The 72,089-nt window shown below is 42.9% G+C and overlaps 1 protein-coding gene across 1 annotated transcript; it reads left to right on the top strand.

Annotated features, from left to right (window-relative positions):
* Window positions 1–31,038: 31,038 nt before the first annotated feature.
* On the top strand, window positions 31,039–57,188 carry LOC311038038 (uncharacterized protein; the record flags this gene model as incomplete). The annotated part of the gene is made up of 4 exons (XM_084047333.1): window positions 31,039–31,105; window positions 33,446–33,581; window positions 54,982–55,181; window positions 57,171–57,188. Exons 2-4 carry the CDS (start codon window positions 33,446–33,448, stop codon window positions 57,186–57,188), a joined length of 354 nt encoding a protein of 117 aa, XP_083903459.1. The 5' UTR covers window positions 31,039–31,105.
* Window positions 57,189–72,089: the final 14,901 nt, after the last annotated feature.

Below are 72,089 nucleotides of genomic sequence, written 5' to 3'. Positions count from 1 at the left end.
TTCTTTTTTCATTAAGTGTTACCTCTGTTTCATACTGTAGGTGTGATAGTTGGAGTAACTTCCGCTGTAAAAAACAATGCTCCTAAACCATAGATGTATCCTCATTTATCTAAGATTTTTGTTTACATATATCGGCTGCAACCATTCCATTCCACCAATACACTTTGTGGTGTAAATTGAACAGTTTTGTACTGTAATCAAATGTTTGAATCTATGTGTACACTACAGCTGTCTGTTACGGCCAGTGGCCATAATTATTGTTATTATTTTATTTGATAGGCTATGTTATTATTTGTATTATTGTATTACACTGTTGCTTTTGTACAGTTGGAGTGTTGGTCCATTCTATGAATGAGAGAGGAGAGCGGGGCGTAGGCTTGATTGCCTGATTGAAGTAATTCATTCATGATTCGACACAGGGGCATTGACCGTCGACTGATCAACCCCACAGATTGGTCGCTTCACTCAGTCTCCATGGCGACAGGGGCGGACTGGCCGTTTGACACAGCGGGTATATGCCCGGTGGGCCGACCAGTAATGGTAAAAAAAAAATCCCGTTTTAGGATCATTCCTAATTCCTGGCCGCACGGCTGGCGCTCGCCACTGGTAATTACGGTAATCATGGGCTGGGCGGCCCAGAAAGTTAAAGGATCTCATGTCATTGGCCCACTAGCTTGTCTCTCAACTGAATACCTGTCCCAGTGGCCCTATTACAGGGCTACAATGGCCCAGGACCAGGAGTACCACCCCCACATGTTGCTACAATTTTTGTAGCAATTCTTGTAGCAACAAACAAGTTTGCTATCGAGTTGCCAGACAGGTGCGCATTTTTAGTGGGGATGCAATGAGATATCTGTCTTTAGACACTAGAACCTGGCCAGAGCGCTCCCCCTCCCCTTCTCTCCTAAGTTGCCCCCCCGCCCCCCCCCCCCCACACACACACACACACACACACACACACACACACACACACACACACACACACACACACACACAGGGTTGCAAAATCACTTTTGGAATCTAGCATGAAGCGATAAGTTTGAGAGAACGTGGAGTGGACAGTGTTGCCATATTGTGTGAGAGAAATGAGCAACCAGGTCTAGGAACACACATGAGCACTTTGGCAGCACATGGCAACACTAGGAGTGGACGGTATCTTTGGAGAACGACTTCTTTAACCATGAGTTTTCTCAAGTCCCCCAAACAGGCCAGCAGCTTGGGAAAAAAATGTGAAAAACACAAAGGACACAGATGGAACAAGTGACGGTAGAAAGAGCAAATATGAATCCGAACGGCGCCAGCGTAAGTTTATTGAGGAGTGGAATGTCGAGTTTCCATGGCTGCTGAAGCACAGCACAGAAGAACATGGTAACGTCCTACTTTGCAAAGTGTGCCGTGACTTCCCTACCATTGCTGGCCGGTGAGTTCAGTTCAGGTCTATCGGTAAACATGGCATGATAATGGCGATTAAACTGCTGAATATATTTATTGGTAATTATTTTGTTTTCAGAACGTCGTCGTTGTTTAATGGGTGCCAGTCATTCAGACATTCAACTCTCAAGTCTCACGCTGAAAGCAAGCTCCATGGGCTGTGTGAAAGTGCTCAACAGCAGGCACGCCAGGGGAGTGAAGCACCGATGCCTCCGGTAATGAGGGGTGTCCTCCGGATGGAAGAGAAACTACGCCAATAAATGGTCAACAGACTCAACACAATGCATGTTGCATAGTATGTCGCAAAGAGAGAGCAGCCGTTCACAGAATTCCCCCACCTCCGTGCCCTGGTTGCCAGAACAGGGGGCAAGGTGTCTCAAAGCTATAATAGTAATAATGCTTGTAAAAGGTAAATTGATTGAACAATGCTTACCACAATGCTTGTTTCAACTGTTTTGTGGTATAAATACATTTAACAGCATATTGAAAATGTATATGTACCATAGATTGGTTAAAATCATGTTTTATTCATTAAAATAATAGCTCAGATGTGTAGCTTTAACTGAATCAGAATCATCTTTATTGTCACACCACACGTTTACAGGTGTAAAAGAGTGGGTGAAATTTGTTTTTTGTGCAAGCTTCATTGTTTTGATTGTGCCTGCTTAATCACCTCTGCTGCAAACATTCACTGTGCCCTGATAGCTTCAGTAAAAAAATATTAAAATGTAGCTGTAGCAGATACAGCCAAGATTGAAAATGAAGTGGTCTGTGTCAGGTACTTGGCTGAAGGGGGCCCCAGGAATGCTTTCTTGGGGATCCAAGGAGTAAAACATGCTCATGCAGAGGGTGTCTTGGAGGCTGTGGAAACCTGTGAGTATTTGATTTGCTTTTGTAAATCAGTGTTATGTGAATGTTATTGTTTATGCTAAATTAAGTCATAAGGACTAAATACAAATGATGTGCTTCTTGTATCATAGGCATGGAAGGGGCTGGATTGAAAGCCAGACTGGTGGGGTTTGGCAGTGATGGGGCTGCAGTGAACCTGGGGTCCAAGTCGGGAGTGGCAGCCCGTCTCAGACAAGAAGTGGAACATTTGGTCTCCATCCATTGCATAGCCCATAGGCTGGAGCTGGGTGTGGTGGGGGCTATTCGTAACAACCCAAAGATGGCCAACCAGCAGGAGATGCTGGTTCATTTGTATAATCAGTACCACTATTAATTCCCCTAAAGCAATAAGAGAGCTCTACAATATTGCTGAGGCACTGGAGGAAAAGGTCCTAAGGCCCACTACTTTCCATGGCGCTTGCTGGTTGCCATATATGCACCGTGCGACAAAAGTATTAATTGTTATGCTTATAATTATGTCTAAAGGTTATTTGTAAGTGAGGTGCTTACAGTTACAGTATTTAGAACAGACTGAAGGCTTCAGTCTGTTCAAATACTGTAACTGTAAGAACCTTCAGTCTGTTAAAATACTGTAACAGTAAGCACCTTCAGTCTGAACAACTACTGTCTGTAAAAGTAAGCACCTTAAAGGTAGTTTTAGACGGGAAGCGGCCGACGTGCCTATGTAAAAAATGTTCAATGAGAGGCGGGTGATTATTTGGGACCAATAGGAAGTGATACAGCCTTTTTTGCTTCCTTTGTTTGGCCTTTAAAAAGCCCACTGACCCCAGCATTTGTATTAGTGGTATGACAGTTTGGAGGCGTCCACACCAGCGTGCAAGGGAGCATGAGCAGAGCCATGCACATAGGAGTATGCAGAAGCATATTTCTTGCAGGCTTCCAACGCCAATAAAGAGTTTGTTAAGTGGGAACTAGATATCTGCTCACAGAGACCAGGTCAGATAGAAACGACAGGTCATGGGTGTATAGTGGATGTAGTGAAGGTTATAGCTAAAGGGGGGTATAAGGATAAATCCTTTAAACAGGTTGTTCATGAAAGTCCTTGCGGTCTTGTTTCCAGCAAAACTATATAATCTCCTACATTTCATTTTCCACCTTCACATGTGTCTCCTTCTCTAATAATCAAAAAGTGCTATATTTCATCTCGCAATTTACTTCCGGATGGTTAGTTTTGAACCTTTTTTGCCATATCCGTCAAACGGGAAAGAAACGCTGCCGTGGTCTATGGAAACGATCCCAAAAGCGTGCCCAAATAAGCCCACAATCGCTTACACACAAAGCAGACCTGGCATCCCAGTTCAACGTAGCTCATCATCACAGCAACATGCAGCCAGTCAGCGTCGCAGACACACAGGCAAGACAGAAAGACACGCACGGACCAACAAACTCCATTCACTTTTATGCAACGAAAGCCACCACAGTTATTAACAGAAAACGGACTAGAGAGAGAGCGAGCGAGAGAGAGAGGGGGGAGGGAGGGAGGGAGAGAGAGACTAAGAGAGAGAAAGAAGGGGGGAGGGAGAGAGAGAGACAAGGAGAGATGTGGCAGGATCATTCCAGACGGTAACCAGACATATCGCCCTAAATCCATTTCGCCCGTGTTTTTAAGCGGACATTTCGCCCACCCCCAGACATTTCGCCCAGACATTTCGCCCACCCAGACGTTTTTCCCAGACATTTCGCCCACCCCCAGACATTTTGCCCAGACATTTCACCCGGACATTTCGCCCGACATTCATTATAAATATATAATCAATTAGTTGTGCGAGATTCATTATAAATAGCTTACTTTAAGAAGGGAATTTTCAGTCAACCGCGGACTACTTTCTTTCGCCGATAAAGTATAGTTTTGGACCATGACGGAGGCGCGCCGACTCAGCAGACCTTGAGGCTGAGGAGTTGCGCCCGAGCGCCTCCAGGCGCGAGTGCCCGCAACGACCAGCCGATGGTCCTGCTAGTCGACTACGCGCCGTCCGAGTTATGTACCGATAGGGACAGAATCGTTAATATTTTTCGTGGGGACTGCGTTTGCCCCACTGACTGCGTCTCTCACACACTCACTCACTCACTCACTCACTCACTCACTCACTCACTCACTCACTCACTCACTCACTCACTCACTCACTCACTCACTCACTCACTCACTCACACACACACACACACACACACACACACACACACACACACACACACACACACACACACACACACACACACACACACACACACACACACACACAGAGAGAGATAGAGAGAGAGCTTTTATCTAACCCTATCCTCTCTCATTCTCGCACACAAACGGCCAGCTAGCTTCACTATCTATGGGCGAAATATATGGGCGAAATGTCCGACTTTTTGGGCGAACTGCGGAATGGGCGAAATGACTTGTATTCTCACAGACAGAGAGGGAGAGAGAGCGAGCGAGAGAGAGAGGGGGAGGGAGAGAGAGAGAGAGAGAGAGAGAGAGAGAGAGAGAGAGAGAGAGAGAGAGAGAGAGAGAGAGAGAGAAAGGGGGAGGGAGAGAGAGAGAGACAAGGAGAGATGTGTGTGCGTGCGCGTGTGTGTGGGGGGAGAGAGAAACGGACAGAGGGAGAGAGACACACACACACACACACACACACACACACACACACACACACACACACACACACACACACACACACACACACACACACACACAGAGAGAGAGACACACACACAGAGAATACTCGGGGGGAGGGGGGGAACAAACATGCCGTACTCGCGCTGCGAGGTGGATGCTATACAACTAGCCCACAACAAGCGTGCGTGCGTGCACTTCACGACCAATGACAGTTTTCACGTTGACAATGACGCTTTCACGTTGCTAAGATACGTTCTGTGCCAGTTACTACAGCCGCTGATACTCCACAGCGTCTTCAAAAGAGAAAACGCCTCCAAAAGTACAGACGTGAGTGGGAAGACACAAACCCTTGGCATGACAGCGTCTGTGTAGATGTTTACAAAGGGTGCATTTCTCCTTTCCGACATGTCGCCTTTCCGACGTTGACGAACCCTATACCTAACCCTAACCCTAACCCTAACCGCACGCGGAAGCCACTAGTCGGAGTGGTGAGATGTCGGAATGGAGAGTGAACACCCCTCACAAAGCAAACTGCAAAGTATGTCACTGGCTGACATCAGACAGCATGCCTCAGGAGAACAACGTTCCAAAAATATACAAACCCAAAGGACCCAAGCACAAGTGTCACAGTTCTTGAATGAAACATCTCCTGAGATCGATTTGGTATGGGATGGGATATTACATCTTATTCATCTGGTTGTGTTTTTAACAAGATGTCATTAGGCTATTTCTATTTACCTGCCCTGCCCTGGCAGCCTACATATTGGCTGATGTGGGCATAGTCTAGGCTATTTATTTCAGTAGACTCATATGGTTGATTATTTATTAATGTTGAGTTTTTAAAGTCTAATAAATAAACATGTATTTCATATATATTAATCAATATAATTAAATAGTGTGCCCATTTAAAGAACAACTCTTATGTTGTTATGCTCATCAGGAAAACTGAATTGGAAACAGCTAATAAATACACAAATAATATAATTCATAAATGCATAAATAAATACTTAAAGGGGAAGACCACTCATTTTCAACATTAAACGATGTCTTTAATACACCTTAGAGCTGTTGTGTGGAAATAAGAAAAAAGTTCCCCCCCCCCTTCTATGTTGCCTAGAAAAGGATAATTGATTGAGGTCATGTGATCAGTGACATACGTACGGTGTACTTTTGGCTCCGCCCCCTCAGCCAAAAGTACTGAGGGGGCAGAGTCAAAAGTACAACAAAAGTAAAACAAAATAAAAAAGTTTCAAAATCCGCCCACCATATGGGCCCCATGTCGGCAATGTCAGCGGGATCCACTTGGGTCCCAATTGGGATGTCCATGTGGGATATAAGTGTTTTCTATCTGGGCCTTGCGTAGCCTTTGCTGCTCATGCTTGTAAAACGTTGACCCGGAAGTAAATGCGTGTTGTTTATTTTCAGAGCTCCGTTGATGTTATTTCTGCTCACGGAACACTGGTCATTATTGGTCCAACATACATTGGCCCTCATTTATCAACGCAGCGTATAAACCGCCGTATATTTTCCATATATTCGGCCGTACACCAACGTCAAAGTCACATTTATCAACGCATCCTACACAGCTGATCCGAGCTTACACTTGGTCCCAGCGTTGATAAATGTCACGGCTGAAACGAGCGTCATTTAAATAACACGCCCTTTAAAAATTCTCAAAACGCCCCGATTTTACGACATGAAGACGAACCAGAATACGACCAAAGACATGAAAAGCCAATAAGAAATAGTTTAACCCCGTGTCTCCTAGGGTAGTTAATACCCTCACAAAAACATGTAGTAATCCTGGTCGCTATACCGCCTCCCCCATGACAGCCGGGGCGCCTGATGGAGGGGAAGGGAACTGGTTGGAATAACGTGTTCCTTCCACGCGCTACGTCCAACCAGGGAAACTCCCCCCTGTCAGGTGACAAGAAGGTCAGTTGGCTCTCATGCACTGAAGGAAGCATGAGCTCGGCCCTGGCCTCCCTGGCTGTGGGGGACTGGTGTAGCGCTGGTGTAGCGCCCAGGATCACTTAGGAAATTGGCACCGGGTGAAAAAAATGGGTTACAAAAATCGTGGGATAAAAATTATAGAAAGATGTCAATCAAAAATCAAACGGATCTGTCTTGATTACATGACTATTGCGATCATTTGTACCGATTTGCTTGACATTTTGATCAAATCTGAAGGAGTAATATCATAAAATGTGTTTTACATAAGCCAGCCTCCTGATGGCGCTATAAAAGGCAGATGTGAAAAATGCAGGACAAAGGTTTTTCCTTGGCCTCTAGGGAGTGCGCATATAAAGTTTTACACAGATCGGTGCAGTCAGGAAAAAACGCGAATTGGCCTGTTAAAGCGCCACCACAATTCTAATTTGAAACTTTCCAATTGGCATTTTTTCCTCTGCCTAGTTGGAATGTGCACGGAAATGTGCACGGAAATCGCACGCTGTGTTCATAATTTGAGGTATTTTGTCCAAAACGAAGCACACAGGAATATGAAAAATCTGAAAGACCTGTTTCGTTTAATGACTATAGAGATACGCTGTACCAATTTGCATGGTGTTTGGACACAATCTGTAGGAGTAATGCGTCATGAGTAATGAGTTTTGAACAAATCTGCCTCCTGGTGGCGCCATGACAGGCCCATGTGAAAAATTTGGGACAGTGGTTCTGCTCTGGCATCCAGGGAGTGTGTATGCACAGTTTAGCTGCGATCAAGCCCACGGTGCCGGAGATTAGCTGTTCACAGCCGGAACCACACACACACGGACGGACGGATGGACAGGGTGCAAAACATAGTCTCGGCCATTCCTTTCGGCCTGGCGGAGACAATAAGGACACCAGGGTGAAAGTGGTTAATTGATAAAAGGGGTATTATGTTTTTTCCTCTTCAGTGCTTATTTTGTGTGTGTGTGTGTGTGTGTGTGTGTGTGTGTGTGTGTGTGTGTGTGTGTGTGTGTGTGTGTGTGTGTGTGTGTGTGTGTACTGTATAAAGCAGATGTCTACGACTCAGCAGCCCTGAACGAAGACTGCTGCCAGTATGCCTCTCATCTTCACTGTTGAGGATAACAACTGCACTGACACTGGGACAGGCTGTGAGTAACACACACACACACACACACACACACACACACACACACACACACACACACACACACACACACACACACACACACACACACACACACACACACACACACAGAACCTATGGTACCCGCAGGTCCCAATGCAGATCTTGCAGGTGCTATTTCATCATGATTTGTGTGCATGGGGAACTCATTTGAAACAAGCTCAGTGCTTTTATGAGTCTTCCAGTTTAGTAGACCTTGTATTGTGAATTTGTACTTCCATGTACTGTTGTTCTCATGTCTTACTAAATAAAGTACATCAATCAATCAATTTAAATACCTTCCGTCGGGAACAGGCGGTCAAGATATCAATCTTATGGCTACATTCAGAGGGGAACATAATTTCCCCTACTGTGTCACGGGATCTCCCTCTCTCTCCCGTGTACGTTCTCACGTTGCACACTGTGCGCCATATGTCTGTCGCAATATAAACACATTGGGCCTCATTCACTAAGCTGATCGTAAATAGCATGTAAATAAAATGACTTAAAGGGTGTGTAATTTCTATAAGCACAAACTGACATGCGATTCACAAAGTGCTTGTAAAGCCCTGATATGTGTGTATCACAGGTGTTCCTCATTTTTGTCTTAAAGTCAGAGGTGCGTGCACATGGACAATCATTTGCATTGCTCCATGCCCCATTTCTTTAAGACCATAAAAGTTACCGGAAACATCCTATGTCAGACGAGAAACATCACCACTCCTCAAAATGGACAGATCTTCAAGCTTAAGAATGGAAAGCAGAAGGCCCAATCATTACGCACACTATATTACAGCCAGGGAAGTCTTTGTACCACTCCTTTCTGAATTTACGAGCATCTTGTTTTTCGTGAGTGGCCTTTGATGGAAATTCCACATTAGGCTGATATGGAACCGATGCCAAATACTGCCTGGCTTTATCCGGACCATGGCAAGGGTCTCTTTCATGGCTCTATGTGGCTCTGGGGCAAGGGTGAGACTGGAGTGCGGCTTGCTTGCTGGGGAGGACCGGGAGCCTCCGGCAAGGCAGCCACAGGTTTTGTTCTTTTTACAAAAAAAAAAGTTCTGTACAGATTGTTTTTGGCGTGGGCGGAAACAGATAAGGAATTGTGGGTCAGCAGAGTCACACAGCCACAGCTAGGTGTCAATCTCGTTTATTGTCCAGCCCACCCAGCCAAGTTGGCACTGTCAACAGCGCCACCCACCAAGCTGATTCAAATAAGTCCATATTGCAGGTGAATTACTTGCCCCCTGTCTTTTTGCACACATCTCACAAACACCAATAACCTTTATTTTATCATTGTGTCTAAATATAAAGTTATTGGCTATATGGAAAACTGAGCAGTTAGACGGTAAGGCAGAAGTGGAATTAATATTAAGGGAGTTAACGGCTTTCCAGAATGTAACTGCATTTCCCTGAGCGTATGTTATTACATTTAGAACATAATTTGCTTTAATCGTTCTAAGAGAAGAAGTGCATTGATTTAGAATTTGCAGAAAACTTGTTTTCTCCATAGCGCCTAGCAAGAGACCAAGCTCTGTTCCTCTCATTGAATAGAGCAGCTAATGCCGGTGAAAACCAGGGGGTAACTCTATCCTTGATTCTCAGTCTCTTCACTGGAGCATGTGCATCCACAATAGAGACAAAGGTTTCTATAAAAAAACTCTAGTGCCATTTCGACATCTGTAAATTCAGAAGTTAAAAACAAGTCACTATTTAAAACGTCAATTAAGAAAGCTTGCTTGTCAACACATTCGGTGCCAGAGTATATTCATAATATACTCACCTAGTGCCAGCAATGTTTCGTGTTTTATAACCTTTTCAACCGGTCACAGAATCGTTATATCGATTATAATCCATTGTCTGGCCGTGTTGTAAACGAACAGGAAAGATCCACCAGCCCTCAAAGGGTTACGTTTTCAAAGCTGAGCCGTGTGACGTAGTTTTCAACAGCCCAAACAGCCTCCAGACGTCATATCCGTTGGCTGTGTCGTATTTCACGGCCACTTCACGTAGATCTACGTTTGTTTTTCTCTATGGCACTCAACGCCACTTTTTGCAAAACCGTAGATTTAGGTTTTGGCACCCAATGTGTTAAAATGCTTAAAACTTCTCTTTAAGACCACCTTAGATTTTGTCCGATGCATCTCTTAAGCCCCTTACAGACTGGTATTTGGTTGGCAAAAGTTGGCATTTAGTCTGTCAGCCGACTTGCCATTGAAATGCTAATGCCCAGCCCAATGTGGGAACCCATTTACAAATAAAAAGGAAAAACAGCGCCCCCTCTGCTGTTCTTGAGACATTGCTTTCAGCCTAGGGTATAGTGCAGCCAGGTCTGCTTTATTATAAGCGACTTTGGGCTTGTTTCCCTGCAAAGTCACTTGTAAATGGATGTTCCCAGCGTTTTTTCTTTTTTTCTTCACTGATGTGCAGTGGTGTAAAGTAACAAGTACATTAACTCAAGTACAGTACTTCAGTACAATTTTGAGGTACTTTTACTTTACTGGAGTATTTCCAATTGTCTATACTTTTACTCCACAACAATTATTTGAAATGTTTAGTTACTAGTTCATTTGCAGATATAAATCATTATAAAACATACATTAACCACTTTAGCCCTATTTTATACCTATAAGCTATTTGAAAATAGCAGATCTACAAGCTCACGACGTGTTGCGATGCACGCGTTCTGAGCTTGTAGATCTGCTATTTTTGAACTTGCACTAATAATGACTTTAGTTGATTTTTCACTTTAAAATATAGTATTTCTTAATTATTAATAATTACAGCTTGTAGATTGGCTATTTTCACGATTTTAAATTGTTTTTAAATAATAATAAAAAAGGAACATACAAGATTTCCACCCGACAGCCAGTCACATTCTAGCTGCTGAAATAAACTTCCCATTTAGATCATTGTTGACAAACGAACAGGGGACTGTCTGGTGTCTAAAAAAAATAACTTATTGACAGGAAAATCGTGCATTGATACTTTTACTCAACATTTGAGTACTTTTTCCACCACTGCTGACATGTACACAACATTTTTTTAAACGGTTATTCGAATAATCAAAATTAAATACATTAATTAATTTATTGAAATTAGCACCCAGAAAATAGCCAAAACTGAGCACATTTCGATCTATAAGGCCAAATCTAATTTGAAAAAAATAAAAAATAATTAAGAGTATATGAAAGCCAATTAAAATGTTTATACTATTGGAATCTTACACACCTGCTCCCAATTAATTACATCACCACAGCGCAAAAGTAGGTCAAATCAATCAATCTCTCTCTCTAGGAGTGACAATGAGAAACAGTGAATGTAGGTTTTCATATACATGGTCGCTTGTTTCTCTCACATAATCTGGCAACACTGATAGATAGCACGCTGCATGTTTGTTGACACTACTTCTCTGCCACATGGCTACTCCAGTCGGCCAGCCCGTTGGCTAGCCCGACTGGACATGTCCGGTCAGCCCTGGGTCGGCCGAAAAGGTCCCGACGGACCCCCGACGGACCCTAACCGACTGGCCGACTATATACGACGCTTCCCGACACCGATTCGGCCCCGATTCGGTGCGGTCTGGGAGCCCCTTTATAAACCCAACAGGGCAGTGGTCACTAACTTGAAGACACCGCAAGAAGAGATCTTTTCAGCCCTGTTAGAAAAGATAAGGTCATTCAGGTTCGATCTTGTATGATCAATTACATTTGGCCTAGTAGTTTCCAGAACCAATTGTGACAAATTCAAGTCATTGGGTACCTCCTTGCCATAAGAAAATGTATGGCTGTTAACAGTCTCAGTGTAACAGATCCTATATAATAACCAATGAAGCTTATTGGCTATAAGTTAATTAACTGTTGAACTGAGGACCTTATCAAAGTTCCAGAGAGGGAATTTTGTCATCGGATAACAAGTAGGACGAAGGCTCTAGTCTACGTTCTACCGGTGGGGGCTCCTCACTGGCAGGAACGGAAAAAAACTGACATTACTTGATGGAATAATCTTCACCTTGACATAAACGGGAAATAAACCAATCTATTCAGTGAGACTCATTATAACCTACACCTTTGTAACGTCTTTTTTATTAAATAAAGTTAGGTACACAAGAAACGTCACAAGAAGGACATTTACCATGAGAGACTATTTCAAACAGAGTTTTTAGATAGCTTGTTTGGTCGAGTCTGTTTGTAAAATGTCTACCATCAATCTAAGTGGATCGGCCATTTGAGCTTGACCCAAGTTAGAATTTTGAAACAATAAAAGTGACGATGTGTGATTCAACGTATTGTGTACATTCAGTACACAACAGTCAGGTTTTTCTTGTTTCTGCCGTGAGGAGTCTTTTTGCCTAGTGGATTGCAAGGGAATATTGAAGCTGTAGTCAGATTGCTGGCTCTGTGATCTCGCAAATCCAGCTGCTGTGTAAGGTGAATTACAAGGTGTGTAATTTATTTTTTCACTTGAATCTTAAATGTTAGTCAAATATTCACCTTCAAATCTATATTTGATTATGGAATATTCGTTCACGCACGCACACACGCACCCACACACACACACACACACACACACACACACACACACACACACACACACACACACACACACACACACACACCACTTTCAAATGTTTTTTTTTGTGTTTTAAAACAAGCAAAAATGTCAGATCTACAAGCTTACAATGCTTATAGATTGGCTATTTCTGCTACTTTTGGGACACACTGTAGTAGGATATTCATTTACAAAATATAATAATAATAAAAAGCATACAGAATTTAAATGTGGAGATGTGAGGTTTCTGCACAACAGCAACGATATGAACAGTTAACACTAATACATACTTTGTACACAAAGTGTCACTTGACAAAAAATAAAACAGACAGTACAATGATCAATAAAAAAAAACAATTAGGAGAAGAAGAACACATCTGATACAATCAGAATATGTACATTGATTTGTTCTCTGCTGATGTTACCGCCTCTCTTCTCCTCATAGACCTCACAACCCTTCCTGTGTGTAAAGAGGAGGTTTCCCCTGAACAGCAGAAGACGAGTCCCAGTCTGGTCCAGGTGAAACTAGAACCTCCACAGATTAAAGAGGAACAGCAGGAGATGAGTCCCAGTCTGGTCCAGGTGAAACTAGAACCTCCACAGATTAAAGAGGAACAGGAGGAGATGAGTCCCAGTCTGGTCCAGGTGAAACTAGAACCTCCACAGATTAAAGAGGAACAGGGGGAGATGAGTCCCAGTCTGGTCCAGGTGAAACTAGAACCTCCATAGATTAAAGAGGAACAGTGGGACGAGTTACTTCAAAGAACCGAGGAGGCTTCAGGGTCATCGTTGACATTACTAGCAGTGAAAAGTGAAGAGGATTATGAAAACAGAGAGACAGAGCCTCTAGCCAGCACCTCGACTCAAGACATGAAAACACAAGCTGATGTAGAGCACTGTGGAACATCACAACCAACTATTGATGTCCAGCTCCTCTCTTCATACAGTTCTGAATCTGACATCACTGAGGACAGTGATGACTGGGCTTCACAGTATTCTGAATCTGATATTGAAGACGGTGATGATTGGGAGGCCAGTGATGCTCAGTCTGTTTTAAACACACTGAAATCCCACTAGACACAACGTGTGAAAGGAGAAAGGTTGTCTTTGAGCAACAAGTTGTCTCAGAATATGAAATCATTAAAACAAACACCATCTATGAGGAATCAAACGGGAAAGAAAATCATTTGTTGTACAGAGTGTGGCAAAATCTGTAAATGCAAGGATCATCTGTACACACACATGAGGACTCACACAGCTGAAAGGCCATTTGCTTGTTCAGTTTGTAGCAAAAACTTTACCCATATGCAAGGTGTGAAAACACACATGAAGACACATACAGGGGAAAAGCCATTTGCTTGTTCAGTATGTAGCAAAATCTTTAACCAATCTCAATATCTTAAAATACACATGAGGGCCCATACAGGGGAAAGGCCATTTGCTTGTTTAGTTTGCAAAAAAGGCTTTAGCCAATCTCATGGTCTGAAAAGACACATGCGGTCTCATACAGGGGACAGGTCATATGCTTGTTCAGTTTGTAAAAAAGGCTTTAGCCAATCTTATGGTCTGAAAAAACACATGAGGACTCATACAGGGGAGACGCCCTTTCCTTGCTCAGTTTGTAGCAAGAGCTTTAACCAATCTCAACATCTGAAATCGCACATGATGATTCACACAGGGGACAAGCCCTTTGCTTGTTCAGTTTGTAGCAAAAACTTTACCAGAGATGAATATCTGAAAACACACATGAGGACTCCTACAGGGGAGTCTGTTTGTTCAGTTTGTAGCAAACTCTTAAACCAATCTGGAAGTCTGAAAAGTCACATGAAGACTCATACAGGGGACAAACCTTTTGCTTGTTCAGTCTGTAGCAAAAGCTTTATCCAATATCAATATCTGAAAACACACATTTGGACACATTCTGGGCACAAACCCTTTGCTTGCTCAATGTAAAGCTTTAACCAATCTGAAAGTCTGAAAACACCACCTGATTCGGATGCTATCAATGCATTGAATAGGAGATTATCACGTTCTATCAGACCATTGAATGGGCGAAGTAGGCGACCTACTAGCTACCCCGCGATTTGTCAGACCATTCATTGGGCGTAATCAGGAGCTACTGACCTAACGACGGAGATGACTTAAATAGTTCAGTTTTGGTTTTGGTTTTGGTTGTTTTGGTTTCGGACCATGACGGAGGCGCGCAGTCTCAGGCGAGCTGGAGCCCCGCGACGGACCACCGAGGGAGTTAAAGCGACGAGTTGCCGTCCGGAGCGGTGCGACGCTCGCCTGAGCCTACTCAGCGCCGTTGGAGTTATGTACCGATAGGCCACCTGATTCGGATGCTATCAATGCATTGAATGGGACATTATCACGTTCTATCAGACCATTGAATGGGCGAAGTAGGCGACCTACTAGCTACCCCGCGATTTGTCAGACCATTCATTGGGCGTAATCAGGAGCTACTGACCTACCGACGGAGATGACTACTCAGCGCCGTTGGAGTTATGTACCGATAGGCACAGAATCGTAAATATTGTTGTGGGGACTGCTCCGCCTCCGTCGGTAGGTCAGTAGCTCCTGATTACGCCCAATGAATGGTCTGACAAATCGCGGGGTAGCTTGTAGGTCGCCTACTTCGCCCATTCAATGGTCTGATAGAACGTGATAATCTCCCATTCAATGCATTGATAGCATTCGAAGCCGGTGGATAGGCACAGAATCGTAAATATTGTTGTGGGGACTGCTCCGCCTCCGTCGGTAGGTCAGTAGCTCCTGATTACGCCCAATGAATGGTCTGACAAATCGCGGGGTAGCTAGTAGGTCGCCTACTTTGCCCATTCAATGGTCTGATAAAACGTGATAATCTCCCATTCAATGCATTGATAGCATTCGAAGCCGGTGAAAACACATCAGTACCTGATCCTGAAAAACCCTTAAATTGAAAACAATATTTGAAAATGCAACTGAGGACACATACATGGTAATATATTTTTAGTTGCAGTTTTTGTGGCAAAAGTTTAGGTACCGCTGTTAATTGTGATTCACACACACACACACACACACACACACACACACACACACACACACACACACACACACACACACACACACACACACACACACACACACACACACACACCACACACACAGAGATTATCTTGTGGTCTCTGTAACAGGACTCATGGTATCACCTGCATGGACACACAGTCTTTGTCTCAACTATTAATCAGAATGCATCTTCCTTGATCTGGAGGATTTTAGCAGGTCTATATATATATATATATATATATATATATATATATATATATATATATATATATATATATATATATATATATATATATATATGTAACCAGGTGGAGTTTTGATGTGTCATGTATTGGTGTCTATGTGTGGGTGTGTCATTGAGACCAACTAATGGCTTGTTTCATTGATTGCAGGTGTTTGTGGGTGTGGTGCCAGTGCCCTATAAAATCAATGTGTTCTGGCACAAAGAGAGGGAACATGGAGCGAGCAGAGTGGGTTCCAACGTGACTGGCAAGAGATGGTTTTATGGTATGGGTTGATTTGTAAATTATGTGTATGCTTATGGTTAAAACTGTAGATTGTAACTGAGGCAGCTTTCTGCAAAGGTGCGCTGCCCTCTGCTCGCCCCATGGTAAGTGTTTTTTAGATATTACGTGCACGTAATGTTAGCTTGTTTCTGAAAATATGTATTTGTTTTATCTGGTAAACCCCCTTTGTAGTGTTGTGTGCTTTGTTTGTAGTGTATTAATTTGTGTTTATTGAGTCAACAATGGAATGAAATGGTAATTTATTGAGGAAGACCATGACTAATTTATCAATGTGGCCTAATGCACTGTTTTAACTTGATATGAATGAAATGTCAACTTTAACCTGGTGTCTTCCCTGAGCCTCCCTACCCAGTTCTTCTAAAGCTCTGTTACGAACCTCCTTTTCTTAAGTTAAAGCCTTAATTGGTTGTTGGTGAAATTCCAACTGGCGTAGTCAGTAGTGTTTTTAGTAACCTCAAAAGTCCATTTGGTTACATTTGGCGTAAGTCGGCAGGACAGAGCACTGGGTGGGAGCCAGGTAATGATCACCATGTAACTGAATTTACTCTTTTTACCAGACCCGCAAATTGTTTTAAAGTATGTGTTTGCGTAAATTAATGGTGTGTTTGCCCCACTACCCCTCTGTGAGTTTGGGAACATAGGGGGAGAACCGCTAAGGCGGTTGGCCTCTGCAGCTCCAGTGCGGGTCCAGGCTTTCCCGTCAAGGGACTGGGCGTTAGGAGGCTTGATCGGGTTGGTTGCCAGTCTTTAAAGGAGGTTTGGAGGTGGTCCAAAGGGACCACTTCCCTGGAGCCACTCCTTTCTGCAATGCCTCTGTGGCTGGGCTGTGAGGGGGACTGAAGGTTCAGGTGCTAATGGGTGATGGCCATGCCTGCAGAGGCACCCGGTGGACCAGTCCCTGCCCAAGTAGTGTCAAAGCGCCCATGTGGAGCAGCCACCCCATAATGGGGGGACGCATGGTATGAGTGCAGATGGCGTGGAGGTACCCCAAAATGTGAGTGTGGTGTGAATGGCGGGGGGGTGGTGCTGGGCAATGCTAAATTTGTATGGATGGTATGTATCTAAAGTTATTTTGTGTGGTCTGGTTGAAAAGTAAATTGCTGGTAGGTCCTGTGTTGCTGTTTGTCTTTTCCTTCAGGAGGATGTGTAGCCTGGAGGGATTGTGGAATCAAGGTGACCCGTTTGAGTCTGAGCAACAGTTGGTGTGTGTGAGGTGCGATGCCACTGACCAGAAGCAACAGAGCAGAGGCCCCTCCAGGGAGCAGGACCATCTTGTAGCCTTTATTATTTATTTTTTTGTGAGCCATGAGGACATGGCTGTGTAAAAGTTGGGGTGGATGTAACCAGGTGGAGTTTTGATGTGTCATGTATTGGTGTCTATGTGTGGGTGTGTCATTGAGACCAACTAATGGCTTGTTTCATTGATTGCAGGTGTTTGTGGGTGTGGTGCCAGTGCCCTATAAAATCAATGTGTTCTGGCACAAAGAGAGGGAACATGGAGCGAGCAGAGTGGGTTCCAGCGTGACTGGCAAGAGATGGTTTTATGGTATGGGTTGATTTGTAAATTATGTGTATGCTTATGGTTAAAACTGTAGATTGTAACTGAGGCAGCTTTCTGCAAAGGTGCGCTGCCCTCTGCTCGCCCCATGGTAAGTGTTTTTTAGATATTACGTGCACGTAATGTTAGCTTGTTTCTGAAAATATGTATTTGTTTTATCTGGTAATGTTTTAAACCCACTTATTTATTAGAATGTTGGTCCTCCCTCCTTTCATATGCCATATCTCATTGAGATTGCAGTAAACCCCCTTTGTAGTGTTGTGTGCTTTGTTTGCTGTGTATTAATTTGTGTTTGAGTCAACAATGGAATGAAATGGTAATTTATTGAGGAGGACCATGACTAATTTATCAATGTGGCCTAATGCACTGTTTTAACTTGATATGAATGAAATGTCAACTTTAACCTGGTGTCTTCCCTGAGCCTCCCTACCCAGTTCTTCTAAAGCTCTGTTACGAACCTCCTTTTCTTAAGTTAAAGCCTTAATTGGTTGTTGGTGAAATTCCAACTGGCGTAGTCAGTAGTGTTTTTAGTAACCTCAAAAGTCCATTTGGTTACATATATATATATTAGGGATGCACGATATAATCGGTAACGTATCGGTATCGGCCGATATCGGCCCTAAAATGCCATATCGGTATCGAACCGATGTCAAAATAAACCCGATTAAATTCTCTGATATTGATGGCGGACAAATAACATGCTCGTCCAATGCCTTGGTAACATATAGGCAGACTGTGTACTGTAGTCCTTCTCCCCAACAGATGGCAGTGTTCAGTACTCCATTTGCTAAGAAAGCAGGAAGGAGGTTGTCGACTCGACAAAAAACAAAAGGAGGAGGAACAACAAACAAACGAGAATGAGATATCGCTAGTAAAATGTCTTTGGTGTGGAATTATTTTAAAGTCAGTGAAACTGACGTGACAATTGCCATTTGCAATGACTGTTCACGTGAAGTCTTGCGAGGAGGGAAGAAGGCCTCGTCATTTAACACTTCAAACTTAAAGAACCACCTGAAGAACAAGCATCTTGAAAAGTATAATGAGTTGTGTGCTGGACAGATTGCAGCGCAAAAAGAGAAACAAACAACCCCCTGCCATCCTAAATCACAGCTGTTGGTTACGGATGCCTTTGACAAAGGCAAACAATACGGCCGTGACGCCCCAAGGGCCATAGCGATAAACGCTAAAATGATGGACTTTATTGCACTCGACGATCAACCATTTTCAGTCGTGGAAGATGCGGGATTCTGCCGACTGCTTTCACATCTAGAACCCCGCTATAAACTACCCAGCCGCCGCTACTTCGCAGATACGGCTTTACCGGAGCTTAATGATAGGGTCACTGCACGCGTTAAGGAGCTCCTTGGTGCCAACATCACCGCCATAAGCTTCACAACAGATATTTGGAGTTCTGATGTAAGCCCCATGAGCATGCTGAGCTTAACGGCCCAGTGGATCGACGAAGATTTCACTCTAAAAAAATCTGTTTTACATTCACAGGAATGCCGTGGATCACACACCGCAGCTCACATTGCATCTGCATTCAACGCCATGTTTGCAAAGTGGGATATTCCCAAAGAGAAGGTACATGTTATTCTGCGGGACAATGCGCGCAACATGGCCAGGGCAGCAGTAGATTGTGAGATTCCAAGTTTACCATGCATGGCTCATACCCTGCAACTGGCAGTGCATGAGGGTGTTCTGTCACAGCAAAGCATCTCCAACATACTGGCAGTGGGTAGAAAGATAATAGGGCATTTCAAGCATTCCCAGCTTGCATACAGCCGCCTACAAGATGTGCAGAAAGAGCAAGGAATGACAGCCAAGAGGCTCCAACAAGACATTGGCCCCGATTCATAACGAGGGTCGTAAATATGGTGTAAATGAAGTTCGTAAAGGAGGTCGTATTTCTGGTACTCACTAACGGACGTGCGATTCAAAAGGGGTGTCGTATATGACAGAGACGTGCGTATGACCAGTGCGTATGACCAGGTGTGATGATTACTCTCTGGAAGGCTGCATCCAACAGCATCCAACTTCAACGTCACCGTGCTGAACCGTGCCAAACAGTGTTGCCATGTCCGCTTATTATAAGCGAATTTGGACTTATTTTTCTGTAAAGTTGCTTGTAAATATTGGGAGCTGTGGGATGCGTTTTTTTTTTTGGCTTGTTTCTAAAGTGTAGTTAGTTATTTGGGCTTGCTTCACAATTGTTTAATTGTTTTAACCGGTGGTTCTCAAATATTTTCATGTCATGGACCCCCAAGTTAATATGTATGCTAATTTATCCCTATAAGCCCCATCTGAAAATGTTTTGTGCGAGCTGGAGGCAGATTTGTGTTGTTAGAATGTTTAAAAAATCTTCCAAATCTTCCAAATTTTATTACACGATTTTAAAAATAAATAGCAGATCTACAAGCTCACAACGGTTTAATTAAAGTGCTTATAATGGCCTAAGTGCCAGTTGCTTCTTTTGGGCTTGTTTTCCTAGACCTGGTTGCTTATTTCTCACAACATCTGGCAACGCTGAAGTTCAACTCTGCAGTCTGTCGTCTAAGATAACAGATGCGGTGTCGCATCGCCTTGACAACTTGCTGTTCTGTCTGGAAGCGGATCACGTAATAAATGCTCTCATGTGTAATGAGAATAAAGAAGTTTACAAGGTTTAACCCCATTACCAAATAAAAGGCTAATAAAACGTGGAAAGGATATTATAAGCATTTTCTAATGAACATTGCGCACCTTAAATATGATGTTGAAAATAAATCCAGGGCATACAAGTGGAACGCTTCTATCCGATTATGGACCAGAGCTTATTGATTAAGTTCATTTTGGATATCACTGTCCTACGTCGGAATGGGGAATGGTTCTGGACACAGCTTTCATCCACTTTATTTTTCCTCATCAGGTGGTAATATTTATTAGGCTGTTGTGTGTGGCGTTCATTTGATCAATATACAGTAGCCTACAGTAGGCTTTACAAATTAATACCGCGACACGGACACTGATGCAGTCAGTCCCTCCGCAGTTTCATTAAGGCATCATAGCCTATTTTCATTATTGCGTGACACTGAGGGACCTTTTCAGCTCTAAATGCGACTCATAGCCTAGAAAATAAATAAAAAGCGGTGGAATCTACATCATGTCTAAGCAATACATCGTTTGACATTTATTTTTTATTTTTTTATATATATGTGTTGACAAATGTTGGGCACATACATATTTTATTTGAGGTTTGCCACTGTTGTAATTGATTTTGACATGAAGAATAAAGCATTCTAAAGACATACGCACATTTCAGCCCTGGTACGCCAGCCTCGGGGCTGACCTGAGAACGTGCGCACCTGACGCACAAAACACAGACCAAAACATCTTTATGCATCAGGTGGATATGTACGACTTGTCCTAAATGCCGGTACGTACAAAATATGGTCGCAAATCCCTTTATGAATCAGGGCCAATGTAACTAGATGGAATTCTACGTTTTATATGATGAAGAGCTTGTTGGAGCAGAGGCGCGCACTCGGTGCATATGCCGCCATAGGCGGCGGGTAATGAAGGCTGGGGTAGGCTAAGCCTTCCCAAATGTTATCCTGGAATTTTTTTGAAATTTAGCAAATTATATATAATAAATGTGCGCAGCATTATTTAGGCTACTATATATTGTGTGTGCTGTCGCTGGTCAATATCTAACCCTAACCCTAACCCTAAAACCGAAATAAAGTAACCAAAAAGTAACCCGAAAAAAATCGCGCGCGCGCGGGAGGCCTTCCCAAATGTCGGGCTCACCCGCCGCCTATGTATGCCGCCGATTATGATTTGCCTGCAGCTCTGAATGCAACTCAGTGGGGGACCATGGAGAATATGCTAACAATACTCGAGCCCTTTGAGGAACTGACCAAAAAAATCAGTGCATCTGAGGCCTGTGTATCTGAGGTTATTCCCTCTATTGTGGCACTGAAACGCATGTTAAGAGCGCTGACACAGACAAAGGGATTAAAACAGCGAAACGCACTCTCCTTGATAGTGTGAACACTCGTTTTATTGACATCCAGTCTGAACCCCTGTACTGCGTGGCAACTATCCTGGATCCTAGATATAAAGACCGTTACTTTGACAGAGAGAATAAAGACAGTGCACGCGACATGTTGAAGACCGCGGTGGACAAGTTGGAAACATGCAGCCATGAGCGCGCAGAGGGCGCAGAGCGCAGCACAGAGCCCGGTGAGACCAGCCAGGACGTGGGGCCAGATGAGACCGATGATCCGCAACAGAAGAAGGCCAGGAGAGACGATGGTCATCAGGGGTCTTTATTTGCCATGTTTGATGAAATCCTGGAGGAGAATGACACCCTGGACCCGGAGCCGCAAATAACCATCCACACAGGATTGCAGGTGAGTCTTATGAAATAAACTGCCTGTACAGCCTAAATATCCCCTTATGGCCAATACAATGATTACTACATATTTATAAGTTAATTGACAACATAAAGCGTTTTTTTCTTGTTCCAGTGTTTTTGAAATGTGTGTATATCTGAGACAATTTTAATAGGCTGCGCTGCAAATGCTTTTGAAAAAAAAAAAAAGTCCATTAAAGTAGGCTTTTCTACTTCCTTGTAGATACAAACCTACCTCACTGAGCCCCCCATTCCAAGGACTGAAAGCCCACTGGGATATTGGAGAAGTAACAAGGAGCGCCTGAATGCCCCTCCTACTAGCGTAGATAGTGAACGTCTGTTCAGCGCAGTTTCTAATGTGATTGACGAAAAGAGGAACAGAATTGCTTGTGACAAAGCTGAGATGCTTATTCTAGCTAAGACAAATTTTCCACTCTTGCTCAAAAAAACTTAGCCTGTAGGATCCTGGCTTGTCTCTCTCTCTCTCTCTCTCTCTCTCTCTCTCTCTCTCTCTCTCTCTCTCTCTCTCTCTCTCTCTCTCTCTCTCTCCTAATGTGAAGTTGTGAACCCCTGTGCAATGTGCTGCTGAGAAGGGCAGTGCTGTAACTATTTATTTTATTCTCATTAAAGCTGCTTATTTTGTGTTAAGAAACGTGTTCAAAACATTGCCTATGGCAGCATAGGATGTGATTGTGAACCCCCCTGCAATGTGCAATTTATGGCTGGTGTGTAATGTGTATACTTTCATTTAAAAAAATGCTGGAAAAAAGGGGATTAGGATTACAGTCATACAGTGCAATTTATTTTATTTGTTTCACAAAGCAATCTAGTTACTGTATGTTACAGTCAGTTGAGAGATACTCTAGAGCTGAAATGGCACTGAAAGTTTTGTTAATACTGTACAGTATTACAGTACTGTTGAATGATGGATCTATTATTCTCCTGGTTATGTTCTGTGGACATAAAAAATCAGTTGTTTATCAGCTTAGAGGTGTATTTTACCTGTCCTGCACAGAGTTGTTATTTTTTTTTACTTAGCTATATAAGTTTGAAATGTAAGTGAACTGAAGTTGCAAAGGGCTTGAGTATTTCTTTCTATTCGAATGTTTGTTGGCAGCAGAGGAATATTTCTAGTATCTACTGTGACTGTTTTAGAACAAAAGCGAAAGAAGTTGTACAAAATGTTAAGTACAAATAAATGTTACATTTTTACTACATTTAATTTGTGTACTCATCTCATTCAGTAGTGAAAGCAGACAATTGGAAACAACAGATGATTGATTGATTGATTGATTGATTGATTGAATACTTTATTAACAGGCTTTGGGCCAAGCCCTTAGGGCCTAGGTGCTTGTTTCCATTGTGGTCCTGTGTATAGTGTCCAGTAGGCCTTAACAATCATAATATCAAGGCACTGTTTAAAAAAATATAAGAAATATATGAAATATCGGTATCGGATCGGTATTGGCAGATATGACCCAGCAAATAATCGGTATCGGTTTCAAAAAAACAATATTGTGCATCTCTAATATATATATATATATATATATTGTGGAGTCTCGCTACGAGACCGCCTGGCAGGTAAGCGTCTCACCATGGGGAGACAGTGGAGGAGAGGCAGAGAGAAGACCAGGAGACAGCACTGCAGCCTAGGCTGTGTCATCGAGGGGCGGTACCTGCCACTCTACCTCCTCGATCAGATCCAACTCAGCGCACCTGTGTGACAGGCCGGGCGTTGGCTACAAACACTCTCTGCTCTCTCTCTCTCACTAGTATTCTGACTCTCCATGGTGAAGGATGGGCGCCAGGCGGTAAGACAATACTCCACTATTTCCCTTCCAAAACCCTGTGTTGTTAAGTGAAATGACCGCTAAAACTGGTGTCTTTTTATGTTATAGGCAACCGTTTGGAACATGTAAAAAGAAGTCTATGTGACGACAGGACTAGGCCTCTGACCTGGGGAAAGGGTTTCCCCTAACAAACAACCTACCTGTGTTAACCATGCTCTCTGAGCTAGAGGAGTGAGCCGGAGCCTTGCTGCCCCCCCCCCCCCTCTTTGAAACAGTATCAGACAATGCTTGAATAATTGATGCCTGGACTGAGCCCCAAACCTGGGAAGAACCTTTGTTAACAATTATTCATCTTGCTTAGATACTCACCTGTTATGATTTGAACGTTTTGCAGTAACTCTGTGCCATTCTCTGAATAAATACCCATATATGGGCTTGTACCACCACTGTCTGACTCTTGGCTTTGATTGATACCCCACAAATGGTGGAGAATACGGGTATATGCTGATCAACGCCAAGACCTCAAACAATGGAGCATGCCACCGCCCTAACGGCGCTACTAAAAAGCCAAACTGATCTGCAGACAGCAGTGCAACGATTAATTGAAAGAATGGGCAGAGATGTAGCTAATGCCCGCGCACCTAGAGAGGTGCACACCAAACTCTCACCTGACGATGACGTTGAGGTCTTCCTGGAAGTGTTCGAGCGCACCGCGGCCCGAGAGCGGTGGCCGGTGGCCGACTGGGCCTCGCTCCTAGCCCCGTTCCTCAGCGGCGAGGCGCAGCGCGTCTACCACGACCTGACGCACGCCGACGCCCGCAACTATCCAACGCTGAGGGACGCCATCTTGGCCAGCCAGGGCCACAGCCTCCCCGGCCGGGCACAGCGCTTCCACAACTGGGCCTACCAGCCGGCCCAGCCTCCGCGGCCCCAAGTGGCGGCCCTCCTCCGCATTACGCACAGCTGGCTAGCGGTTGGAGGTGAGCGCCCCGTGGTGGACCAGCCGGGCCCAGCAGCAGAGGAGGTGCTATGTCTGCGGCCAGGCGGACCACATCTCCTGGACCTGCCCAGACCGTGACCGGGACGCCACCATGGCGTCTGCCACCGGCTCCGACGGGGCCCGGCCCTGCCTGCACACGGGGAACAGTCACCGCCAGCGCGCCAGCCTGCCCGTGAAGGTGGGGGGCCACGACACCCGCGCCCTCCTTGATTCAGGAAGCGTGGTCACGCTCGTCCACACGCCGACCTGGCGGAGACAGACTACCTGGGCTACACGATCAGCAGGGGATGTGTGAGGCCCCAGACCCGGAAAGTGGAGCGAATCCGAGAGTGGCCCAGGCCCGCCACTAGAAAGAAAGCAGGTAAAATCTTTCCTCGGCCTAATATCCTATTATCAAAAATGTATTAAAAATTGTTCTACTATTGCAGTCCCCCTATATCCTTGGTTCTCAAAGTGGGGTCCGGGGACCCCCAGGGGTACCTGAGGGGTTCCAGGGGGTCCCCAGCTAAATGGAGGATAGTTAGGAACCAAATGGACCCTTATGGGTCTGTAACTCTGAGAGTGTACAAACGGAACCAAATGGACCCTAACGGGTCCATTTGATTCCATTTGTACACTCTCAGAGTTAAATTAACATTGATTTTACAATATAAAGTGGGGTCCCAGGGATAGAAATGCCATTAAATGGGTGTCGCCTAATGCATGTAAACTGGGGGTCCTCTTGAAATTAAAATGGTTGAGAATCACTGGTAGCTGGCAGTGAAAAATCTTCTCTTATGGGGGTCCCTGGCATATATTTTTGAAATGGGGGTCCGCGGGCTAATAAGTGTCAATTTGGGGGTCCTTGAGATGAAAAAGTTTGAGAACCACTGCCCTATATGACCTGACCCGCCAAAAACTTCCCCACCACGTCACCTGGACGGCCGAGACCGAGGCCGCATTCCAGACATTGAAAGCCGCGCTGTGTGAGGAGCCCGTGTTGAAGGCCCCGGACTTTAGCAAGCCCTTCCTCCTCCACACAGACGCGTCGGCGACCGGGCTGGGAGCCGTCCTCGCACAGGTCATAGATGGAGAGGAGCACCCCGTGACCTACATCAGCAGGAAATTGTTGAAACACGAGATGAACTACGCCACAGTAGAGAAGGAGTGCTTGGTGGTGAAGTGGGCCATTCACCACCTCCGGTACTACCTCTGGGGCCGAACCTTCACCCTCATCACGGACCATGCACCCCTGAAGTGGATGGCCACCAATGAAGACCGGAACGGCCGAGTGACGAGATGGTTCCTGGAGCTCCAGGACTACCACTTCAAGGTCGAGCACCGGCCAGGGAAGGACATCCCACACGCCGATGCCCTGTCGAGAATGTATGAGGAAGTGGAAGCTGAAGCCCCCGACCCAGGCGGCGGGCTTAGGGGGGGGATATGTGGAGTCTCGCTACGAGACCGCCTGGCAGGTAAGCGTCTCACCATGGGGAGACAGTGGAGGAGAGGCAGAGAGAAGACCAGGAGACAGCACTGCAGCCTAGGCTGTGTCATCGAGGGGCGGTACCTGCCACTCTACCTCCTCGATCAGATCCAACTCAGCGCACCTGTGTGACAGGCCGGGCGTTGGCTACAAACACTCTCTGCTCTCTCTCTCTCACTAGTATTCTGACTCTCCATGGGGAAGGACGGGCGCCAGGCGGTAAGACAATACTCCACTATTTCCCTTCCAAAACCCTGTGTTGTTAAGTGAAATGACCGCTAAAACTGGTGTCTTTTTATGTTATAGGCAACCGTTTGGAACATGTAAAAAGACAGTCTATGTGACGACAGGACTAGGCCTCCGACCTGGGGAAAGGGTTTCCCCCATGCTCTCTGAGCTAGAGGAGTGAGCCGGAGCCTCGCTGCCCCCCCTCTTTGAAACAGTATCAGACAATGCTTGAATAATTGATGCCTGGACTGAGCCCCAAACCTGGGAAGAACCTTTGTTAACAATTATTCATCATGCTTAGATACTCACCTGTTATGATTTGAACGTTTTGCAGTAACTCTGTGCCATTCTCTGAATAAATACCCATATATGGGCTTGTACCACCACTGTCTGACTCTTGGCTTTGATCGATACCCCACTATATATATATATATATATATATATATATATATATATATATATATATATATATATATATATATAAAATCCTAACCCATTTAAATAAGATGACAGTAAAACCGTCTTCAAAAGTCTGGCTGTAACCCTGCCTAACCTTAAATCCTTTCACATGTGTATAAATGTTCTCTGAAATCAAACCTGAAGACCTTTCTGTTTCACACAGCCTTTTTACTGAGGTTAATGATTCTGCATTCAATTATTTTCTCTCCTCAAGTTGAGTGTAGTTTATGAGCACATAGAAATAGAAAAATAGAAATAGAAACAATACATCAAAATAAAACAAGTTATTGTCTAAGAAAATGAAGAAGCCAGCAGGAATCCTTTATTTATTGGAAGAGGTCATTAAAATAGCATACATATAATGTGTTTCTGTTGCACTTTCTTAATGCTCTCATTCATAGTGAAAATGTGTCACGATGCGACATGATGTCAGCTTGTAGATCTGCTATTTTTTAACATTTGTGATACAATATGAAATACACAATTACATTGCATTTCAAATGTTCACCTATAATGACATGCTTAAAGTAAGGATGCAGAAGAATTGCTTCTGTACTGGGAAACAAAGCGATATAGTAAATAAATGAATTATTAAGATAATTTATAACTTGATTATAATTATGATGTGTAGTTGTCAGTTGTCACATCCGGACTTGTCTCGTGGCACAGCAGTGAGCCTCAGGAACGGGGTGTGTGTGTGTATATATGTATGTGTATGTATATGTATATATATATATATATATATATATATATATATATAAAATAACACAACAGTTATTCACATCCGGGTTGTCAGTTGTCACATCCGGACTTGTCTCGTGGCACAGCAGTGAGCCTCAGGAACGGTGTGTGTATATATATATATATATATATATATATATAAAGAAATAAATATATTAACACAACAGTATCCATGTAAACATCTGTATTAACCAATTAAGACCTGAGGCCGATTCTACAAATGCCTTCTAAATCAGTAGTTCTCAAACATTTTCATGTCAAGGACCCCCAACATTATATGTATTTGTCCACGGGCACCCACCTGAAGAAGTGTTGTGCCAGGGACCCCCAGAAGAGAAGATTTGTGTTAAAAAAATCTAATAAAAAATTAAGATTCCAAAAATGTTAAAAAATAGCCAATTAACATGCTTGCATTGCGGCACAAAGTGGCATGCTGTGAGCTTGTATATCTGCTATTTTTGAGAACCACTCTTCTAAACCACTGTTCTAAATCCTAAGAGTTTTCTGAAATAACTTCTAATAACTTCTATTAAATAAAATAAATAAAATGACAAAGATGCTTCCTGGTGTTAATGGGTTAATATAGTAACACACCAGCCTCCATGCAAATATCTGTATTCACTGCTAACGTTTTCACATGCATTCATGAGGGTTTTATACAAATGTTTGTCCTGATGAAGACTTAAGTTGCAACTGTAACTTTGAAATAAATATATTTTTTCATCGAGGCTGGACAGAGCCGTCATTTCATTAAAACTAGAGCGTGGCAAAAAAAGTGACCACTTCAGCCAATTAATTAGTTTCTGCTAAAATAGGGTGGCAATTGTGGCAATTGTCATCCCCTGAGACGAGACCCCAAATGACACCCTTGACTATTTTACATTTCCTCCTGAAAGACAGTTTTAACCTTTTCATCAGCAGAAGCTTTTCAGTCCATGTATGTATGTTAGTATACTGCAATGGATGGTTCAATGTTCCCCGGGTTCTATGTTATAACTTACAATCCTAACCTCTGGTAAGCGAGGAAGATCCCAGGGTACATAAAATCCAAGAACATAGAACCCGGGGAACATAGGGAGGACACCCTGCAATGACACCTGAACATTGAGGACCATATCGTTGCTGTCGGGCAGAAACCTTGTATCTTTTTCCGTAAACTAATGCCCTACTTAATCATACAACAGTGTCACACACAACGTGCGATGCAGTGCGTGTGAACTTGAAAATAGGCTATTTTCACTCATTTAAAATGTTTTTACATATTAAAAATCACACCCTGTGTGAAGGAAGCGGTGCCTTTGGGGCGGGCCTTAACTCATTTCAGTTCGTCCCTATTGGTGGTCAGAGTCCACTTACCAAATTTGTACTTGGTAGCATGCTGCAAACTGGAATGATGGCTGTTTAAAGCCCAGCCAATGGGCAGACAGAGGGGGCGGGGCTTAAGTAATGACAGTTAGTCCCTATTGCTGGCTTTAGTCCATGTACAAAATGTGTACTCCGTAGCATGCTGCGAACTTGAGTTATGGCTGTTTGAAGGCCAGCCAATGGGAAGACAGAGGGGGCGGGGCTTCAGAAATTCATGCTGGTCCCTATGGGTGGTCTAAGTCCACATACCAAATGTGGACTTGGTGGCATGCTGCAAACTGGAGTTATAGCTGTTTAAAATCCCGTGCTTATCCCGTGCTCATACGGGCGCTGGGGGTCCCTGGACCCCTCTTTGATAACTTCAGCAATTCATGCTCGTGCCTATTGGTGGTGTAAGTCCACATACCGAATGTGGACTTGGTGGCATGCTGCAAACTGGAGTTATAGCCGTTTAAAATCCCATGCTCATCCCGTGCTCATCCGGACGGACGGACGGACGGACGGACGGACAACCAGTGGCACGTGTGGCCAATGAGAGGAGAGATGGCATAGGCAATCTCCAAGTCCGTGTGTGTGTGTGTGTGTGTGTGTGTGTGTGTGTGTGTGTGTGTGTGTGTGTGCGCGTGTTTGTATGTGTTGCTTCTTTGCCGTGCTCATCCCGTGCTCATCCGGACGGACGGACGGACAAAGTCAAGTGTAGAGCGGTTGGCACCGCTAAAAATAACAGTTTTGGACATACACGTTTTCCACCGGACTGGTCCGGACACCAATTAATACCATAAGCTGTGGTAGACTTTCAGCGGGGCATTGGTTATTTATAAACAAGTGTGATTATATTATGCCAAAAGATAATGTCTTTCAATATATAACAAACAAATATGAAGTCATCCCTGACTCCTATAAACAGTCCAGAGAACAGAAGGAACACCTGCAGTGAAGAGTTTCACTCAAGCATTGAGGTGAGGATGAGTATCCGTGCAGGAATGAATGCAGCCCACTAGGGGGCACTATCACACAGGAGAAACAACACACACAGTATGTAGAGCAGATTATGAGCTCTGAACACAACAGTAAATAGAAAGCAGGCTTTCTACAGGTAGGCCTACAGTGGAAAACCACCAAGGTTACTACCAAGATAATCAATAGACCTGAATCCTTTTCACTTTTTATCAGTGGTGGAAAGTAACTAAGTGCATTTACTCAAGTACTGTACTTAAGTACAATTTTGAGGTATTTTCAATTTTCAGTTTTTTCAATTTTCAGTACTTTTACTTCAACTCCACTACAATTATTTGAAAACTTTAGTTACTAAGTTACTTTGCAGATATAAAGGATTACATTATAAAACACACATTCCACTTCACCCCTATTTTATATCAATGCTATTTGAAAATAGCCGATCTACAAGCTCACAATGTGTGGCATCGCGACGCGTTGTGAGCTTGTAGATCGGCTATTTTCAAACATTGTAGTACTTTTACTTTTGGTACTTTAAGTACATTTTCATACCAATACTTTTGTACTTTTACTCAAGTACATTTTGAATTCCTTTTACTTGTAACTGAGTATTTCTACAATGCAGTATTGATACTTTTACTTTCCACCACTGTCAAAACTGATCCAGGGACAAAATATGATTAATTTTTAACTTATAAATGAATTATATTTTGACTTGACTTATACATTATAAGTACGTTTTAGTAAATTAAATCCAAACCAATTTGTGAGAATAAACTATGTACATAAGTCCCATGAAAGAGGTTAAAACGTATACAATGATTAACAGAGAAACGTATCAGTGAATCTGTGATCTGCTTGTTGAGTCTTCCTCAGGCCTGCAGCAGAGGTAGTAAAGAGGAGATAAACTCTAAGCGACTGTGTTCTACAAACTTTATTGAAATCTCCACTTTTCAGGTACAAAACGGGTATTTATTCTCTTGAATGGTTGAAGACATTGTTATGTGGTCTTGTTTGTGTTTTGATTAACATTATGACCGAATATTGGATAGTTTGGATGGAATTGTAATGTTAGCTAGCGGCTAGCTAACATGGGACGTCTAGTCGCCCTTACTGCCGCAAGAGTCTTAGATGCTATAATGCTAAGATAGCATTTATAGCATTTAGTTGTTGTTGTTGTGTGTGTGTGTGTGTGTGTGTGTGTGTGTGTGTGTGTGTGTGTGTGTGTGTGTGTGTGTGTGTGTGTGTGTGTGTGTGTGTGTGTGTGTGTGTGTGTGTGTGTGTGTGTGTGTGTGTGTGTGTGTGTTGCATTGTGTTAAAGGAAGAGTTCACCCAAGAAATGACTTAATTTCTATAGTTTACTTACCCCATGATGTGTTGTATACCATTGGTTCTCAAAGTGGGGTCCGGGGACCCCCAGGGGTCCTTGAGGGAGTTCTAGGGGGTCCCCAGCTAAATGATAGATTAGGCACCAAATGGACCCTTATGGGTCTGTAACTCTGAGAGTGTACAAATGGACCAAATGGGTCCATTTGGTTCCATTTGTACACTCTCAGAGTTAAATTGACATAGATTTTACATTATAAATTGCGGTCCAAGTGATAGAAATGCCATTAAATGGGGGTCTGTAGCCCTAATGTATGTCAAACTGGGGGTCTTTGAAATTAAAATGGTTGAGAATCACTGCTAGAGCCGTAAAAAATCTTCTCTTATGGGGGTCCCTGGCATATCTTTTGAAATGGGGGTCCGCGGGCTCATAAGTGTCAATTTGGGGGTCCTTGACATGAAAAAGTTTGAGAACCACTGTTGTATACAAGGATAATTTGGGTTTGTACATTTCATTATGGTGAATGAATCTAAAAACGAAGAAAATACTTAAATTGTGGCCAAGATTAACAGCATCAAAACGATATAAAACAAACTGGTTATAAACTCCAAAACAACTTGCTTGTGAAAATGTTCACCTATACCCACTGAGCATTTTTCGGGCTATTAGACGTCTAAAATACATCTGGGCTAGGCTAAAACGGGTTATAATTGGTCTAACAGTGAAAGTTTTTTAGCGGTCTAGGCTTAGCCTAGACGTTGATTAGCTGTTTTGTAAGCGTCTATATATTATAGCCGTTGAAATGACGTCTATAATATAGACGGTCTAAATATAGACGTTTAAAAAACAGCTAATCAACATCTAGGCTAAGCCTAGACTATTAAAAAACTTTCACTGTTAGACCAATTATAACCCTGTTTTAGACGGAGGTCTAATAGACGACTATGGCTCAGTGGGTGATTACATGACCAAAACTAGAAAAAGTGGTCCTAGGAGCACAGGTCTCCGCCAGGTCAGGTAGGTTATTGTGGGACAGCAATGTTCGGAATTCGCCAATCAGGATGGAATATTTAAAATAGGACGGATCCGTCTTGATCACTTGACTATAGAGATTTGTGTGATGTTTGGACACAATTAGGAGTAATGCAAAGAAAAAATCGGCCTCCTGGTGGTGCTATAATAGGGCAATGTTAAAAGGGTGGCATTTGTTCCTCAACCTAGTGCGAATGTGCATGCAAAGTCTCACCGCAATCGGACGCTGCGTTCATGATTTACAGCATTTTGTTCAAAACGGGCAAAATTAAGATATCAATCTTAACCTATCAGGATGGAATAGGAAAAATCAAACAGATCCGTCTTGATCACATGACTATAGATATCATTTGTACCGATTTGAAAATCTGAAGGCGTAATATAAAAAAATGTGTATTACATAAGTTGGCCTCCTGGTGGCGCTATAAAAGGCAGATTTGAAAATGCAGGGCAAAGGTTTTTCCTTGGCCTCTAGGGACTGTGCATACAAAGTTTTAGCGCCACCATGAGGCTGAGTTGGAATGTGCGTGCAAAATGTCACGGAAATCGCACACTTTGTTCTTGATTTGAGGCATTCAGTTCAAAGCGAAGCACTCCTGCAAACTTTGGAAGCCAATTTCAGCCAATAAGACTCAAAAAATAGTTTTGCACAAAGCGGCCTCCTGGTGGCGCTATAATAGGCCCATGTGAAAAATTTGGGGCAGAGGTTCTGCTCTGGCATCCAGGGAGTGTGTGTGCACAGTTTAGTTGTGATCAAGCCAACGGTGCCGGAGATTAGCTGTTCACAGCCGGAACCACACACACACGGACGGACAGGGTGCAAAACATAGTTTCGGCCATGCCTTTCGGCCTGGCGGAGACAATAAGGACACCAGGGTGAAAGTGGTTAAAGTTAGCTAAATTGAATAATTACTGTGTGTGTGTGTACTATAAAGCAGATGTCTACCAGTGATACCTACGACTCGGCAGCCCTGAGCGAAGACCTGAGGTCTTCTGCCCCCTGGAGGACTGCTGCCAGCATGCCTCCCATCTTCACCCTTGAGGATAACTACCGCACTGACACTGAGACAGGCTGTAAGTAACACAGACACACACACGCACGCACACACACACACTCACTGACTTGGTACCCATGGTACCCGCAGGTCCCAATGGAGATCTTACGGGCAGTATTTAAATACCTGCAGTCGGGAACAGGCGGTCAAAATAAAACCTGCGGGCCCCGCAAAATCTCCCCCCGTCACCCAATACACCAGATAAGCCTATAGAGTACCTGGAACATGTGTCATCATGCTTTACTTTAGCAAGATATGAATCTTATGGCTACATTCAGAGGGGAACGTAATTTCTCTTACTGTGTTGTGGAATCTCCCTCTCTCTCCTGTACGTTCTCACGCTGCGCACTATGCCCCATATGTCTGTCACAATATAACACATTGAGCCTCATTCACTAAGCTGTTCGTATATAGCATGTAAATAAAAGTATTAAAAGGGTTTGTAATTTCTATAAGTATAAACTATGTGTGATTAACAAAGTGCGTGGAAAGCCCTGATATGTGTGTATCACAGGTGTTCCTCATTTTCGTCTTAAAGTCAGAGGTGTGTTCATTCATTGGTCTTCATTTAAGACCATAAAATGGTTTAGTACTGTACTTAACCGGAAACATCTTATGTCAGACATAAAACGTCACCACTCCTCAAAATGGAAAGATCTTCAAGCTTACAACGCGGTTGGGACACACCCACTTGACAACTTGTAGATCAGCGCAAGCAAACATTATTAAATTAAATGGCAGATTGATTGATTGAATATTGTTATTAGTATTGATGCTTATCTCTTTGGAAGGAGTTAATGTTGCTCGTGGTCGCTGATGGAACTCAATTAACCAGGGAGTTCCTTTGCCTTTTATACCGTTGGCTGCGGCCCTGGTGTCGTTACGGTCAGGGACGCCGGCTTTTGTGCGTGGCCATGGGGGCTGAACTTGACCACCCCCCTCCCCCCTTTCCCCCCATCCCCTCCACCCACTGCGTCACGATTTATTTTGCTTAATTAATTCATTAAATGACCATAACATAACATTAACAACACTCATCCTCAAATGTTTTACTTAAAAAGTATCAATGCAATGTAGAGTACTTTTACTTTAGTACTCATTATACAATGTTTTCAATGTATACAAATCTTTTGAAAATAGCAGATCTACAAGTTCGCAATGCCTCAAATGTGATTTGTGAGTATTGTGAGCTTGTAGGTCTGCTATTTTCAAATAGCTGATATGGGCTGAAGTGGTTACTGTTTGTTTTGTAATAACTAGAAGCTCGCCCCCGCTACGCGGGGGCTCGCGTCTAGCCCGCGGCCACGCCCACGTAGCGCCCGCGGCCACTTGGCAGCGCATATAAGTGGCGTAGCGTCATGAGGGCCAGTGCGGTGAAGACCCTGTAGCGCGGATGATATGTGGCATAGAGGGGCAGATTGTAAATCTCCAGAGCAGAGGAAACATCTGTGGGCTACCATTGGTTCAGCCATGTGTGCGGTTGCCCTGCGGCCTCTCCTCCTCCACCAATGTGCAGTATTGAGAGCCCTGACCTCACAACATTTGGAGCGATGGGCACTGCACTCTGGTTGGTTAGGGTACACCTAGGGCCCAGGTAGAACCCAGTTAAAGCCTGCATGGGCAAACCCAGTTAGGCTAGTTGAGGCCCACCTAAGGGCCAGGTAGAAGCTACTTATAGCCCGCATGGGCATTGCAGTTAAGACCCACCTCGGCCCCACATAGAATTGCCTAGGTGGGGCCCACCTAAGGCCCAGGTGATGTTGTGTGTGTAACAGACATACCTGCAGTGTGTAGATCAATGTCCATATGAAAGTCAATGCCCAGCAGTGTTTTTTTTTTCTCCAGCAGAGTTTCTAGTGTCTCTATCTCTCTCTGGAAGAGGTTGCACATGAACTCTGCAGCCGCACTGAGGCGCTCCAACACAAAGACTCTGACATTAAGCTGCTTCACACAACAAACATCAGCACCACGCTGCTGTTTGTCCAAAAGACACAATATCTCCTCTCCCACCGACGTCATGTGTTCATTTATCGACAGCCGTACAGACTCCTTTTGACACATTTGACCTCGTTTATCCAGCTCTCACGGACTCTCCCCTAATACAGTGGTTCTCAACCTGTCGGTGGGGACCCCCCACAGGCCAATGTTAAAATGGTAGCACTTGTTCCTCAACATAGTGTGAATGTGCGTGCAAAGTTGACCGCAATCGGACGCTGCATTCATGATTTGCGGCATTTTGTGCAAACTTTAGATGTGAATCTTAGCCAATGGGGATGGAATATGAAAGATTAAACAGATCCGACTTGATCACATGACTATAGAGATCATGTGTACCGATTTGCGTGAAATTTAGATAAAATCGGAAGGAGTAATGTAAAGAAATATGTTTTACATAAGTCGGCCTCCTGGTGGCGCTATAAAAGGTAGATGTGAAAAATGCAGGGGAAAGGTTTTTCCTTGACCTCTAGAGAGTGCACATACAAAGTTTGACACAGATTGGTGCAGTTGTAGGTAAAAACACAAATCGGACTGTTATAGCGCCACCATGAGGCTGATTAGAAAAATCTCAAGTGGAATTTCTTCCTCGGCATGGTGGGAATGTGGGTGCAAAGTTGCACGGAAAGTGCATGCTGTGTTCATAATTTGAGGCATTTTGGTCAAAACGGAGCAGTCCTGCAAACTTTGGAAGCCATTTTTAGTCAATCAGGATGGAATATGAAAAATCTGAAAGACGTTTTTTTTTAAATGACTATAGAGATACTGTGTTTCGATTTGCGTGATGTTAGGACAAAATATGTAGGAGTACTGTGAGAAAATGTGTTTTGCAAAAAGCGGCCTCCTGGTGGCACTATAACAGGGCCATGTGAAAGGAATGGGGCAGAGGTTCTGAATTGGCATGCAGGGAGTGTGTGTGCACAGTTTCGCTGCGATCAAGGCAACGATGCGGGAGATTAGCTATCCACAGACGGACGGACAGGGTGTAAATCATACTCTCGCGCCATGCCTTTCGGCCTGGTGGAGACAATAAAAAAGCTAAAGTAAAGGGAAAGACCATTACTGCAACAAAAGTAGTCAACAAACTATACTGTAAAACATTGGCCACATTGTCAAATAATATAAGAAAGAGGCAAACATGTTGAAAATAGCCGATCTACAAGCGTACAACGCCTCTCAACGTGAGGCGTTGTGAGCTTGTAGATCTGCGACTTTCACAATATTGACTTGTGGAACGGAGTCAAACAAAATGGGGGGGTCTCCAGTTCAAATATGATTATTTGGGGGGGGGGGGGCGGTCCTGCCATTACGTTAGTTAGTGGAGTTACACCATCTACAATGGACTAACGGAGCAGCAATAATAACATTTACCACACAAACGTGCATTGTTGACAAAGTGATTGCATAGCCGCTGCAGGCATGACAACAACGTTAGCGTTAGCTACATGGCAACTATCACAGGGCCCTGTCTGTCGTCGCTGCGACTGACTCTGATGGCTACAGCCATAGATATATATAAACACTACGGTAAACTCTCTGCGATGCCATTGTCTGGAAACTGCTCTTAGCGTGACACGACCAATGAGAGTGAGCGCTTTCGTTGTTGCCAAGATACGGTGCATGGCACACGGCGTCTCTGCCCCATAGCTTGTAGATCTCTCACACGTGATTGGCGTAGGCTGCGTTGCCAGGTCTGACTTTTTGTATAAGCAATGGTTGGCGGATTTTTTGGCGCTTTTGGGATCGTTCGCACACACACACACACACACACACAGAGAGAGTACATGCGAAGTTAAATGAGCACATTCACCTGGCATGTGGCGCTTCTTTTGTTGGCTTTGTTGTGTACTCCTTTTTCTGCAAGGCATAATGACTGTGGTGGCTGTCCTTGCAGAATAGTGAAGTGAGTTTGTTGGTCCAGCCATGTCTTGCTCGCGTCCGTGTGTTTGTCGCTCTGTGTCTGTGTAACGCTCTGGCTGTGTCCCTCGTTGGCCCCATAGATATATGGTTGGCCCTTCCTCTGTCTCGTCAGCGCGACGTGGCAACGTACGTCACTGTTTCGCAGATGATGATTGGCAGGTGAGATTGACCACCCGGAAGGAAATTTGGAAAAATTTGGAGCAGACACTTTATGACACTTTATGATTATTTTAAAATGAGGCACATGTGAAGGTTGTAAATTAAGTAGAATTACTTATATACTTTTGCATGAGTGATTTTTGTAGCAAGTTGGGAGGGAAATGGAGCAGTGCTTTGGCCGTGAGTTGTTCCTTAGTGGTTGAGGTTCCAAAGGCGCACGGCTCTCTGATTGTATTGTTGGGATAATCAAAATCTACAAAGTAACTAGTAACTAAAGTTTTCAAATAATTGTAGTGGAGTAAAAGTACAATATTTGCCTCTGAGATGTAGTGGAGTAGAACAAGCAAGGTGATGCTAGCAGCCACACATCAAACTATACAGAGCAGGTTTACAAGGGCTTGATGGCTGGGTGGGGTTGTTAGATTCCTACATTCCTGCGCTATTGTTCTATAGGTGTTAACGGCCGGCGCATTGAATGCGTCTCTCTCGCGGCCGTCGCGGGCACCATTTGCGATATAGTCATGGAAATTAAATTGGGCCCCGATCTGAGGGGCTCATCAGTTGAGTGAGGGGGCTGTGAACCCGAGGCCCCCACGGAGTCTGCGCCCCTGATTACGGTGATGTCAGTCATATCCATATATGGAGTAGGCTATGTCAGTTATGTCCAAACATGGGACTATGATGTCAGTCCTGGATGTTTCGGTTAGCTCCATATATTGGGTTTCCAGGAGGGGTGCTCTGATGTCAGAGTTAGGTATGTTAGTTATCTCCATGTATAGAAGCCTAGGAGAGATTCTATGATGTCAGACTTGGGGAGGTAGATTGTCACCATCTATGGGGATCTCCATAAATAGGAAGGTTGGGATCGAATGGGTCACTATGGGTCGGGACTGAATTAGTCATTCATCCCCTTATATAGGTTTCTGGGCATCCTGCCATAGTCCACCTTGCGGTGGTATCCATCTATGGCTAATGCTGGCAAGTATGCCCTGAATGTTCTTTACAGCTGCCCCACGGATTTCCGGTGGAAATACATAAATATTCAAGAACACTTTCTGGCATACACCGCGAGTATTTGACTGTGACTCCATCTTCGTCTGCTCAGCATGTTTGACTCATACATTACTTGAGGTAGTGATGCGTCCCGCCACCCCATGAGGAGGACATTTGGATGAGGTTTCTTTCAAGGAGGTTAGATTATACATTCTTGATAACGCCTTCCATGTTCCCAAGGTCGCTTTACATGGGGTTTGTCCCGCCGCCCCATGAGGCTCTTAAGTTTTAAGATTCACATGTCTAGCTGTGGGCTTTACTTTGGCCTCTATGGTGTGGGCTTCCCTTTGGTCTCCATGGTTCTTGTACATCTTGAAGGACAGTAAGATGGATGAAAGGGCATTCTGAGCATTTCAGGAGGTAGAGCAGCCGCAACAGTGGCTCAGGAGGTAGAGCAGCAGTGGCTCAGGGGATTGCTATTCATTCGTTATTCAGAACAGTTTTGGCCTTGCACCTGTCGGAGGGTGACCGCCTGCCGATGTGTTAGGTCCGGCCGCCCCGTACAGGATCTGTGTAGTTCGGAAGGTGGTTCGAGGAAGTGGTATTATGGTATAGAGGTATCTGGGTGACTGTCGGGATCACGGTTGGTGCCTCCGGGTCGACCGGTGGTACCGTTACGGACTACATGGGACTATGATGTCAGTCCTGGACGTTTCGGTTAGCTCCATATATTGGGTTCCAGGAGGGGCTCTCTGATGTACAGTAATAGCTAAGTATGTTACTTATCTCCATGTATAGAAAGAAGCCTAGGAGAGATTCTATGATGTCAGACTTGGGGAGGTTGATTGTCACCATCTCTGGGCATATCCATATATAGGAAGGTTGGGATCGAATAGGTCACTAGGGGTCAGGACTGAATAAGTCATTCATACGCCTATATAGGTTTCTGGGCATCCTTGGTCCAACTTGCGGTGGTATCCATCTATGGCTAATGTTGGCAAGTATGCCCTGAATGTTCTTTACAGTTACCTTTGTTAAAATTGATTTTTTCATTGTGCGAATAAATAAATTTAAAAAATGACGGATTATACGTCAATGGCACTGAATGAGTTAAGGTCTAATCTTATCCTATCCTATCCTATCCTACTACTATAATTGACAAGGCCTCCAAAGTACGTCCGGGGTTGGTCAGCACCGGATCACTCCACTTGCCTCCAAACTTGCCACAGACTGTTGATCAGAGCTCTGGCTAATACTTAGGCTTCTTTCCCCACCTTGATCAGTGATCAGACTCTCAGCTTTTATTTTATTTTATTTTTTATATTTTTTATCCCACGATTTTGTAACCCACTTTTTTTCACCCAGTGCCAATTGCCTATGTAATCCTGGGCGCTACTCTCCCTCTGCCAGCCTAGGGAGAGCCCAAGCTGAAGCTCATGCCTCCTTCAATGCATGAGGAGCAAGCAGGCCGCTTCTTATCACCCGACAGGGGGAGGTTCCCTGGTTAGACGTAGCGCGTGGAAGGAACACGTTATTCCAACTAGTTCCTTTCCCCTCCATCAGGCGCCCTGGCTGACCAGGGGGAGGCAGTATAGTGACCAGGATTACTGCATGTTTTTGTGAGGGTATTAACTACCCTAGGAGACACGGGGAGAACATGCAAACGCCACACAGAAAGGCCCTTTCACCAACCCCGCCTAGGGTATGGCACTGATGACGCGGAGGAGAGAACACGCCCCCAGCGCCCACAGCGTCCCCGGCGGGAATTTAACCCAGGACCTTCTAGCTGTGAGGCGACAGTGCTACGACTGCGCCACCGTGCCCCCTGATTCCCTGATAGGCCAATCAGACCCTCAGCTTGACTTGGCAGGGCTTCGTATGATGTTTATGCCGGACTTCGCATGACGTGTGTGCAGAGAAGGCTTCGCTGACAGGCCAATCAGACCCTCAGCTTGACTGATTGAGCTTGACTTGAAAGGGGTTTGCATGACGTTTAACGCCGGACTTCGCATGACATGTGTGCAGAGAAGGCTTCCCTGATAGGCCAATCAGACCCTGAGCTTGACTGATTGATTCGCAGGGCTCCTCATAGCGTTTATGGTGGACTTCGCATGACATATGAGCTGTCCTGATTCATAAATATCTCTACCTCTACATTTTAGCCACAGCACCTTTCCTTCTTTTTGGCCACAGCATAATTTTGCCTGCAGCATCTTTTTGTCAAAGTTTACATTGAGCGTAATGATGATGGAACAACAGACTCTCAGCTTGACTGATTCCCTGATAGGCCAATCAGACCCTCAGCTTGACTGATTGATTGGCAGGGCTTTGCATAACGTTTATGCCGGACTTCGCATGACGTGTGTGCAGAAACGTGTGTGACGGGCCACCAAAGGCTTCCCTGATAGGCCAATCAGACCCTCAGCTTGACTTGATTGGCAGGGCCTCGCATAACGTTTATGCTGGACTTCGCATGACATGTGTGCAGAGCTATGACTAAGAGAGGTGAGGAGAGGGGGGGATAGGAGGGGAGAGGAGAGGGGGGAGAGGAGAGGAGAGGAGAGGGGGGAGAGGAGGGGAAGGGAGGAGATGTGAGGGCCACAAAGCGGACAGAGAAACTGTTTAACAGAGGTCTATATCAAAGTTCCCGAGGGGGAATTTTGTTGTCGGATAACAAGTAGGACGAAGGCTCTACACTACGTCCTACCGGTGGGGGCTCCTCACTGGCAGGAATGGAAAAAAACTGACATTACTTGATGGAACAATCTTTACCTTGACATGAAACGGGAAATTATAAACCAATCTATTCAGTGAAACTCATTATAGCCTACATATTTGTAACGTTTCTTTTATTAAATTAAGTTAAGGTAAGGTACACAAGAAATGTCACAAGACTCAGGGTTTCCGGCATCCATTCGCCGGGCCTGACATTTTGGGTGCAGCAACACAGACACACACAGACACACACACACACACCACCTGATTTGGATGCTATCAATGCATTGAATGGGAGATTATCACGTTTTATCAGACCATTGAATGGGCGAAGTAGGCAACCTACTACCTACCCCGTGATTTATCAGACCATTCATTGGGTGTTATCAAGACATACTGACCTACCGACGGAGATGACTTAAATAGTTCAGTTTTGGTTTTGGTTGTTTTGGTTTCGGACCATGACGGAGGCGCGCAGTCTCAGGCGAGCTGGAGCCCCGCGACGGACCACCGAGGGAGCTAAAGCGACCGAGTTGCCGTCCGGAGTGGTGCGACGCTCGCCTGAGCCTACTCAGCGCCGTTGGAGTTATGTACCGATAGGCACAGAATCGTAAATATTGTTGTGGGGACTGCTCCGCCTCCAAAGGTGGTCAGTAGCTCCTGATTGCGCCCAATGAATGGTCTGACAAATCGCGGGTTAGGTAGTAGGTCGCCTACTTCGCCCATTCAATGGTCTGATAAAACGTGATAATCTCCCATTCAATGCATTGATAGCATTCGAAGCCAGTGCACACACAGTTGAATTGACAGTTACTGCGCTCCCAGCAGTTACAAAAGTTACAAAACTACGACGCAGTTTATCTTCTGTCGCCGAGTCGTGGTGTTTGCAACATGATCTATCCAACGTTATCAAGTTTACGTTCGCCAAGCAACAATTGTGTGGAGAATGTGAGTGGAAATGGTTAATGTATGTTCCAATGTCAGCTGTCTTTAACGTATCTGTAACCTGTAGCCAAACCGAACCCAATAATAGTAACGTTAGCCGAGCTTGTAGCACGCGCGCGTGGGGGGTAGTGCATTACTGTTCTAACCCGGTGTTTAGACATTGGACATTGGTTCTGACTATAACCAAGTGTTGTCTTGTTAGGATGTTATGGGATCAGTGGTATTGGTTCTATACCAGGGGTCTTCAACGTTTTTCAGGCCAAGGACCCCTTAGCTGTCAGAGAGATGAAGCAGGGATCCCCCACTACAAATTGTATAACGTATTGCAGATTAAACTTTTTCATAGATTTCATCATAGATTTTCAATTCAATTCAATTTTATTAAAGTGTCAAATCACAACAAGTTGTCTCAAGACACTTTACATGTAGAGAAGAGACCCGACAATCCCACCCTGAACAAGCAATTTTTGCGACAGTGGCAACGAAAAACTCCCTCTTAACTGGAAGAAACGTCAGGCAGACCCTAGGTTCTAGGGCGGGGGCCTTCTGCCTCGACCGTGTCGGGGGAAAGAGGAGAGAGAGAGGGAGAGAGAGAGAGAGAGAGAGAGAGACAGAGACAGAGACAGAGACAGAGAGAGAGAGAGAGAGAGATACAGTGCAGGTAGTAACAGTAACAATAGTAGCACATATAATAGTGTAATATATGATATATATGATAGTATAATATAGTACAGCAATAATGTGTATGTAGTATATAATGGTATAATATAAGAATGTTAAGATAATATACAGTATATATAGTATAGTGGTATAGTGCAGTGTAGTAGAAATCCATGGTCGTGCTCCATGGAGAGGCCCGGTCCGCAGTCACAGTCTTGAGCCGCAGCTGGGGGTCCGTATTGACAGTCCATGGACCTGCGACGTGGGAAATAAAAGAAACTCCGGGGAGCGGGTCCCCGGTTGTAGAATTAGTGGCAGGCCTTACTAGAGCGTGAATCCGTACAGGGTTAATTACGATTGTACCATTGGGACACAAACCCACACAACCAAAGGGAGAACGAGAAGAGAGAGGACGAGAGGAGAGAGGGGGGGAGGGTGGGGAGGGGAGAGAGGATAACTATAGGGTGACTGAGTCTATACACTTCGGCTATAGGCTTTATCATAGAGAAAGGTTTTTAGTCTAGTCTTAAATATACAGAGTGTGTCTGCTTTGCGGACTGAGACTGGGAGAAGGTTCCACAGCTGAGGTGCCTGAAACTTAAATGCTCTGCCTCCTGTTCTAACTTTTTTGGGGTTTCCTGGAGCCGTAAGCATTTTTTCATACTGTGGGCGCAGTGGTGTTCTGGTTGGTTTATGGGGCTCGATGAGTTCTTTGAGATATATTGGTGCCTGTCCATTGAGAGCCTTGTATGTGAGGAGGAGAACTTTAAACTCGATTCTGTATTTAACCGGGAGCCAGTGCAAAGAGGCCAATGAAGGAGTGATATGATCTCTTCTTCTGGTTCCTGTCAGTATGCGCGCAGCGGCATTCTGGACAAGCTGCAGGCTATTTAGGGATTTATTTGGGCAGCCTGATAGTAAGGCGTTGCAATAGTCCAGCCTAGAAGTAACAAATGCGTGGACAAGTTTTTCTGCATCATTTTGGGACAGAATATGCCTAACTTTTGCAATATTACGCAGGTGAAAAAAGGCATTTCTTGAAATTTGTTTTATGTGGGACTGAAAGGACATGTCTTGGTCAAACGTGACTCCCAGAAACAGATTTTTACAGTGGCCCTGGAGGTCAAGGTAATACCATCTAGGGTAAAATTCTTATCGGCTAATTTATCTCTGAGGTGCTTAGGGCCAAGTACAATAACTTCAGTTTTGTCCGAGTTGAGGAGTAGGTAATTACGGGTCATCCAACTCTTGATGTCTATAAGACATGCTTGAAGTTTAGCCAGTTGATCCGTTTCATCTGGCTTCATTGATAGATATAATTGTGTATCATCTGCATAGCAATGGAAATTTATAGAGTGTTTCCTAATTATCTCACCTAGAGGAAGCATATATAGAGTAAATAGTATTGGTCCAAGTACAGAGCCTTGTGGGACTCCGTATTTAACCTTTTCGCGTAGTGAAGGTGTATCGTTAACGTTTACAAATTGAAATCTGTCAGACAGATAGGACTCAAACCAGTTCAATGCAGCACCCTTAATGCCAACCAGATGCTCAAGTCTCTGCAACAAAATATGGTGATCAATAGTATCAAATGCAGCACTGAGGTCCAACAGAACCAGTACAGAGAGAAGGTTATTATCGGATGCAATCAGGAGGTCATTTGTGACCTTCACCAATGCCGTCTCAGTGCTATGGTGTGCTCTGAATCCTGACTGAAAAGCTTCAAATAGCTTGTTGTTATGTAGAAAGTCACATAACTGCTTGGCGACTGCTTTCTCAAGGATTTTAGAGAGAAATGGGAGGTTCGATATAGGTCTATAGTTAACCAAAATGCCTGAGTCGAGAGTAGGCTTCTTGAGGAGGGGTTTGATGACAGCTACCTTAAAGGACTGTGGTACGTAGCCCGTCACCAGAGACATATTGATTATATCGAGTAGGGATGCACCAACCGGGGTCAGGACCTCTTTAAGCAATCTAGTTGGGACTGGATCCAAGAGACAGGTCGTTGGTTTGGAAGATGTGATCATTAAAGTGAATTCGGAGAGCTCGACCGGGGAGAAACTGTCCAAATATACACTGTGTCGTACAGCGACTTCTGGGGATATTACGTCGGAGGGCGGTCCGGTAGGGGCTGAGAGTAGTAGGTTGTCAATACTATCTCGGATAGTATTGATTTTACCATTGAAAAAAATCATGAAATCATTGCTGTTAAGGGATATAGGAATACGCGGATCAGTAGAGTCATGACTTTTTGTCAATTTGGCTAGAGTGTCAAAAAGGAACCTATGGTTGTTTTTGTTTTCCTCTATTAGAGAAGAATAATAGGTGGCTCTGGCATTGCAGAGAGCCTTCCTATATATTTTAAGGCTGTTTTGCCAGGCTATACAGGATTCTTTCTGTTTGGTTGAACGCCATATCCTTTCAAGCTTACGTGACGTTCGCTTGAGATTTTTAGTTCCAGAGTTATACCATGGGGCTAGCCTCTGTTGCTTTATTACCCTCTTTCTTAAAGGAGCAACAGAGTCAAGCGTTGTCTGAAGGGAGCCTGTGACATTATCAACAAGGTGATCGACCTGAGAGGGGCTATAAGTATAGAGATCTTCAATTGTGTTGGAATATACTGAGTTGATGGCTGATGGTATTGCTTCCTTAAATTTGCCCACAGCACTATCAGATAGATTTCTACCAAATACATTTTTGTCCAATGGTGAGTAATCAATTAATGTAAAATCAAAAGTTATTAAATAGTGGTCGGAGAGGTTCTCATTATATGGGAAGACTATAAGATGTTCAATTTCAATACCATAGACCAAAACAAGGTCGAGGGTATGGTTGAACTTGTGAGTAGGTTTATCTACACACTGAGAGAAACCGATAGACTCAATTAGCGTAATAAACGCTTTACTGAGGCTATCGGTTACTACATCCACGTGGACATTCATGTCGGCAGCCAAAATGATTCTATCAGAGTCTAGGACTAGGCGTGATAGAAACTCTGAGAATTCAGATAGAAATTCAGTGTAGGCCCCAGGAGGGCGATACACTGTAACAAATAATAGAGGCTGTAGTGATTTCCAGCTTGGGTGCGAAAGAGTGAGAACCAGACTTTCAAACGTTTTGTAAGTCAGCCTGGGTCTGGGGCTGATTATTAGGCTTGAGTTAAAAATGGCTGCAACTCCACCTCCAATCTGGCCGGTGTCTCGGGGAATATGGGCATTTGTGTGACTTGGTGGGGTGGCTGTATTTAGGGGGACGTATTCTTGCTCACCCAGCCATGTTTCGGTAAGACAAAGTAGATCAAGATGGTTGTCTGATATGATTTCATTTACCAATACACCTTTATAGCGTAGAGATCTAATGTTCAGGAGTCCACATTTAATATTTTTGTTTTGTGGCACTACTGCATTAATTTTGATTTGTGCCAGGTTTTTATGTACGGCTCCTCGAACCCCTGGTTTTACATGCCTAGGGGGTCGAGTAGTTTCAATTGTTCTGATTTGTAGGGTAGGTGGCTGCTCTGGTGGAAGCACAGAGGAGCGTGTAGGACTGCAACTCTGCTTCCTGGTCCCAACTCTGGGTGGTCATAGTTTATTGATAAACTCGTCTATATTTCTAGAGATGAGCGCCGCACCATCCCAAGTTGGATGTATGCAGTCTCTCCCCATCAGACCAGTTTTCCCCTCGAAAGTTTGCCAATGATTTATAAAGCCCACGTTATTATCTGGACACCACCTTGATAACCAGCGGTTGAATGAAGACATACGGCTGTACATCTCATCACCAATCATATTTGGCAGGGGACCAGAGAAAACTACGGAGTCCGACATTGTCTTTGCGTATGTGCACACAGACTCAATATTTATCTTTGTGATCTCTGATCTCTTACGTCGTGTGTCATTGCCACCGCAGTGGATTACAATTGTATCATAACGTTTATGTTTAATTTTAGCCAGCATTTTTAAATCTGATTCGATGTCGCCCGCTCTGGCCCCGGGGATGCATTTGACTATGGTCCCTGGTGTCACTAACTTCACGTTTCTCATTATAGAACTACCAATAACCAGAGTTTTATTCTCAGTGACACGCGGAGGGGGCGTGTCACAGAGTGGGGCTGACGTCTCACTGCTAAACTCAACGGGTGTAGCAGCGAGTGGGGAAAATCTGTTTGAAACGTGAAGTGGTTGGTGTCCCGTGTGCTTTTGTTTATTTCTACGCTTACGACCAGGAGCAGTCACCCAGCCGTCTTGGGTCGTAGGGTGCGTGTGGGGACTATGATCAGTCACGGTCGGTGACCGTGGCTGGTAATGTCCCCCTGTTCCCTGTTGCACGGGAGCAGAAGCTAGGCTAAAGTGAGCACCACTAGACATGGTTTCCTCTAGCCGCCAGAGCCTCTCCTCCAGCGCTGTAAACAAACTGCACTTGACACAAACATCCGTACATCCAATAAAGGCGTCGGAGCTGTAACTATGCATTTGACATACAGCACAGGAGCGAGGATGAGAGCGAGACGGGAACCCGGGGGGGAAGGAGGGGGGGAAGGAGAGAGAAGCCATCGCCCAGCAGCCCAAAGTAGCCGCTAAGCTAAAGCTAAAGCTAGGCTAACTGTGAAGCCAAACAGCCAACGGCAAAGTTAGTCCCTTAGCTAGACAGTCAGCCCAAGCAGCGATAAAGTCGCCACACAGTAGAGAGATAGGGTAGTAGTTAGCAGTGATAGTGTGTGTTCAAATCACAACAATACAATAATATCAACGTTAGCGTCTTGCGCAGCTAAACGATGTACGTCTCGCTAGCGTCGCAGACAGTATAGGAAATGACGTAACACGCTTACCGTCAGGGCTACGTCAGGGTTGCCAGGTTTCTGGCAACCCTGATAGCTTCATAGGCTTTTTTGACAGCACTATCATCAGTGATGTGTAAATTCATGATGTTTGTTTGTTTACACATTATATTTTCTATTAATATGTTGATTTTCAGAAATGTACCACCTAAACCCTCAACTTAGTACTTTGTAAACGTGACCTTTGGCTCTGTACTTGGTTCACTCTTTTTTTCCCTGTACACCAAATCTCTTTGCCAAAAATAGGGAGCTTGTAGATCTGCTATTTTCTGCAAATGTTCCCCTCAGAATAAGGATGCTAGGGTTCAAGTGGTTAATGTAAAATAAAATAAATCCTATCACACAAACATTTGGTGGCCCTCCTATTGTAAATCTAATGACCACCTTGGGGTCCCGGACCCCCTGTTGAAGACCCATGTTCTATAACCAGGTGTTGGCTGTGTACTGGGATCAGTGTGGGTTGGTTCATATTATAACCAGGTGTTTTGTTGAGTACTGGGATCAGTTGGTAGAAGAGGACATTGGTTCTATAACCAGGTGTTTAGTGTTAGGTTGTACTGGGATCAGTGTGGTAAAATCAAAATACCAAGTTTGCATGGAATGGAGTAGACTAAAAGATGTATTATTTGTGAACTGTTTTTGCTGACTGAAACTAAACTAAATACTGGACTTTTATGGTGGTATATGGTAAAACCAATGTACAATACAACATTCTCAGTATACTCGTGTCTAAATCATATTTTACCTTGTTCAAAATAAAAAGACTTTTAGCCATTTTGGCTTTTACATGTGCTATATGATTTTTCCATGTTAATTTGTCGTCCAATATAACACCAAGAAACCTAAATTCATACACTTTTTCGATGTTCCCGCTTTTTTTTTCAAATTTAATAATTTATTTTTATTAAACCACCTTTAAGTTTCACCATTTCATTTGTAATGCTCTCTGCTACCTTTCTTAAATTGTCCCCTGAACAAAATAAATTTGTGTCGTCTGCAAACAAAACAAACTGCATTATCTTTGATACTTCACAAATGTCATTAATATATAAAATAAAGAGTTTAGGTTCCAAAACCGATCCTTGTGGGACCCCGCATTCAATTCTCTTACATTCCGATGTATAGCCCTCCAACTGTACATATTGTTGCCTGTTATCAAGATAACTGATTAACCACTCTAATACTAAACCTCTCACACCATATTTATTCAATTTTGAAATCAATATAGTGTGATTAATTGTGTCGAAAGCCTTTTTTAAATCAATAAATACACCTATTATAGTATGTTTATATTCGTCTATTGCTGTTGTTATTTCATCAGTTATTTTCATAAGTGCCAACGCTGTGGACCAGTTATTTTCATAAGTGCCAACGCTGTGGACCGATTGGTTCTAAAACCATACTGACTCTCACTCAGCATGTTATTCTTTTCAATAAAATAATCTAATCTCTGTACATACAGCTTTTCAAGCACTTTTGAAAACTGGGAAAGCAATGAAACTGGTCTATAATTACAGGGTCCCCACGGTCATGAAATTCCTGGAAATATTTTGAAATAAAAATAAAAAAAATCCAGTACTGGAAAAGGTTTGAAATTGATCAAACATCATCAAAGGTCCTGGAATTTATCAAGGGTCCTGGAAAAATATCTGGCTATGCATAGTTTTTGGCTATTGATTTTGTTAAAACAAAACATTTTCATAAACATGAATAATATTACACGAAATATGTAACATAAGTAGTTTTTCGCCGAACGGGCTGTGTGACGGCAGCCTAATAATGTATGTCTCAAACTTTATTTTTGCTACGCTGCCTATCTTTGGGCATTCTACATAGGAGTAAGAGACACATTATTGCGCCGAATGATTGTTATATAGGCCTGGAAATTGGGCTAAATATTCTGGAAAAGTTTTGGAAATGTTTTGGAAATTCATTGTACCCAGGGGGCAAACCCCCCCTTTTTTTGGAAACCTGCATTTGCCCTGCCATCAAAGGTTGGCCACCAGAAATAATATCTATGACCCTCTAGGATCACAACCTATATGGACAACCCGGTCAATTTTTTGCTGGAAATCCAATATGGCCGCCTCAATATTGGCCCCTATCAGAAAATAGCTTTGGCGATAACTTTTGAACCAGATGGGCTAGAAATGCAAACTTGGTGTCTATTTCATGGTTTCAGAGCATGAGAAACTCAATGGAATACTTATCTTTATGATTAGGTGTGTCTGGACCTTTACTGTGCATATTTCCAAGATGGACGCCACCCAAAAATGAGTTTTACTATGACTTTTACAGTGACAGCTAACTGTTATGGCAAAAAGTCTGCTTTTTAAGCAATATGAACACATTTGGTCAGTTTGAGCTTTCATTTCTATGTTGTCAATATGGCTGCAGTCATAAATAATGTATGGTATTACATTTTTGCTCAGATTCTATCTATAGTTGTGGGGATGATTGCAGAGAAAAATCTGAGAAAAAGCCCACAATGTATCTTATGTATCATTTTAATAAACTAACTACAATATAAACAGACACATGCACACTCCAAGACTTGCCAAAAACTTCAACTTTAGGGCTATACAAATGAACATAGTGGTATGCATTCAAGTAACATAACAAAATATAGACTACTTAGTGACAAACAGAGTAAAAGCGGAGTTGAGGTTGCCTACTAGTGATGCGCGGGTTGACCCGTAACCCGCGGGACCCGCGGGTCAACCCGCGGCGCGGGTGGGTCAAGTCAGAATTTCGAGGCAATTATGCGTGCTGCGGGAGAGCGGGTCAGCCGCTCTCACACGCAAAAAAATAAATAAAAAAATCACATGCTCTTGTTTTGTCGTTATTCCTAATAAGAATAAGAATAATAACAATAAAACAGTTTTAATACACTTGGGGATTATTTTCTAACCATGATTTTACAGAATAAAAAAAAAATCGCGGGTCGCGGGGCGGGCTGAGCCATAGATTTATATATGGGTTCGCGGGGCGGGTTGAGGCGGGTTGGGTTCCGTCGCGGGGCGGGTCATGAAAAAACCCGACCCGCGCATCACTATTGCCTACAAAAGGTTCATTTTGACCTCTATGGTGCTGTCTTGCCTGCTTCTAGAGCCAATGATACTATGGTACAATGCTATTCACTGTCACTGTTGTCACGTGTTGCACTGATCCTGCTGCATCGTGTCTCCAGTCCCTGGCAACGGCATCCTAAGTAGCATGGAATTTCCAACCAACTGCAGTCCTCTGGGCAACCTTCCTGGAGATGTCAGATATTCTCCAAAGGTTTATCTACTACGATCGGGAAGGTGACTGGACAGGACATCTCTGTGAATCAGCAAGAATGATACCCTACCTCACTGCAGCAGGCCACTACAAGTACGGGCAACAATCTTTACCTCTGTTTTTGGCTGAGATGAAGAAACTACCAGAAACAGCCTCAGAGGTACATGAAGCACTGATGGCAGGTGTATTTGTTGGCAGACGAGCAGATGGCAGCCACAACAGTGTTGCTCTTGACATGCTACTGGAGCAGACCTATAATGCTGATGCCAAGGAAGCAAGCGGTCTGGATAGCATTACACTCAGCCCTGCTGCCCGGACAAAATGGGTCTACACAAAACTACTCACTGCAGCTGTCTCTGCAGAGCTCAAGTCTATGCTCCACCTCCACTCCTCCAACCCACACCATGAGTCTGGTCAGAGTCGTGTAACCCGGGATGCAGAGATGGTAGTCAAGGTCATGGCAGCAGTGGAGACTAACCCATTTACAGTGAGAACATCATCCATGATCAACATATCTACAGGACAGTGTGCTGATTCCACAGTCAAGGACGACTTGATGAGTGTGAAAGAACTGGGTCTGAAGGCACTGTGTGAATCACTGTCCAGTGATCAGAAGAAGACAAGCATAATGAAGCTTAACACTTTCCACACTCAAAACACAAAATCCAAAAAATCGAAGGGGAAAACCTCAGCACCTGGCAAGAGCAATGAAATTACTGCCCTCCTGCGCATGAGCCAAATCATAGCCAGTGGTGGAGAACTCAACCTTGTTGACTTTATAGGCAACCAGGAGTGCAGTGACTTCCCCCCCTTCCCTCTTTCAGGAAGATGGCAGGATGAGAACAGGTACCAAGGCAAGCCTTGTGAAGGTCCTGAAAGAGGAGACCAAAGTTGCATGCATCCCTGACCTGCCTACAGAAGACAGAAAAACAGCAGTAGTTATTGGTCCCATGTATGCCATACGCCATTGGTCGTTCCTGAAAGGTGAAGCATTTGGAACAATCGCTGAACGATACCAACGTCTGCTGTTGAATGATGTGCCTGCTGGCACAGAGATCATTCACTTCTGTTGTGACTTGTGACCGGTACAGTGGACCTAGTCTTAAGACAGCTGAGCAAGAACACAGATATGCTCGACCAAAACCTTCCAAAGAATATGAAGTCAGTATGCATTGCACAGCTCCAGATCCTCGGGAGTTTTTTGCTGTGTCAGCTAACAAGGCAAACCTATTGAGTTTCCTCTGTGACGAATGGTGTGAAAATGAGAAACTTAAGTCGGCCCTTGGTCCAACACATCTTTACCTGGGTGGGGGGTTTAAAGAAGAGACAATGAGTGTGGTGATCAAGGAGGGGTCTATTGAAGATTTCCCTGCACTAGAATCCACACAACAGGAGGCTGATACAAGAATAATACTCCACACCCTGTACAGTGTCCAGAATGACAAAGTTGACAGAGTTGTCATCCATGCCAATGACACAGACATCATCATCATGTGCCTTTACTATGAAGCAACCCATCTCAGATGCCTTCCAGAGCTGTGGGTGAGAACAGAGCAAAATTCATACCTTCCTATCCATCAAATGGTATCAGCACTGGGGCTCGCACAGTGTCGTGCCCTGCCCTTTATCCATAGTTTAAGTGGCAGAGATACCACCAGCTATCCCTTCTTCACTGGGAAGAAGGCATGGTTCAAGGCCAGCATGTGTCTGGATCTCCCTGCACTTGAGGAGTTTGGTGAAAACTCTTCTGATTCCTTCTCAGATGACGTCATCAATCAGACACGAGACCTCACAATTGCTGTATATACATCCAAAGCGGACCACCCGGAGGATTTTGACCTGAGTAAGCTTAGAGTGTACAAGTTCCTCAATAATAGATCAACCCTCTTAAAGCTGCTGCCCCCGACAGAGAATGCCTTTGACCTGCACCTGAGAAGAGCTGCTCTAGCAACCATAATAGATAAATGTGCACACATCGCCAAGCCGAATATTCCCTCTTTCGCAGAGTATGGATGGTCTCTCAGTGCTAGCAATGCAGTCCCCCTTGCATCTACATGCAGCTGTATCAAAGGCGGCCAGAAAAACTGTTCCTGTGCAAAGAAGGCAATTACATGCTACTTAGGATGCCGTTGCAAGGGACTGGAGACACGATGCAGCAGGATCAGTGCAACACGTGACAACAGTGACAGTGAATAGCATTGTGTACCATAGTATCATTGGCTTTAGAAGCAGGCAAGACAGCACCATAGGTCAAAATGAACCTTTTGTAGGCAACCTCAACTCCGCTTTTACTCTGTTTGTCACTGAGTAGTCTATATTTGGTTATGTTACTTGAATGCATACCACTATGTTAATTTGTATAGCCCTAAAGTTGAAGTTTTTGGCAAGTCTTGGAGTGTGCATGTGTCTGTTTATATTGTAGTTAGTTTATTAAAATGATACATAAGATACATTGTGGGATTTTTCTCAGATTTTTCTCTGCAATCATCCCCACAACTATAGATAGAATCTGAGCAAAAATGTAATACCATACATTATTTATGACTGCAGCCATATTGACAACATAGAAATGAAAGCTCAAACTGACCAAATGTGTTCATATTGCTTAAAAAGCAGACTTTTTGCCATAACAGTTAGCTGTCACTGTAAAAGTCATAGTAAAACTCATTTTCGGGTGGCGTCCATCTTGGAAATATGCAAAGTAAAGGTCCAGACACACCTAATCATAAAGATAAGTATTCCATTGAGTTTCTCATGCTCTGAAACCATGAAATAGACACCAAGTTTGCATTTCTAGCCCATCTGGTTCAAAAGTTATCGCCAAAGCTATTTTCTGATAGGGGCCAATATTGAGGCGGCCATATTGGATTTCCAGCAAAAAATTGACCGGGTTGTCCATATAGGTTGTGATCCTACTGGGTCATAGATATTATTTCTGGTGGCCAACCTTTGATGGCAGGGCAAATGCAGCACACCCCCCTTTGCCCCCTGGGTATTGCTAAAAATGTGTGGGGACCCTGTAATTAGTAAATTCATGTTTGTCTCCAGTCTTAAAAAGTGGAATGACCTTTGCAGTTTTCATCCTGTCTGGAAAAACTCAAGTACTAAAAGAATGATTACAGATATAACTAAAAGGTTTAATTATACAGTCAATGGTCTTTTTTCACACTGATCATATCTATCCCATCACTATCAGTTGATGTCTTGTTCTTTGATTTTGCTACAATAGATTTAATTTCATTTTCACTCACTTCTCCTAGATACATGGACTGCACATGCATGTGTGATTCAACGTATTGTGTACATTCAGTACACAACAGTCAGGTTTTTCTTGTTTCTGCCGTGAGGAGTCTGTGTGGCTAGTGGAATGCAAGGGAAGATTGCTGGCTCTGTGTAAGGTGACAGGCACCCAGGCATTATTTTTTTCATTTGCATCTTAAATGTTAATAAAGTATTCACATATATATTTGAATGTGGAATATTGGTACAGTTGCACGCGCATACACACACACACACACACACACACACACACACACACACACACACACACACACACACACACACACACACACACACACACACACACTTTCAAATGTTTTTTTGTGTGTTTTAAAAAGCAAAAATGTCAGATCTACAAGCTTAAAATGCTTGTAGATTGGCTATTTTTCTGAGACACTGTAGTAGGACATTCATTTACAAAAGAATAATAAAAAAGCATACAGAATTGAAATGTGGAGATGTGAGGTTTCTGCACAACAACTAATACATACTTTGTACACAAAGTGTCACTTAAAAATAAAACAGACAGTACAATGATCAATACAAAAAAAATAGAAGAATAATAAATATGATACAATCAGAATATACACTGATTTGTTCTCTGCTGATGTTACCTCCTCTCTCCTCCTTGTAGACCTCACAACCCTTCATGTGTGTAAAGAGGAGGTTTCCCCTGAACAGCAGGAGATGAGTCTCAGTCTGGTCCAGGTGAAACTAGAACCTCCACAGATTAAAGAGGAACAGCAGGAGATGAGTCCCAGTCTGGCCCAGGTGAAACTAGAACCTCCACAGATTAAAGAGGAACAGCAGGAGATACATCCCAGTCTGGCCCAGGTGAAACTAGAACCTCCACAGATTAAAGAGGTACAGGAGGAGGAGCTACTTCAAAGACCAGAGGAGGCTGCAGAGTCATTGTTGACATTACTAACAGTAAAAATTGAAGTTAACGATGAAAGCAGAGAGACGGAGCCTCTAGCCAGCACCTCAACTGAACACATGAAAACACAAGCTGATGTAGAGCACTGTGGAACATCAGAACCAACTGGTGATGACCAGCTCCTCTCTTCAAACAGTTCTGAATCTGACATGACTGAGGACAGTGTTGACTGGGATTCACACTGTTCTGAATCTGATACTGAAGACAGTGATGAGTGGGAGCCCAGTGGTGCTCAGTCTGTTTTAAACACACTGAAACCACACAAGACACAACGTGTGGAAGGACAAAGGTTGTCTTTGAGCAACAAGTTGTCTCAGAATATGAAATCGTCAAAACAAACACCATCCATGAGGAGTCAAACAGGAAAGAAAAACGTTTGTTGTACAGAGTGTGAAAAAGTATGTAGTTGCAAGGCTGATCTGAAAAAACACGTGATAATTCATACAAAGGAAAGACCATATGTTTGTTCGGTTTGTAGCAAAAGCTTTAACTATTCTGGAGATCTGAAAACACACATGAGGACTCATACAGGGGAGAAGCCCTTTGCTTGCTCAGTTTGTAGCAAAAACTTTGCCCGATCTGAAAATCTTAAAACACACATGAGGACACATACAGGTAACAAGCCATTTACTTGTTCATTCTGTAGCAAAAGCTTTAATCAATCCTCAAATCTGAAAACACACATGAAGACTCATACAAGGGATAAGCCATTTGCTTGTTCAGTTTGTAGCAAAGGTTTTAGCCATGCTCATAGTCTGAAAACACACATGATGATTCATTCAGGGAACAAGCCATTTGCTTGTTCAGTCTGTAGCAAAAGCTTTAATCAATCTTCAAATCTGAAAATACACATGAGGACTCATACAGGGGAAAAGCCATTTACTTGTTCAGTTTGTAAAAAAGGCTTTTGTGACCTGAAAACACACATGAGGACCCATACAGGGGAAAGGCCATTTGCTTGTTCAATTTGTAAAAAAGGCTTTAACCAATCTGGAGATCTGAAAATACACATGAGGACCCATACAGGTGACAAGCCATTTGTTTGTTCAGTCTGTAGCAAAAGCTTTATAACATCTTCAAATCGGACAGCTCACATGAGGACTCATACAGGGGAAAAGCCATTTGCTTGTTCAGTTTGTAAAAAAGGCTTGAACCAATCTGGAGATCTGAAAATACACACGAGGACGCATACAGTTGACAAGCCATTTGCTTGTTCAGTCTGTAGCAAAAGCTTTATTACATCTCAAAATCTGAAAACACACATGAGCAAGGCCTTTTCTTGTTCAGTTTGTAGCAAAAGTTTTAGCCATACTCATCATCTGAAAAGACACATGATGATTCATACAGGTAACAAGCCATTTGCTTGTTCAGTCTGTAGCAAAAGCTTTATTACATCTTCAAATCTGAAAACACACATGATGATTCATACAGGGAACAAGCCATTTGCTTGTTCGGTTTGTAGCAAAAGCTTTACCCGATCTGAACATCTGAAAAAACACATGAGGACTCATACAGGGGAAAAGCCATTTACTTGTTCAATTTGTAGTAAAAACTTTACCCGATCTGAACATCTGAAAACACACATGAGGACCCATACAGGGGAAAGGCCATTTACTTGTTCAGTTTGTAGCAAAGGTTTTAGCCATAATCAAGATCTGAAGGTTCACATGAAGACTCATACAGGGGAGAAGCCCTTTGCTTGCTCAGTTTGAAGAAAAAAACTAGAACCAATCTGAAAATCTGAAAAGATGCATGAGTACTCCCTTGCTTGTTCCGTATGAAACAAAAGCTTTAACCAATCTCAACATTTGAAAATACACCCATAGACCCCGCCCACTCTCTGAGTGGACTGCCTCTCTTGGTCTGGTGTTGTAATGTGATCCTAGGATTTAGTCGTCCATTGAGAGTTGGAGATGGGGGTGGGTCTAACGACAAGCCAATCAGCAAATATCTAATAAAACAAGCTGTGCGATGACGTCAGATGTAGGCGGATCTGTGGATCTCTTGTGGTTGGTTTAGGGAAATTCTAATTCCCTCCCCCTTGTAATCGACTGCACTGGAGCCAATGTCAGACTGAAGCTCCACACAGCTTCAGTCTGATAATCAAGCTAGGGGAAAAGCCATTTTTTCAGGGCCCTGAAAGAGTCTTCAATCGACAATATTTTAAAATGCAAGTGAGGACTCATACATGGTAATACATTTTTAGTTGCAGTTTGTGTAGCAAAAGTTTAGGTATCGCTGTTTATTGTGATTTTACACACACACACACACACACACACACACACACACACACACACACACACAGAAAGGGCGAGAGTACCACCTGCAGGAACACAGTCTTTGTCTCAAATATCTATCAGAATGCTGCTATCTTCCTTGATCTGGAGGATTTCAGCAGCTGGCATAAGCGTGTGTGTGTGTGTGTGTGTGTGTGTGTGTGTGTGTGTGTGTGTGTGTGTGTGTGTGTGTGTATTTAAAATAACAGTTAAACCGTCTTCAAAAGTCTGGCTGTAACCCTGCATAACTGTAAATCCTGTCACGTCTGTATAAATGTTCTCTGAAATAAAACCTGAAGACCTTTCTGTTTCACACAGCCTTTTACTGAGGTTATTGATTCTGCATTCAATTGTTGTATTGTTCTTATGTTCTATTCTCAAGTTTATTGTAGTTTAGTCTAGTTTATGAGCACATTGTAATTTTAAGTAGAAACAATACATCAAAAGAAAACAAGTTTTTGTCTAAGAAAATGAAGAAGCCAGCAGGCTTATTTGGAATCCTTTCCTTATTGGAAGAGGTCATTAAAATACATACATATAATGTGTTTCTGTTGCACTCTCTTAATGCTCTGAATGTTTTGTCGAAATCTCAAGACACTTGTATTCATAACGAAAATAGCAGATCTACAAGCTAACAATGTGTCACGATGCGACATGTCAGCTTGTAGATCAGCCATTTTTGAACACTTGTGATAAAATCTGAAATACACAATTTTATTACATTTAAAATGTTCACCTATAACGACATGCCCAAAATAAGGATGTGGAATAATTACCTCTGTACTGGTAAACGGACCGATATAGTAAGTGAATAAATTAAGATCATTTATAACTTGATTATAATAATGTGTGGTTGTCAGTTGTCACCTCCATGCAAACATCTGTATTAATATAATGACACCACAGCCTCCATGCAACCAGCTGTATTACTATAAGTGCTGGATGGTACATAATTTCCTACAACTAAATGAGTCAAAAATTGTCATCTTTGGTCCCCCAAATTCTACACAACATATTGTCTCAGAGCTTGGTAGTCTATCCCCGAATGTGAAGGAGGTGGCCCGTAACTTGGGTGTGCTTTTCGACTCTGGCCTCTCTTTTATTCCCCAAGTGACACGAACTGTTCAAACATGTTACTTCCAGCTAAGGAATATAGCTAGAAAAGCTTTCTGTCACCTACAGATTTAGAAAATATAATCCATGCTTTTATTTCCTCTCGTTTAGACTATTGAGCCAGGGGTCTTCAACGTTTTCAGGCCAAGGACCCCCTCCTCTATATTGTATACAATTGTGTTTCAGATTAAAAAAAAAATGTGTTCACTTGGTCTGCTTTTTTTTCCCCTCTACGCCTCTTTGCCAAAAATAGCCGATCTACAAGCTCTGCGAGGCGTTGTGAGCTTGTAGATCTGCTATTTTTGGCTCAAGTTCTCCTCAGAAAAGGGATATTAGGGTTCAAGTGGTTAAGGTAAAAAAAAAATCATAATACAAAGATTTGGCAGACCCCTTGTAGTAACTCTGAGGACCCCCTAGGGGTCCCGGACCCCCTGTTGAAGACCCCTGTATTAAGCAATATCCTGTCTCCAATTGGTACAGAACCCAGCTGCTAGACTTTTAACCAACTGACCATATCATCCCCATTTTAGCTGTCATTTTACCTGTTTTACCTGTTAATTTTAGAATTGATTTTAAGATTTTACTTATGACCTTCAAGACTGTGAATGGACAGGCCCCCCGTTATATTTCTGACATGCTGGAACCCTACAACCCTACAAGTGCAATATATCAGTTACCTATTTCCTTAAACAGATGAGACAAAATAGCAAAATCAAATGAGCAGGAGCTAAAACAAATAAGTGTATCGACTAAACAAGATCCAATGAACAATACAACAATAGAAAACAAGCGTTCGTCCAACTAGTTAACAACAAGTAGACCAGGCAGAGAGGAAGGGTAGTGTTTCCTGTAAACATGGTAGTGTTTCCATGTAAACATCTGTATTAATACAATAACACACCAGCCTCCATGCAAACATCTGTATTCACTGCTGACGTTTTGACATGTATTCATGAGGGTTTTATACAAATGTTTGTCCTGATGAAGACTTAAGTTGCAACAGTAACTTTGAAATCAATATTTTTTTGTAATCAAGATCTTATTGGATCTTGTTTATTCAATACACTTATTTGTTTTAGCTCTTGCTCATTTGATTTTCCTACTTTGTCTCATCTGTTTATGAGGTAGCTGATATATTGCACTTTTACTTTAGCGCTAGGTATACTCTTAGTTGCTTGTTTTAGAAGAGAATGCACTTAATACTTCTGGTGATTAGTAGATTCGTTCCATCTACCTATATTGAATGCACTTATTGTAAGTCGCTTTGGATAAAAGCATCTGCTAAATGACTGTAATGTAATCGAGGCTGGACAGCCGTCATTTCATTACAACTAGAGGGTGACAAAAAAGTGACCACTTCAGCCAAAGAAAATGTGGAAAATCCAGGAATATAGAACCCGGGGAACATAGAACTTGGGAACATAGAACCTGGTTGAACATAGAACCTGGGAATATAGAACTTGGGGAACATCATTGCTGTCGGGCAAAAACCTTGTATCTCCATACTTTCATTTTTGTTTTTAACAGTGTCACACAAAAGTAGTGAAAATAGCAGATCTACAAGCTCACAACGTGTTGCGACACAATGTGTGTGAACCTGAAGTTCACTATATTTTTTAAATATTAAAAATAACGGTTTTGGACATACAAGTTTTCCACCCGACAGCAATGATATAATACCATGTAAGCTGTGGTAGACTTTCAGAGAGCCATAGATTATTTATAAACTAGTGTGATTATATTATACCAAAATAAAATGTCTACCAATATAACAAACAAACAAATATGAAGATATCCCTGACTCCTATAAACAGTCCAGAGAACAGAAGGAACACCTGCAGTGAAGAGTTTCACTCAAGCATTGAGGTATGGATGAGTATCCGTGCAGGAACGAATGCAGCCCACTAGGGGGCACTATCACACAGGAGAAACACCACTAATAACGTTTAAAACGATTAACAGAGAAAAGTATCAGTGAATCTGTGATCTGCTTGTTGAGTCTTCCTCAGTCTGCAGAGGTAGTAAAGAGGAGAAGCTCTAAGCGACTGTCTTCTACAAACGTTATTGAAATATCCACTTTTCAGGTACAAAATGACTATTTATGCTCTTGAATGCTTCAATACGTTGTTATGTTGTCTTGTTTATGTTTTGATGAACATTCTGACCGAGTATTGAGTGGTTTGGATCATGGCAATGTAATGTTAGCTAGCGGCTAGCTAACATGGGACGTCTGGTCGGCCTTACCTTAGATGCTATAAATTCCAAGATAGCATTTATAGCATAGTTGCTTGCGGCTAGTGTCATGTGTCCCCCATATCAGGGGGTCCGGGACCCCTAGGGGGTCCCCAGAGTTACTACAGGGGGGCCGCCAAATCTTTGTGTGACAGGATCATGTTTTTTTTACATGAACCACTTGAACCTCAGCATTTTTCCTTATTCTGAGTGGAACATTAGCCAAAAATAGCAGATCTACAAGCTCACAATGCCTCGCAGAGTGAGCTTGTAGATCTGCTATTTTTGGCAAAGAGTTGGTGTAGACTCTACAATATTTCAATATTTAGTCTTTTATTCCCTCTACACTGTAGAGGGAATAAAAGACTAAATATTGACGGTTCAAGTGGTTAAATGTCTAAAAATACACATTAATTGAACATACACTGATGATGCTCTCAAACTCTATGAAGTTAAGAAATCTATGAAAATGTTTAATTTACAACACAGATAATATAATATGTATGTACAATATGTATTTGGGGGGTTCCTGCTTCTTTTCTCTCAGGTAAGGGGTCTCCGCCAGGTCAGGTAGGTTATTGTGGGCCAGCAATGTTCGGAATTCAGGATGAAATATGAAAAATAGGACAGATCCGTCTTGATCACTTGACTATAGAGATAATGTGTACCGATTTGTGTGATGTTTGGACAACATTTGTAGGAGTAATATAAAGAAAAAAATCGGCCTCCTGGTGGCGTTATAATGGGGCAATGTTAAAAGAGTGGCTTTTTTTCCTCGGACACTGCGTTCATGATTTTTGGCATTTTGTTCAAAACGGACCAGTCCTGCAAACTTTAGATGTCAATTTTAGCCAATCAGGATGGAATATGAAAATCTGTCTTGATCACATGACTATAGAGATCCTTTGTACCGATTTGCTTGACATTTTGATAAAATCTGAAGGAGTAATATCCAAACAAGAAATGACACAGTCATATTATACCAGGTTGCTCTCTCCAGCGTCCCCGCACGGAACCAAATGGACCCGTGGTCCTATACCCTTTCACTCGCGGACTAACAAAAACAGCCAAAATGGCAGTAAATATGAACGGGGCTAAATCAGTTTGTGTGCCTCAGTAAGGGCTTTTGTGCATTGTCTTGTTTTTTCTGGGTCGCTGTTGGAGGCGGCGCAGTGTGTGTGTATGAGGAGTCAAGTCAATAGTTTGATTGGTGGCAACGACCACACTTTTTTTTTATAATAGTTTTTTGGGTGGCGACGAACACACTTTTGCAACTAGGGATGGAGCTCGAAAACCGGGTCCATTATATACCCGGGCATGAATTTATCGAGACCCGGTTTTCGATAAGCTTTAGGCTTGTCGAGCCTGTTATCGAGTGTAGCGACCCATGACGTCATGTCTAAACTATCAAAACAAGAGGCGATCAAGAAATAAATCTAATCACCCACGCTGGCACAAACATGTTGGTCTAAAAGTGTATTGATAGCTGCAAGTTGTGCCAAACAGCGCTGTCCGTCCCTCAGTCTATCGTTGCCGAAAATGGCAGATCTACAAGCTCACAACGTGGTGCGAACAGACGCAGTGTGAGCTTGGAGATCGGCCATGTTTGGTGCGTGACACCGTCGTACGATGAAGTATACATTGCGCTTTTAAAGTGACAGTACACACATTAACCGTTTCTTCAATATTATTTTCCAAAAGTAAAAAGGTCACTTGCCTTCTATCTGTTAGAAAAGTACTGTATTTGAATGCCCTAGTAAAATGTAGTGCACGTGATATATTTTGGTTAAAACAAAGAAAAAAGAATAGAAAGAATAACTATGCATTTTTTGTTTATAAAAAGTTGAAGAGACATGGAGATTTTATAGTAATTATTACAGTACTATTCATAATATAAAGCCATTTAACACTTATTGCACATTATATGAATGGTTGTTTTAATGATAGGCAAAAATATGTTTTACTTTTGTCATCTTCATTTAATTTTAGATAGTGGTCAGCCACAAACTCACTGTCACAACTGGCCAATAAAAAAAGATATCGGTTCTGTTCAGAATTTTTCGCCTCACGTCTTTTTTCTTAACAATAGAAAAAGATCGATAGTGGGCTCGATAAAAGCTCGGTTCGATAAGCAGGTTCGATAAGGTGCTCATTATCAATAAAAATTAACGAGCTCCATCCCTATTTGCAACAGCGCCATTTACCATAGAGATACATACAGTGGCCGAACACAGTATTGTGGTTCATCTTTAGATCCCATATTCTGAGAGGATATTGAGCCCTCATTGGCTAAAGGACCAGCCAATGAGGAAAAAGTCACGACTAGCGAGTGTAGACGTAGACCAGGTTTTGCAACCTGGTAAAAAATGTTTTACATAACTCGGCCTCATGGTGGCAGGGCAAAAAAAAAATACAGGGCAATTTCCTTGGCATCTAGGGCATTGGTTCCCAAACTTTTCAGCGCGCGACCCCAAAATAATGCGGCCATTGACTCGGGACCCCACCTAACCCGGGAGGTCATTTTTGCACATAAACTTGCACGTTCGATGCGCATTTGTAATGTATTAAAATGGTAAAATGTACTATTTATAATCATTTTTAGATGACATAAAGTGCTCCTCCCACATCCGGTTTTGGCATTGTCCCGTGGCTTTCCTTCCAGTCCATCCACAATACATTGAATTAAGCCAATTTTATCCCGTCAATTATAGTACTTTCTCGTCACTTTTTATTTATTTAATAACTTGCGTTTGTAATTTGTGTTTGCATTGTTCATATAATTTACTGTGTTTAGTGTTGCCAGTGCGTTTAACGTTGTCTGCAACACAACGCAACGTGTGTTGTTGTTGTTGTTAGCCAGTCTGCTATCTCTCTAGGCTAACGCAGCTTGTAGGATAGGCAAGTTATATTAAGCCATGGCTCATCCATTTGTGCAAATGGAGAATAAGGACACCAGGGTGAAAAAGTGGTTAATTGATAAAAGGGGGCCTATATTATATTTTTTTCCTCTTCTGTGTTCAACTGTGCAACAACATTTATTTTAATGATGACATAGCTAAATTGAATAATCACTTGTTAATTACTGTGTGTGTGTGTGTGTGTGTGTACTTTATAAAACAGATGTCTACCAGTGATACCTACGACTCAGCAGCCCTGAGTGAAGACCTGATCTCCACTCTTGAGGATAACAACTACTGCACTGAAGCTGAGACAGGCTGTGAGTAACACACACACACACACACACACACACACACACACACACACACACACACACACACACACACACACACACACACACTTGGTACCCATGGTACCCGCAGGTCCCAATGCAGATCTTGCGGGTGGTATTTAAATACCTGCGGTCGGGAACAGGCGGTCCAAATAAAACCTGCGGGCCCCGCTAAATCCCTCACTGTCACCCAATACACCTGATATAGAGCACCTGGAGCATGTGTCGTCACGCTTTACTTTAGCAAGATATGAATCTTATGGCTACATTCAGAGGGAACGTAATTTCCCCTACTGTCTCTCTCTTGTGTACGTTCTCACGCTGCGCACTGTGTGCCATATGTCTGTTGCAATATAAACACATTGGGCCTCATTCACTAAGCTGTTCGTAAATAGTATGTAAATAAAATGACTAAAAGGGTGCGTAATTTATTGAACCACAAACTGACAAACTGTGTGTAAAGCCCTGATATGTGTGTATCACAGGTGTTCCTAATTTTTGTCTTAAAGTCAGAGGTGTGTTCATTCGTTGGTCTTCATTTAAGACCATAAAAGTTAACCAGAAACATCCTATGTCAGATGAGAAACGTCACCACTCGTTGACAACTTGTAGATCAGCGCAAGCAAACGGTAATAAAGTAAATGGCAGTAAGCTATTTTAAGATTGTTATGGTTAGTAATCAGGGGCGTGCACAGACATTTTGAGGGGCAGGTGCTCAAGTAAATTATACTTTTTTTTGTTGCCTTGGTCTGCTCTTTTTTCCCTCTACACCTATACGTCTTTGCCAAAAATAGCCGATCTACAAGCCCACAATGCCTCGCAGAAAAGTTCTCCTCAGAAAAGGGATGCTAGGTTTCGAGTGGTTATGGTAAAAAAAGAAAAATCATATCACATAAAGATTTGGCGGACCCCCTGTAGTAACTCTGAGGACCCCCTAGGGGTCCCGGACTCCCTGTTGAAGACCCCTGCTGTAAACTGAAAAAGAAAAGAAAGTTTTTTTCCTTTTTTTTTCAAAAGGGCACTTCTGGTCAAGAGGGCAAAGGGCAGGTGCTCTAGCACCACCTAGAGTCTATCTGTGCACGTCCCTGTTAGTAATGATATCTAAGAGGCAGGTGATAGGTGGGTTTTGGCCTTTAAAAGCTGCTGCACATGATTGACTTGTGATTTGGGGGCACTCTGCTCCCGAGGAAGGACAAATCTTTACGAGGAAGTAACTACTGCCATACCGATATTTTCAGATTCAGCTAAGAATTCAGGCATCGTCCGTCTCTTGGGCTTGAATATTCATGCAAGTATGGCTTGTCTACAGCTTGAGAATATGGGCTCAATCGGGAGTAAAGGACTCAAAGTCAGCCAAACCTTCTTTGGGACGATAACAGGAATTGCAAGCTCTCTGGCTATTCAAGCCAGAATTGCGAGAGCCTGTTGGGAAGTGTTTGATCAACACTTTTTCTGCCTATCTAAATTACTGTATATTAAGTTATATAATAATCATTAGACTGGTAAGGAGTTTTTTTTTATTTGATCTATTTTATTCTAATCTTCTATCTAATTTGTAACAACTACTCTATTATACTGTCTGATCTATCTGTACCCTGTATCGCTAAATCCTTTAACACATATTTTTCATTTTCAAGTATGAAACCATTCCGAGGTTTCATTACTAAAACCAATGTTGTGCAAATTCAATAGGAGTAGGTTAGAGGTGTGTCTGGATATTTGGTTATTCGACCATACTGCTCGTACTAACTGTTTTTAAAATAAAATGTGGTCATTCTATTAGAAATATAATAATAATAATAATAATTCAGATTGATTTAGATTTTGTAAAATGTTGATTTACACACTTCAATTTTGTACCCAAATTACTGTCATGTCTTAATACAAGTTTGCATTTAAGAAAGCTAAAATATGTGTCAATTAAGTATTAACATGGATAATTTGTGTGCATGTCAGTCATTTCTGCTGCGCTGGTCAGCAGCTTGGCATTTTGGGTTTACACATTCCCAGTGCATTGAGTGTGAACAACACGTGCGATCAGCGATGTCTGTTAAAAAGAATCACTGGCATAACAAACACCTGGACGTAAACCTCAGCAACCCTGGAGCTAGCCAGAGCCAAACACAGGCCCTCATTACATCGTTTACTACCCGCCGTCGCTGTGACCCTGGTCGGTCAGAAAAAAATAATTGGCTCGTCACACAGATGACTGCAACAGACATGCTGCCACTCAGCTTTGTTGAAGGTAAAGGCTTCCTGCAACATCTGTGCCAGCTGAGCGAGTGTTTTCAGCTGCGGTTCTTATTAGTTTGCCTCAGGTCATGTCTTTTACCCAAGCATGTTGATATGTTGATTTTGCTCAACAAAAACGCGAGTAAAATCCCTAAAATCTTGCACCGATTGTTTGATCATTTTGTTTTATTTTATTCTGGAGCTTTCTTGCCTGACTACGCAGTGGCAGTGGTGGAAAAAGTACTCAAATGTTTTACTTCTGTATCAAAACTAATGTAGAAAATATAGCTGCAAGCAGCGATAATACGGGGCCAGTGAATAGAGAGAGAGAGAGAGAGACATGGAAACGGAATAGATTGAAGAGAGAGAGAGTGACATGGAAACAATAGATTGATGAGAGAGAGAGATGGAAACATAATGGTTTGATTGGACATCTCAACCTACTGCCATTAACAGGATTCGAACTCTCAACCTTCAGACTAATAGGCTGCAACACTACCTATAGTGCTATAGCTTTGTCCAGGCTGATATTGTCTGTTGAAGATCATACACTCTTGCCTTCTTTCATGAACCAAGCCCCTGTTTCACTAACACTAAGATCACTCGTTCACAAACCATTTACCAATGAAGAAATTGTACATCTCCTCAGAACCAAAACTAGTGAAAGTAGCCGATCTACAAGCTCACAAACCATGAAAAGTTGTGAGATTGTAGATCAGCTATTTTCAGAATGAAGTATGTCATACGTTGAAAAAACGTACTCTCAAATAAGCATTTCAGGTTATCTTTACCATTTGCACATGTATTCATTGATACAGTCATGTTGTTTGCAATTCAACTTAAATTAAGTCTGCAACAAGTGAGGCTTGAACTGGCGACCTTGAGATTGTGAGGCATTAATTTAAGGGAGACGCCATTGGACCAACAGACAAGGAACTGTGAAAAAGGAGATCACACAGATGATACAGTTTCACGCAAATAGCTGAAAAATCCTGGGTTTAAGTGTTTTTCAAACTGCTCTAAATTGCGGACAATCTAAGGGCGGAGCTTACTGGTCAAAGCGATAGATGTGTTCCTCATGAGTCAAGGCACAAGTGTAAGCAAGTTTCACGACTTTCGGCCAAACGAGGCATGACTTTTGCTTGTTTAAAGTTTGCATTTTCAAAAAATTGCTATAGCGCCCCCCTTTGGCCAATTGGAGTGAGATTGGTTTCAGTGATATTTGGAATGACTCTACATTACTGCAACGTTTCAAAGAAATGTGAGTCTTGCATGTATGTGTTAGGGGCAGATGAATAATTTTCATAAAACTGCAATAGTTAAAATCTATTTCCTCCTGGGATTTTTGAGCAATCTGCACGAAACGTTTAACACTTGAACTTTGGACCTCTGCCTACAAAAAAATCCAACGGATTTTCCATAAGTGAAAAAATGCAGAAGTTAGGAGCCAATGACTGTTTTTCATATAATTCAAAATGGTGGGAGATCTAAAGGTCAGAGGTCAAAAGTCAGAGGGTGAAAGTTGTTCAGCATGAGGAGACGCATATGTGTATCCAAGTTTCATGGCTGTAGGTCAAACAGGGCATGAGTTGTACCTGGTCAAAGTTGGTATTTTCAATTGAGTGCTATAGCGCCACCTTTGGGCGAAAAATTGTGAGAATTATTTTTTGATCGTTTTTCATGGCCATCTACCATATGGCCGAGTTTCGTAAAAAGCAACAGCGCGGTTCAGCCAGAACTGCGAAAAGTGGCAGAAGAAGAAGAAGAAGAAGAAGAAGTGACAGAATACTGCCAATAACAAAACAGGTCCAGAGCTGAGCTCTGGCCCCGTAAAAATAACTCAAAATTGTACTTAAGTACAGTACTTGAGTAAATACTCAACTTACTTAGTTACAAGATACTTAGTTACTTTACACCACTGTGCAGCGGCGTATAATTTATTTTACCTACTTTCCCCCAAGCATTTAAAATACGATAGTGTATTTGAATATTATAATACTTAATATTTTTTTCAAATGATAATTGGCCATATAGATCAAAATGTGCTCAGTTTGGGCTATATGCGGGATGTTAATTTTAATCATTTAATACATTAATTTTCCAATATTCAAATAAACTGTTTCAAAAATTACGTGTAGGCTGGGAACATCCCTAGAGTAGGTTATGGTCTACGTTGTCAAAGGCCTTGGATAAGTCCTCAAAGAGATGATCAGGTTCACTTTCCACTCACCCGGATCCGGAAATAACGTCATGGTGGCAGCGGCAGTGAAATAGTTAGAACCAGATTGATTTACATTTAAACTAACTAACTGCGAAGGATGAGAGAAATAATTTGAGCTGTTGAATTTATGAGGAGTTCCACAATTTTGGCAAGACAGGGTAACTTTGAAATTGGTCTGTAATTGATTAGATCTTGTCTATCACCACCTTTTTGTGAAGTGGATGGACATGAGCAAGTTTCCAAATATGAGGGAAACAATTTGATGAGATGAGATATATGGGCTATCTGCTCTGCAAAAAGAGGTGCAGCTGTCTTTAAAAAGAAGGGGTCTAAGTTATCCTCACCAGTCGAGGTCTTATGATTTATGGTAAGTGAAGCTTCCAGAACAACAGAGGTAGAGAGGGGCTGTAATCCGTGGAACACTGAATGTTATTAAATAAGTGCCCTGCATCTCCAAATGAAAATTAAAAGCTGAGCATACCTGGATTTTAAATTAAGCCATTATTACCATTAACTTGAGACGGTAAGGCAGAAGTGGAAATATTATTAAGGGAGTCTACTACTTTCCAGAATTTGACTGTATTTCCCTGAGAGTATGTTATTAAATTTAGAAAATAATTTCAAAAGATTTCTATATCTCCGTTCCTCTTGCTTTACTGCAAAAACAAGCCTCATTGAAATGGCCGCACCTATGCAATGAATTACCCCATGCGGGTTAAAAGAAAATCCTATCCCACTTCACCCCCGTGCGTGTAATGAGCCGATCTCCATGAGTACGGAGGTCAAAGAGAATATTCCATGATTTTTCAGAGGCACAGTAAAATCGCTCGTTTTGCTGGCAAGGGGACGATAGACAATGTTTTTACCTCTGGCAGTCAATGTGTTAACAGTCTCTGTGAATTTTGTTGTTAAAGTCTAATCATATCCTATATAATAACCAATGAAGCTTATTGGTATAAGTATTTTAACTGTTGAACAGAAGACCATATCAAAGTTCCAGAGAGGGAACTAGGCTCTAGTCTACGTTCTACCGGTGGGGGCACATCACAGGCAGGAACGGAAAATAACTGACATTACTTGATGGAACGATCTTTACCTTGACATGAAACGGGAAATTATGAACCAATCTATTCAGTCAGACTCATTATAGCCTACACCTTTTGTATTGTCTGTTTTATTTAAAAAAAAAAGTTAAAGTACATAAGAAATGTCACAATGAAGAATGTAATGCAAGAAGGACATTTACCATGAGAGACAATTGCAAAGATAGCTTGTTTGGTCGAGTCTGTTTATAAAATGTCTGCCATCATTACCAAGGGCCCATTTCAGCTTGACCTAAGATAGAATTTTGAATCAATTAAAGTGATGATATGTGATTCAACGTGTTGTGTAAATTCAGTACACAACAGTCGGGTTTTTCTTGTTTCTGCCATGAGGAGTCTGTGTGCCTAGTGGATTGCAAGGGAAGATTGAGGCTGTAGTCAGATTGCTGGCTCTGTGATCTCGCAAATCCAGCTGCTGTGTAAGGTTACAGGCACCCAGGCATTTATTTTTTTAACTTAACTTCTGATACAATCAGAATATACATTGATTTGATCTCTGCTGATGTCACCTCCTCTCTCCTCCTCGTAGATCTCACAACCCTTCCTGTGTGTAAAGAGGAGGTTTCCCCTGAACAGCAGGAGATGAGTCCCAGTCTGGTCCAGGTGAAACTAGAACCTCCACAGATTAAAGAGGAACGGCAGGAGGAGTTACTTCAAAGATCAGAGGAGGTTGCAGGGTCATCATTGACATTACTAGCAGGGAAAAGTGAAGATGATGATGAAAACAAACAGACAGAGCCTCTACCCAGCACCTCAACTCAAGACATGAAAACACAAGCTGATGTAGAGCACTGTGGAACATTACAACCAACTATCGATGTCCAGCTCCTCTCTTCATACAGTTCTGAATCTGACATCACTGAGGACAGTGATGACTGGGCTTCACAGTGTTCTGAATATGATACTGAAGAGAATAATGCCAGTGATGATCAATCTGTTTTAAACACACTGAAATCACACAAAATGCAACGTGTTGAAGGACAATGGTTGTCCCAGAACTTGAAATCATCAAAAGGAAAACCATCCATGAGGGGTCAAGCAGGAAAGAAAAGCTTTTGTTGTACAGAGTGTGGCAAAGTCTACGGTTACCGGTCTGTTCTGAACATACACATGACGACTCATACAGGGGAAAAACCCTTTACTTGCTCAGTTTGTAGCAAAAACGTTTCCCGATCTGAAAATCTGAAAACACACATGACGACTCATACAGGGGAAAAACCCTTTACTTGCTCAGTTTGTAGCAAAAACTTTTCCCGATCTGAATATCTGAAAACACACATGAGGACTCATACAGGGGAGAAGCCCTTTGCCTGCTCAGTTTGTAGCAAAAACTTTTCCCAATCTGAAAATCTGAAAGCACACATGAGGACACATACAGGGAACAAGCCATTTACTTGTTCAATCTGTAGCAAAAGCTTTAATCAATCCTCAAATCTGAAAACACACATGAAGACTCATACAAGGGATACAAGGGATAAGCCATTTGCTTGTTCAGTTTGTAGCAAACGTTTTAGCCTTAATCATAATCTGAAAACACACATGATGATTCATACAGGGGACAAGCCATTTGCTTGTTCAGTCTGTAGGAAAAGCTTTAATCAATCTTCAAATCTGAAAACACACATGAGGACCCATACAGGGGAAAAGCCATTTGCTTGTTCAGTTTGTAAAAAAGGCTTTAATCATTCTGGAGATCTGAAAATACACATGAGGACGCATACAGTTGACAAGCCATTTGCTTGTTAAGTCTGTAGCAAAAGCTTTAATCAATCTTCAAATCTGAAAACACATGAGCAACCATAGAGGGGATAAGCCCTTTGCTTGTTCAGTTTGTAGCAAAAGTTTTAGCCATACTCATCATCTGAAAACACAATGATGATTCATACAGGTAACAATCCATTTGCTAGTTCAGTCTGTAGCAAAAGCTTTAATCAATCTTCAAATCTGAAAACACACATGAGGACTCATACAGGGGAAAGGCCATTTGCTTATTCAGTTTGTAAAAAAGGCTTTTGTGACCTGAAAACACACATGAGGACCCATACAGAGGAAAGGCCATTTGCATGTTCAATTTGTAAAAAACAAAATCACACCCAGTGTGAAGTGGGCGGTGTGTGGTCATCACAACATGACTCACTTTAAAAAAAGGATAAATGTCTTTTTTTAAAGTCCATACTGCTATTCATAGGGCTGCACATGTCATGTGTTTCACTAGCCAATCACAGTCCTGAATTTGCAAAGTCAGCCAATCACATTACAGTTGTGGTGATGACACTAGCTGTAATGTGATTGGCTGACTTTGCAAAAGTATCGATTTGCATTAACAATGGAAGGGTTAGGGGGTATACAAATCTTTTGGTCGGTGTCCAAAACTCACTTATAGGGGGCGGCTACACCGC

This window comes from Gymnoscopelus microlampas (assembly GCF_963454915.1).
Source record: "Gymnoscopelus microlampas genome assembly, chromosome: 21".
In the NCBI taxonomy this organism is placed as follows: Eukaryota; Metazoa; Chordata; class Actinopteri; order Myctophiformes; family Myctophidae; genus Gymnoscopelus; species Gymnoscopelus microlampas.
The sequence above is the reverse complement of the archived record's forward strand: the minus strand, read 5'-3'. Positions and strand labels throughout refer to the sequence as shown.